The sequence below is a fragment of the Coffea arabica genome, chromosome 6c (assembly GCF_036785885.1).
Source record: "Coffea arabica cultivar ET-39 chromosome 6c, Coffea Arabica ET-39 HiFi, whole genome shotgun sequence".
In the NCBI taxonomy this organism is placed as follows: domain Eukaryota; kingdom Viridiplantae; phylum Streptophyta; class Magnoliopsida; order Gentianales; family Rubiaceae; genus Coffea; species Coffea arabica.
This window is the reverse complement of record NC_092320.1, coordinates 11711475-11773476: the sequence shown is the minus strand read 5'-3', so window position 1 is coordinate 11773476 and position 62002 is coordinate 11711475. Positions and strand designations below refer to the sequence as shown.

The 62002-nt window shown below is 38.2% G+C and overlaps 3 protein-coding genes and 2 long non-coding RNA genes across 6 annotated transcripts in view; 1 reads left to right on the top strand and 4 right to left on the bottom strand.

Annotated features, from left to right (window-relative positions):
- Positions 1 to 4882: 4882 nt before the first annotated feature.
- On the bottom strand, positions 4883 to 5239 carry LOC140008474 (uncharacterized). The gene is made up of 2 exons (XR_011815841.1): positions 5159 to 5239; positions 4883 to 5056 (listed from the first exon to the last, which is right to left on the bottom strand). It is a non-coding gene; the product is annotated as an uncharacterized lncRNA (long non-coding RNA).
- A 257-nt stretch (positions 5240 to 5496) lies between these two features.
- Positions 5497 to 9794, bottom strand: LOC113694165 (protein LOL2). Of its 2 annotated transcripts, XM_027213028.2 has the most exons (7): positions 9289 to 9794; positions 9009 to 9140; positions 8464 to 8574; positions 7888 to 7997; positions 6078 to 6158; positions 5908 to 5979; positions 5497 to 5820 (listed from the first exon to the last, which is right to left on the bottom strand). In XM_027213028.2, the coding sequence occupies exons 2-7, from the start codon at positions 9133 to 9135 to the stop codon at positions 5779 to 5781; spliced, it is 543 nt and encodes a 180-aa protein (XP_027068829.1). In that variant the 5' UTR covers positions 9136 to 9140; positions 9289 to 9794; the 3' UTR covers positions 5497 to 5778. The 2 variants fall into 2 exon arrangements, with proteins under 2 accessions (XP_027068829.1, XP_071909014.1); XM_072052913.1 differs by lacking the exon at positions 6078 to 6158 and having other exon boundaries at positions 9289 to 9632.
- An 11264-nt stretch (positions 9795 to 21058) lies between these two features.
- LOC140003972 (uncharacterized) lies at positions 21059 to 23344 on the bottom strand. The gene is made up of 2 exons (XM_072052912.1): positions 23206 to 23344; positions 21059 to 22462 (listed from the first exon to the last, which is right to left on the bottom strand). Exon 2 carries the CDS (start codon positions 22453 to 22455, stop codon positions 21316 to 21318), a length of 1140 nt encoding a protein of 379 aa, XP_071909013.1. The 5' UTR covers positions 22456 to 22462; positions 23206 to 23344; the 3' UTR covers positions 21059 to 21315.
- Positions 23345 to 54338: 30994 nt separating this feature from the next.
- On the bottom strand, positions 54339 to 56648 carry LOC113692628 (uncharacterized). The gene is made up of 2 exons (XM_027211080.2): positions 56499 to 56648; positions 54339 to 55742 (listed from the first exon to the last, which is right to left on the bottom strand). The coding sequence occupies exon 2, from the start codon at positions 55733 to 55735 to the stop codon at positions 54596 to 54598; it is 1140 nt and encodes a 379-aa protein (XP_027066881.1). The 5' UTR covers positions 55736 to 55742; positions 56499 to 56648; the 3' UTR covers positions 54339 to 54595.
- A 715-nt stretch (positions 56649 to 57363) lies between these two features.
- The window catches only part of LOC140007976 (uncharacterized), a 5410-nt gene continuing 771 nt past the window's right edge, over positions 57364 to 62002 (top strand). The window contains exons 1-2 of the long non-coding RNA XR_011815399.1: positions 57364 to 57537; positions 58415 to 58509. This is a non-coding gene — a long non-coding RNA (uncharacterized lncRNA). The remainder of the gene's footprint in view (positions 57538 to 58414; positions 58510 to 62002) is intronic.

Sequence of the window (62002 nt, the reverse complement as noted above, 5' to 3'; positions counted from 1 at the left end):
TTCGGTAAATTCCGATTTCACCGAATTCATGAATATAAAAATGATTATTATTATTATATAAATATTATATTACATATATATAAAAAAATATTATTTATATGTGTGAAAACGAAATAGGAATTCCGATTTCATCAAATTCATGAATATAAAAATTATTATTATAATATAAATGTTATATTATATATATTATATATATATATGAAAAACAGATTTGAAATCGAAATAGGAATTTCGAATTCCAATTTCGATTTTGAATTCGAATTGTGAATTCGAAATCGAAATTTTCGATTTGAAAAATCTCATTACCGAATTCGACCAATTTGAAATCGGATATTTCAATTTTCATTCCGAATTACCGAATTTGAAATTCCGAATTCAATTCGAATTCGATCGATAAATCGAAATTTTTTGATTTTGCACACCCCTAGAAGTAGTCTTTTCATGCAATCGATAAAACCATAGGCCAATGAGTCATACGTAGGATACCGAATATAGCAAGTACAAGCAAGATTGCAATGCAGGGGCTCAAAGAAACCAGTGTAGTTGGAAATTGATTTAATTGAGCTTGTACTCCCTCTAAAATCCTTTCAGGCAAGCTTCTCGAGTTGGAGACAACCCAAACGATGAAATATATAAACATTAGCTGACGGGCAAATAAGATATCATGGCATACTAGGTACTCTTATCATAGCACCTTCAATCGTTAAAAAGGTAATTATCATAAATGGGATTAATTATCTACCCACTTTAACTTACCTCCTAGTTTTACTTTGATAATTGTGGACATCTTGATCCTCCTAATAATGAGAATTCTAATAGACCTAAAAGCTAGGAAAGACATATCCTTGGAAAAATTCACACCACGTGTATAATAGTAGAGAAGATAGAAAAGTTATTGGTAGTCTCATCTTAAAATAGAGAGATTGTCTTATATGTTTTTTCTTTGTGTGGTTAAAGTATAAAGATAAAAGGTGAGTTCTTGTTATTTTTTACGTAAGCGAGTACAAATTTTTGTCTCTAAAGTGTATGCAATTCAGGGTTTCCGTCATACTTCAGAGATTTTTATATCGTCCTTGTGCGCATTTTGGTGGATAAAATCTAGGGATAATTGCAGAAACCTCTCCTGAGGTTTCTGACATTTGCACTGACCTCCCCTGTAGTTTGAAAAATTACACTGAGCTCCCCTGAGGTTACTAATCCTTTGCAAATTTAGTCCAAACGATTAAAATATTATTTTAGGGAGTGAAATTAGAATTTTGTATCAGATTTGCCCTTTGTGCTACATATCCAATGAATGACAAAGTACTATAAATCAATTAACAATTAATAAATTTTAAGGAGTATAATTTATGGGTAAACACGCATTACTCATTTAAAGTACCAACTCTTTACGAGTATTTTACTTTCAAATATTTAATTTATGACAGTAGAAAAGACTATAACATCCCTCCCCTAGTCACTAAGTTGACTCCGGTGATTCATTGCATAGAGATAGTTTAGATTCGTGCAATTGTTTGTTGTCTATTAGTCCACGGTTTATGGAAAATATCATAATAGATAAACTCCTAAAAATTAGTTGATGTGATAGAATTTTAAATCTAAATTCATGTCATCTGCCATAATTTAAATTTACTAGGGTAAAGAATATTTTATACTCTAACAGTGTATAAAAACGTTATCCTTTTTTATTTCCATTTTCTATTTAACCCTAATAAAATTTATTTCTTGAGGCCACAGACGGCTTGCTTTTAATTCTAGCTTGCTGGATGGACAGCGAAGTAAAAGATTTTGTGTAAGCTAATAATTGGCCTGAAAATTGCACTTCCTCGTCGATATGCCAAGCCCCATCCTAATTAAAGGTCCCCTTGATTGAATATTTCCGCTACTCTTTCATTTCCTGATATTTTTAAAAGGACACTTAGGTCTGTTACGTGCCATGCATGCACGATTGTGCCCTACAAATCACGGCGTTGATCATGCAAAATAATTATGATTGCAGATGCTGCTATTTTTAGTAAGATAAATGCTGTATAAATAACTGAAATACTATCGTCTAGGAAAATTATGGAGAGTATAAGTCCAATTTTATAAAGCTGTTAAGTTTTACCTTTCGCGGTTGAACTGCCCATGATTGTTCTCGTTTATTAAAAAAAAAAAAAAAAAAATTTCCACTAATCGTTGGTCGAGATGTTGGCTGAACCATCCAAAATCCTTGAAAATAGGTCCTTTGCAAGTTTTTAATTGTTGCTCTAAATGACCAATTAATTTTGATAAATTTTGGATCTTTTATTTTTTCATTTATTTTTTTGCAAAAACTATTTCATATGAATCAATTAATTTTGTTTTACAGAATCATGTGAATGATATTAAAACTGATGCAAGAAATTCTCTAGTACGGACTTAAATTGTTAAGGAAGAAATAGTTTGTAAAAGTAATACTCCAAGAAAAGTTTAAAAAAAAAAAAAAAAACACCTAATGTAAAAAATATTGATAAATGGGTTTTTTTTTGGTCAAAACAGTCATAACATCTGAATGATAAGAATTAGGACATCAATTTTACCGCATCAAAGAGACCAGGATGTTTTTCCTATCACTTTTTGTTTTTGCTTAAATAACGCTCTCTCTATATCATCTTAATAAAATAAATTAAAAAAAATGTTTGTATGGTAACCTTTTCCGTTTCTCTCAATATAATTCCGTGTTTGTATACTATAATTCCAAACCAATTATTTCGTGTGGCCGAAGTAGGAGTGCTTTTACTTCTCGTACCATGGAAGATTGAAAGCACACCAAGCTAATAATCTGCCTTAAAATTGCTATTACAAACCCCCCCCCCCCTCTCCCAAAATGGTATTTCTCAATATTTTCTGTTTCTCAGTTCCAGTATTTTAGCAAGGATAATTAAGTATTTAAGAGTTGAATTATGCATAATATTGTGCCCTGCAATCTGGGGATACCGTTATGATTTGTATAGCTTGGCCATATTATGCTTTATAGTACGCAATATCGAAATTGGCATCGTGGTTAAATTTCATTCTTAAGCACATGAGGACTCAAAATTCTTCTTTCTGCTCGTCTTATGATGGAGCCAAAAGATCAATACACAAATCTACTGTATTGATCTTAGATGAAGTTTTTCTTGGGGCCAAAATGCCTATACTGCATATTTGATCCCATTTACTCTGATGTTTTTGTACTATCCATTTATGTAATTTGAAGATATAAGTCTGGCTCTCTTCTATGTTTTGGGATTGCTTTTTCAAATTTTCATAATGATTGCTATTTGACTACATACTTGAAAAAGTAGTCAAATGATTGGACGCAAAAACACGGTCAGACAATATAATAACGTGAATTTGAAAATTCATCGACAACAATCCTTTAGAAACAGAGAAAGGGGGTGGATCATTGAACGAATGACCCGATGTTTCCTAAAATCGATCAGGGTTTTTATTTTCTCCTTTCTTTTTTAGAGCTAATCTTTCGCCACTTGGAAAGGCCACCTATATATATAGAGCGAGGCTTTTAATTAAAGTTCCATCGGCCGCTAATTAATTAAGAACGCATTTCAGTGTTAGATGGACCCAATTATGCCCACAATCTAGCTAACATCAACTAACACCGACTAGCTTTTTAATCATTACCTAATTTCGTAATCAAGAGGGTTAGGTTTGTCTTTAGATTTTCAAACCTTTGTTACAGAGAGAGGCACTGATCCTACTGCCAAAGACCACTTGCTTGCTTCAGCCGAATTGGGATATTAGTTTAGGGCTAATATTTGTTAAATCATGAAGTGTTGACTTTCTCAACTAAGATCAAAATAAACACTTTTATTATTTATAATTGAATTAATCTTTTCTATATTAACAATGTACACGTACACTCTGAAAGAAGTATGCTATATCATCTTAATTCAACTTTGAACTCCAAACAAACATGTAGTATGGAGTCAAGACATGTTAGTGTACATACAATAAAGTCTTAAATGCTCCATAAGCAGCACCGCTTGAATTTCTCCCTTCGAAGGAGTCTCAACTCGTGGGAAGGAATTTTTAAGCTGGAACTTTAAGTTCGGCTCACGTGGATGGGGTTTGGCCATTTCCTACCGCAGATCATAAGCGACCCTATTTGTTGTTAATGTCACGTGGTGGTGCATATGAATATGAAACATGATGGAATACCTTCGCGTGTACACATTATTATTGTAAGAAAAGATTACGCATTATCAAAAAACCAAAAAAAAAAAAAAAAAAAGATTTGAGATTTATTGACATTTCAAAGAACAAGTTTAAATTCAAAATTCCAAATCCATTGACATCGGTAAGATTTTCATTCCACTTCTCGATATTTTCACGATAAACTTCAAATTCCTTTGCTTGCTTCAAGCCAGTTGTCCAATGCACCTCATTAGCAAAAGTAAGAAACAATTCTTTTTTTTTTTTTTTATCTCCTAACTTTAAATGTAACCCTGGTATTAAATATAGATTTTTTTTTTGAAAAAAAAAATATTTGCTCTAAAGACATAGGATAAGCACATTAAAAAGAGAGGGTGGGCTTACTATAAAATTCTAACATTATGACTCACATTTGATTTACATAATACTTTCCAGTTGCCCTCCTGAATTACATATATAATAAAGTTTCCCACAGAATGTAGTCCCAAATTCGCCATATAAGATAAAACTTTTACGGGCACTTATTACGGGATCTCTATCCTTTTCCTATGCTTCATCTTCAAAGCCCATCGACTGAATTAATTCGCATCCTGGACAACTAACTTTAAACGAGGCTAAGTTTCCACGCCTCCAACACCACATCTTATTTGCAACTAGAGCAGCACAATTCGATCAGGTCAGATGATCAAGATTAAGAGACAAAATATGGAGACTTAAAAAGAATTTAATTGAAGGAATTGCACATAAATTTTCGTGTCCCACTCATTTAGAGCACCAAGATTGCCGTGTTTTACACGTACATACCATCGACCAGGACGACTCATAAGAGTTTTAGTATGTCCATCGTTAACCAGTAATACACGCAGGTAATGCATTTTGCCTGGTACAGACGGATAAATAGGATTAGAACTCGTGAGAAAGATATGTGAACATCATATGGTTCCGTCTATTATCAGTTGAAGCCTGATTCACCAATACTAACCTCTTACACACGTATGTGATACCTGCAAGTTAGATGTATAGTAGTTAGTAGAAGCGTTGTGCTCCAACTTTTCAACAAATTAGTATAATTTCCTTTCAATCGGATCAAAATCTGCAGCATTTTCCAATTCAGGGACACCGAGAGAAACACTTGATTATCTAGGTACAACTCATGACACACATTTTCCTGGAACATAAGTGCATAGGTTCTCCCAAGTTCCCCATCAGTTTTCTCCCCCTCTGATTGACCATAAATCTGTCTTAACAGACTTCAAAGATCACGAATAACTGTGAAATACTGTAAACAATTGAAAATAAAGGAACTCACACCATACAAAATTGTATATCAAGTCCCATATTTACCACATATGTATGTATATTCAAGTTGCAAAAAGTCATATCCATAATGTAACCACACCAGGCATCAAAGTAGCAACACTTGGATTGTTTAATGTACATCACGCTCACATAAAAAAAATTATAGTCATAGTGTCACAATTATGCCAAGCCAATTGGACCATTTCCTCCACCTATGCACAACTCTATATATACCATTTACTGTAGCACTCCCTTTGCTTAAGCCTTAAGATACCGTGAGGGATGGACCATCACCTTTGTTGGTCATTTTTTTTCAGTGGTGACACCAACAACAACATTGCTTACCTGAGAAATTCATATACAAGTTTAGAAATCTCGATATCCAACAAAAGCAATTAAACATGACAGGCTATTACAGTTTGTTGCACCTACCAGTTTCCCGCTTTTGTCAACAGACATAGGATTTTCAACAACTACAGTTTGACTTTGAGAATGCGCCAATCCCTGCCGAGAAATAACGTATTAGCCAATACACTTACTAAACTACCAACAGTCTCCAAGTTTCTCAGAGAACTCAGCATAGGACACACAAAAAAACTCACAGATGAAGTAGAAGGCATCAATGGTGGTGTTACTGTTCCACTAGGTTGGTGCATTGGAATTGGAACCCTAGTATTACTCATCTACAAGGAGAAAATTCTTATAAGCTCGAACGAAAAACAAAAGAAAGAATGCAGATAACATGTCAGCCATACATACACTGAAGCTGGGGGAAAGAAAGGGCAATTAGAATTTAGTACGTCAACAAAATGTGGCACAATGTACTTTAATGGACTTGATAAATAAAATGTAGTCACAGTCAGACGTGAACCTAGAACCAACCATGCAAACAACTGAGGAGAGAAAAAGGTATGTGTGATAGATGGGAATGTGTGACATGGTTACTTTAGAATATCAACCTAGAGGAGGTACAAGAAAGAGTGCAAGGTCATAATTCCGATGCCAAACATATGTACTTAAATTTGCAAATGGTTTTAATAAATAGATTCAAATCTGACCTGAAAGCCTCCAAAAGGAAAAATGAAGAATTCATGCGAGGAACTTGTGAACCCTTTAATTGTTCATTCTGGACTTTCTTTGATTTACTTAAAAGGAGGTACAGGCACTAATAAAAAGCATATAAAATCTTGTCTCACCAAAATTGACATATGTACCCTCACCATTGATCTATAATCACCAAGTCCTACACTTGTGCTCAAGGATCACATTTGTTTACATTAAATCACTTAAACCTTGATCTTAATCTCCAACAGAGGTAATCAAGTTTCACAGATTTTTCCTCAAGTTTCTTTAACTAACTCTATTCACAATTACGTTTCTAACATCATCTCAAATCTATAAACCCTGCTTCTCTCTTCTCAATATTGTTGTACCCGAAGAACAGACATAATCGAATTTACTATGCATCGCCATCTTTTGACAAGCTTTCCACTCTTTGGATCACCATAATTCAACGAATAATTTATTCATTTATTGAAGACAAACTAGAATCTTCCAAAAGACCAAGAACAAGCTCACTGAAATAATCCAAGATCAGGTAATACCATTGGTCAGGTAGTTCTAACCATGCAGGCATATATGACCTTTATTGAACTGACGCGCAGAAGTTAGTAAGCACTATAAGAAGTGAGCTAGATGACAAAATTTCACTGTTGAGCCTTAAATGTAGACATATGAGTTCATTAAATGATTATCCAACAACTCAAAAAATAAAAATAAAAATAAAAATAAAAATCTTTTCTGATTATTTCGATTTCAATTACATGAATTGTTTTTATCCATTGCAACTAACAGATCAACGAATAATTCCAGAATGTACTAAACTGCTGAATTAGCGGTCTCTGTCTAGATTCCAAACCATCTCATTAGAGCTAATTATCTCAAAATCTAATTCTACTTTTCTCTTTTCCCATTTAACCATAAAATGGAATCAATCAAACCATCCTTGTTGCGTCTACCCGACCAATATGGCATTCATTTAGCAGTGTTAAAAACCTGCTTTTAAAGCTTAGGAAGCCCCGAAAAGGTTATACAGGGCTTCTTTGAACTTACTAAGCATGGGCGAACAATATAATACTACAAGCAAATTACTCTGCCCAACAGGAGCACACACAAAATCTAGTCAATGTGTAAACCTTGAAAGGAACAAATGAAAAGTGAGGACAAAAACATGTCGTCTCCAAAACATTCTATAGGAACAACAAAAGATAAAGCCCAAAGACAAGGACTAACTCCCTTAACCACAGGTAACTGAATTCCAAGAACCCTAGCCTTTCTCAAAATCAGCAAATTTGGCATTAAAAAAAAAGAATGACAAATTTGAAAAATAAACAGAGACTCCGGTATACTTACATTCACGTTGGTAATATAGTGGCAAACAGCACATTTAACTGACGGCGCACCATATGGATACATAAGTGTAGTGCGGCAGTTTCCACAGTTGACATGAGCAACATTAGACACTTCATCCATGAAGAAAAACCAAATGAAAACAAAATGTTAGGTCCAGCCATGTAAAATAGGATATAATGGTAACAGAAATATAATGCAATTCAGATCCATGGAAAAACATACTTACAAGCAGCAAAATTGTCTAATCTTAATCAGAATATTTGACAACAGAAAAGTTCCAAAACTTCAACAAAGCTCCAGATAAAGATCATACTAGACGTATCTTAAATAAATATTTGTGAACTAGATCCAGACTTTCACATTATTGTTAAATGTCTCCAGTAGTTCTCTGAACAATAAAAATGTTACTTAAGAAAATAGAACCATGCAGCAAAAAGCATCCACTTTTATAAGTTTCTGAACAATAATAGTCTTTGCAGGCCAATAGAGTCAACAGCTCTGAGTTCTTTTAAATAAACCTTGTTACTCCTGTGTGTTGTTTAAAAATATAGAGGTACATGATAAACCATAGTATACCAGGTGCAAGATTCACAGTATGGCAACAGGAGCATCTCACACTCGTGGCACCACGTGTGTACATCAACAATGTACGGCAACCTCCACATATAAGTTGAGCCATATCCATTCCTGCGTGACATATGTGAAAAGATCAATTTTTACACGTCCCGAGACTTCCTTTTCACCTATATGTCCTTTTTCACGAGAACAGTGCAACTGCACTCTCTGAATGGGAGAATATATGCGAATAGCAAGTGATAAACTCCTCTATCAACTATGCAGTTCGAACAAGAAAACTGCATCCTACACATATAAAGTTCAGTTAACTCATTATTACCAATCATGCCATACCCTAATCTAATTAAACAAAACAAAAAAGGTGGTCTTAGGCTATATCATAATCAATAAACCAGTAAAAAAAAAAAAAAGACAATCTTTCTCTATTGCAAAAACTATGCGTATGTAACTTTTGAGGGACAATAAATAAGCAAACTAGAAATATGTAAATATATCTGGAACAAAAAGAACAGAAAACGAGAAGAACTAGGAGAAAGAAAAGGTACCGGGAGGCGGGAGTTGAGGTGGGGGAACGGGAGTCAGGGCATTGCAGAAAGCGCAGCAGACATTGGTGGCACCTCTCGGGTACAGCAACACGCTTCTACACCCACTGCACACTATCTGGCTCTGCATCCCCTCTATTACATTCACAATAACAGTTTCACCGTAAAAATCACAACTTTATCATCCAATCCAATCCAATAGATAAATAGACAACAGCCCAACGAAACATAATAAATTCCGATTCAATAGAAAAAAGCGAAAGAAGAAAATCAATATACTTACTGGTTAAGCAATTGTTAGCCAACAGTTAGATGTGATTAGGTAATTATAGAAGAGGAGAAGAATGAAAATTAGGGCCAAGATTGGGGAAAAAAAGAATAAATAAATCGGGTATGCCGGTGCGGTGGTTTTTGGGATCGAGATTCGATACAGAAATATGAAACTATAAATAGAAATCAGAAAATGGAAACCTAACGGAGAGATTTTAGAATCGAATCGAGATGTTCAGTGAGGAAGGAAGGCAAGGCCAACTTAGGAAGGTAAGGGGGCAAATTAGCTAAGCTGCTAAAGATAGAGAGAGAAAGAGAGGGACGCGGTGGTAAATGGATGACCGGGTCAATCAACGTCGTCGGACGGGGAAGGTAATTTCAGATTAATTAGGAGGGAAGGAAGCTGTACGGCGGTTTCTCTCTCGTGGGGAGAGCCCAGCTTACCAGAAATAACGGAATAAAGTCCTTCTCTGGATTACCCCTCTTCCTCTTCTCCTATTTTTTACTTCTCCATTTTTTCGATTTCCACTTTCCATCTTTTGTTGTTTATTATACCTTATGGAATCTTCAATCGTGGCCATATTATGCAACGTTTTACATAATTAGAATCAGGATTTTTAGTTCTATTTTCTTGTTCCAGGGTTAACTCTCAAATTAGCACTATAAGATATAAATTGCTCTCAAATTAGTACTATGAGATATAAATATTGTTAAGTGACTAAATATGGATGTTAATTTTGTATATAATGACTATCTAACACTAGCATCCTTTGATACAGGTCAGATATGCAAAAGACAAAAAAAAAAGGAAAAAAAGAGAAGAAGTTCAAATTCAATTAAAACAATACTAGCGTAAATACTGTCATTAAATACAATATTAATTTTATAAACGTGAGCCTTTGTCATTTAATTTTCTTCGCTAATTAATACAATATTAGTTTATTAATAAAAAGTTAGACTTTTTTTTTTGGTTGCGTATACTAAAGTGATATTTATGTGCAAATTATTAATTTTTTGGGTGTGGATTGTGGGAAACGGATCTTTACGAGTTGATTGAGTTTTACTTGTCAAATTGATGTACATGAATTGATTGATATCGAATGTTTGGTGGAATAATAGTGGAATCATGTTATCTTCTCCGTTATAATATTACTTTTTAATTATTAATTTGGTCTAAATGTTACAAGATAATTAATTTTAAGGAAAGTTAGTGTCATTTTTAAAACCTAAAAGACCAGTAACACAGTTAGAAATCTCACAAGAGATTATTAAGTTATCCCCAACAATTAAAAAGTTATCAATATCTTCCACCACCAAAAAGAAGAAGAAAAAAAGATAAAAATAAACTAATTTCAGATTTAGAAAGAAATGGCATTAGTCACATGGTATTATTGAACACTAATTACCCTTACTGTTAGTGATGGCAGGGGCCCGGGGTGGGGCGGGGGCGGGGGGATTTCTTCCCTCGTTTAGAAACGGGCCCAACCCTAACCCCCGCCCGCCACCCGTTTGAAAAACTGTATATATGTACATAATTATATATATAATGATATTTTTAATTATACTATTAATTATACATGTCTATTAATAAAATTATTAATTATTTATACTAAATTTATTAATACATTTATGTTAAATTCCTAACTACACTTAATATAATAACACTTTTTTCTTAAAAAAACACAATAATAATTTAATGATTGTATTTGTATCAAAAGTGAAAATTTGATTATTTTAGTTATATTTGTTTTATCATATTAGATTGCATTCAAATAACCTTTGTTTAATTATTTTTATGAGTTTCAATTGTAAAGTTATAATAAATAATAATTTGGTGATGTGTTAATATTTTAGTACTTGATTATTTGCTCAAATTTAATTATAATAAAATTATATAATAAAATTTAATTTTAGTACTTCCCTGCAGGTGCCCCCGCGGGGGAAGCAACCCCCGCCCTATTGCCACCCTACTTACTATCAGAGTTTCGCAAAAGATGAACCCTACTTTTCTTATTAGATTGGAAGGTAACATTTCCACATTTATGTTACAATCCCATGTGCTATTGAAAGATGAACTTGAATTTATGCCCAACTTTCTTTTTTTGTCGTACCTGTTTCCTGCTGCCTTTTTGCCTACACAATTGGACACGTGAAAATTACTGCTAAAATACAAAATAGAGTATCCGCAATTCCACATAATCAACTTGTACTAGCATATTAAATAGACCCCTTACCATGTGAAATATATTAGAGAAACGTCCCAAGCTTTTGGATCAAGCTTGGGTAGTTGAAACCTGAAACCAAGGTTTATATGGCAAGAATTTAAGGACCATGAACAAGCGACTGCAAAAGCAAGATGAGGCGCACTAGTCCGAGCTCTACCTTGCCATCCTAGAGGCTACCAGTTTGTATACCAAGCCTAATAACTTCCTTCAGGACTTGATTGACATGGCTTAGCCGGTCTACTTGTTCAGCTTTACCTCAGCCATAGATCAAGTTCGCAAGATGTACCCCGAGTTGAACCTAGAAGCTCTGAGCAAACCATATAATTTCGATGCTAAGTAAGAGCGGCCATCTCGGCTCGGCTCATCCAATTCTAGGGCCGAGCCTCCACCAGCTTCAGTCACCTTAGCTCGTCATCACGTATGTACGGCCGAGGTTGGCCCTCTATCTGTAGATATCTCTTTTTGGATACTGTTCACGTTATGATGACTGACATCGCACTGAGAAGCTTAACATCTCCATGGCAGGAAGACAAGATGTTGACAAGGCCCAACCACTGCTGTGTCCTGTCAACGCAAATTAGACATGCACAGTCAATGTCAAATTTTAGGGAATTGGAATCCACTATCCTTCTCTCCAATCTATCTCCTATAAATATCTCTCCCACTCATTTTGAAGGATGCAGAGCCCCCGTTCTGGGCCTAGACACGTGGCAGCCCTGGAAGGCCAGAGTTGGGCTTGGACCCCAGGCCCATGGGAACCATCCTGGGGCACACCGCCGCTAGGGCTCCCCAGGGCTCCAGAGAACAATCCCGCAAAGGGCGGGGGGAATCCCCATCTAGCGCGGGATTGAGACTATCTCGGGCAGATTCCGAAACGTACGGAGGTTGGACTCTCGAGCGGGTATAAATGGTAACGCCCACCAACTACACAAGGTACGCTCCTTATTGGTGAAATATTCCCAACAGTTTTACTCATCGTAAATTCCGCTCACCGGAACACTAATTTGACCATCGGAGTGCCCCCGGGGACAACCTCGGGGGTCCCCTGCTAGTCCTTCTAGAGACCGTTCTTTGTTTGTTTTGCAGAATTGGGACACGCTCTTCTCATCAGCACGCCGAGCTCATCAGGTCAGCTCGGTCCGGGGAAGCTCAGCGCTTCTTCAGTTGGCGCCGTCTGTGGGAAATGAAAGGTAAGTGCAGTTGCGTTGATGGCGAGAACGCGTTCCAAACAAACCATAGAGAACACCGATCCCAGAGCCGGTGAGGAGTCCCGGCGAAGGGAGATGGAGGTGGCTCGGGACGCTGGGGGCTCAGCCCTTTCGGGGGAACGGAGACAGCAGATCCTCCAATTCATGGCGGAGAACCTCCCCATATTGGAAGACATGATCCGACAGGCGAAGGAGGGGGATGAAACTGGGGGCGCACAAACTTCTAAGGCGAAGGAGAAGGAGAAGGAGTCACCCCTCATTTCCTCAGAGGATGAGTCGCGGGACCTGCCCTCCAGAAGGAAAAGGCCACGAACTCCCCCTCGGCCACGAGCCTCGGTGGTCGGAGATAACGAGAGGTACTCCCGCGATCGGTCCGCCAGGGCCGACCGAGGAACCCTTCCCCGAGGAAGCCTGTGCGGGACGAGGCCGAGCGCTCCCCCGACCGATCTGTCAAGAGCCGACCGCCCAATCTTCCCCCTTGGAAGCCGGTCCGAGATGAACTCGAGCAGATCTTGCGGCCGCAATTGTACGAGAACAACTACACAGCCTCGCCCTTTATTCGAGGGATAGAGGACTACCCTCTACCCCGGAGATTCAAGATCCCGAACATTGAGCTGTACGATGCCTCGACCGATCCGGAAGACCACCTCTCGATCTTCCTGACACATATGCGTCTGCAAACAGCGGCGGACGAGATCCGTTGCAAGACCTTCCCCATGTTCCTGAAGGGTAGGGCCCGGCTCTGGTTCCAGGGTCTGGTACCGGGGTCTATCCGAAGTTTTTCTGAACTGGCAAGGCAGTTCGTCGCCCAGTTCATCTTTTCAAAGACTTATTCGAAGAACGCGGCTCACCTGATGGCAATCAGGCAGAAGCCGGACGAATCCCTGAGAAACTTCATGACCCGCTTCAACACGGAGAGCTTGCAGATCATGGACAAGGATGAGAAGGTTGTGATGGCCGCCTTCATGAACGGGTTCAGGACGGAGGAGCTCTTTTACAAGCTGGCCGAGAAGCCTCCCGGAGACCTGGAGGAGCTCTTGATCAGGGCGCACGCAACTGCTAACGCAGAGGAGGCCGCACGCCTGAAGCGGGAGTCAGATCGGGAGTTTGGAGATCGGAGAGGACGGGAAAACCTCCCCGAAAGCAAGGACGGTCCGGCCAAGAAGAACGTTTTCGACCGGCTCTCAAAGGAGAAAGCTCCAGCTCAACTGTCGCTTCCGGAGAAGGGGTACACCCCCTGACATGGCCTAGAGTTCAGATCCTGGCCGTTATGGAGGCGGAGGGCTTAGGGGAACGGCCGCCTAAGATGGGGACACCCCGGAACAAGAGAAACCAGAACCGGTACTGTGCCTTCCACCGTGATGTTGGACATGATACGGAGGGGTGCTGGGCCCTGCGGAAGGAAATCGAGGATCTGATCCAACGCGACTTCTTGGGATGATTTGTGCGGCAAGGTCGGCCAGGCCAGGAGTCAGGGCGTACCTACCGCGGAAATAGGGGCGAGGGCCAGCACCGCGACCGCCCTGAGTGCCGTGATATTCTCCGGGAGCGCTCTCCACAGGGGAAGAGAGCCACGCAGCCCGAAAAAATAGGCGACCTCCCCCCGAGGGGGATGATTCCCTGAAGCGCCTGCGCGTGGACGAAGAAATCACCTTCGGACCCAGGGATGCGGTTCCCCTGGCGTCCGGGAACTACGAGGTCATCGTGATAGACGTCGTAACCAATAACTATCAGGTGAAAAAAGTGTACATAGACCAAGGAAGTGCGGTGGACATCTTATTTTACCGGGTGTCCAAAGAGCTCGACTTGGAAGATGGACAGTTGACCCCGGTTCGGACACCTCTGGTGGGTTTCACCGGACCGCCCATCAACCCGGAGAGGATGATCACCCTGATGGTCACGGTAGGGCAGGCGTCAAAATGCCGGACCATCCCTGTCAGTTTTGTGGTGGTCAAACAGCAATCCCCGTACAATGTGTTCCTGGGTCGGCCCGCCTTGAACGCCCTCCGAGCTATTCCCTCTTCGCTCCACCTCAGCGTCAAATTCCCCACCCCAGGAGGAATAGCCGAGGTCCATGGAGACCAAGAGGTGGCTAGACCTTGCTACTTGGCCATGTTCCGGGGACAGGAGAAGGTGGTCGCCCAGACGACCAGTTTGGAGCCCTACATCTCGGGGGAGGAGGCCCGACAGTTGGATACCCAGGACGAGATCGAGGAGTTCCCCTTGAGAGAGGACAGGCCAGACCGGGTCCTCCGCATCGGCCCGTCGTTACCTTCCGAGGAGAAAGAGGGTTTGAAGGCCCTGTTAAAGGAATACTCCCGGGTCTTCGCGTGGACGGTTGAGGACATGCCCTGGATTCCAACTGATCTGACCGTCCACCACCTCAACGTCGATCCCCGCTTCAAGCCGGTGAAGCAGAAGAAGAGGAGTTTCGCCCCAAAAAGGAATGAGGTGATCAAGAAGGAGGTCGGCAAGCTGCTGGAATCCAAGATCATCCTGGAAGTGTATTACCCGACCTGGTTAGCCAACCCCGTCTTGGTGAAGAAGGAGGATCAGTCTTGGAGAATGTGCGTAGACTTCACAGATCTCAATAAGGCCTGCCCAAAGGACTGCTTCCCCTTGCCAAGGATCGACAGGTTAGTAGATTCTACTGTGGATTTTGACGTTTTGTATTTCTTGGATGCCTTCAAGGGATACCACCAGATAGAGATGGCCGAGGAAGACCGAAAAAAGACTTCTTTCATCACTGAGGAAGGAACTTACTGCTACCGGACAATGCCGTTTGGGTTAAAAAACGCTGGAGCTACCTACCAGCGCCTGGTCAATAAATTATTCCAGAATCAGATCGGCAAGAGTATGGAGGTCTACGTGGACGATATGATCGTCAAGAGCCGAACTGGTCGGCGGCTCATTCCCGACCTGAGGGGGATCTTGAATATCCTGTGGGAGAGTCGGATGCGGCTGAATCCGAAGAAATGCACCTTTGGGGTTAAGTCGGGAAGATTCCTAGGTTTCTTGGTATCCCGAGAGGGGATCCGGGCCAACTCGGATAAGCTCCATGCTATCATGGACATGGGTCCTCCGAGGAACGTAAAAGAGGTCCAGCGGCTCACGGAAAGAATGGCCGCCCTGAGTAGGTTCCTCTCGCGCTCCGCGGTGAGGGGGCTACCCTTCTTCCGAATTCTAAAAGCGCCTAAGGATTTTCAATGGACTGAGAAATGCCAGAGAGCCTTCGCCGACCTAAAAGCATACCTGGTCGAGCTGCCCACTTTGACCGCTCCGGAGTCGGGAGAAACCCTGTTCCTATACCTGTCTGCTTGTAACGAGGCCGTTAGCGCGGTTTTGGTTCGGGAGGACAGATACTCAAGAAGCCTGAGGTCTCGGGCAGAATGACCAAATGGGTCGTCGAATTGGTCGAGCATGACATCGGCTATCAGCCCCGCACCGCCATCAAAGCTCAGGCCATGGCCGACTTCCTTGCCGAAGGGTCCAGTTTGTCTATGGCCTAGTCTAGCTCTTTGCCCGAAGAGGTACGGCTGGGGGAGCCCTGGGTGCTGTTTGTAGACGGGGTCTCGAGCAAGGAAGGGAGCGGAGCCGGCCTGCTGCTCACCTCGCCCAACGGGGAAGAGCTGACCTATGCACTCAGATTTGACTTCCCGGCGTCCAACAATGAGGCGGAGTACGAGACCCTATTAACGGGATTGCGGATAGCCCACTAGATGGGTATAACTGCGATCAAAATTCGGAGTGACTCACAGCTCGTAGTTTGCCAAGTTCGCGGGGAGTACGAGACCAAGGAGGACATCATGAAAAAATACTTGGCCAAGGTACGAGAGGCAATGACCCTGTTTGATGTTTTCGAAATCGAGCGGGTGCCGAGATCACAAAACAAGCGCGCGAACGCCCTGTCAAAACTGGCGTCCTCCTCGTTTGATCACCTGAACAAAGAGGTCCTGGTGGAGGTAGTCAAGCAAAAAAGCATCGATCCGGTCCAGGTCATGGCCATAGACAGCCCGGACTCTTGGATGACTCCACTCGTGGATTTCCTCAACTCGGGTATCCTCCCTGAGGACAAAATTGAGACTCACCGACTACAGCTCAGGGCTACCAGGTACGCCTACGCTGGAGGGCTCTCTACAGGAGGTTATATTTGTCTCCCTGGGGCGACTATGTTCTTCGAGAAGTTCATGAAGACCTATGCGCGGCGCATGTGGGATCTCGGGTGCTGGCCAAAAAGTGCCTACTCCTAGGCTACTATTCGCCCTCAGCGTTTCATGATGCCACGACGCTAGTTCAGCAATGCCGAGCTTGTCAGGTGCACGCCCCGCTGCGTCACCAGCCAATTCAGGAGATGGTCCCCATCCACAGTCCTTAGCCCTTTGTCCAGTGGGGAATAGACCTGCTGGGGCCTTTTTTCCGGGTTCCCGGGAGATACGAACACCTCGTGGTGGCCATCGACTACTTCACAAATGTCTTGATATCTGACAATGGGCGACAGTTGGCTGAGAACCCCTTCAGGAGCTGGTGCGCCGAGCTCGGGATTAGCCAACACTTCACTTCGGTCGGTCATCCCCAGGCTAACGGCCAAATGGAAAATGTTAACTGGACCATTCTGTAAGAACTAAAAACTAGGTTGGAATTGGCCCAGTCTAACTGGCGAGAGGAACTTCCTAGTGTCCTCTGGGCCTACCGAACTACGCCGAGAACAGTCACTCATGAGTTCTCTTTTTCCCTGACTTATGGGACGGAAGCCGTGGTACCAGCAGAGATCGACCTCCCATCACCTCGGACACAGAATTTCGTTGCGACAAATAATGGAGAAGAACTGAGGTGTAACTTGGACATGCTGGAGGCCAAACGCGAGGAAGCGGCGATACGGATGGCTAAGTACAAGAGTCAACTCGTCCGCTATCATAACGCGAGAGTGAGGAATACGCAGTACCAGCCGGAAGATCTCGTCCTAAGAAAAAACTCAGTTAATCGGGTCCATAGTTCCAACAAACTTGACCTAAATTGGGAGGGGTCGTACAAAGTCCTGGAGACGAGCCGAACTGGTTACTGCAGGCTTGCGAAATTAGATGGAGTAGAGGTACCCCGCACTTGGCACTTTTCGAACTTGCGATTGTTCATAGGTTAGACTGATCCAAGGTGTTTTACTGTCTATTCTGTGGAACCTCCCTTTTCTGTTTTTGCCAAACTAAATAAATGTCCGACTTCGAACCTTCATTACAAAATTTATCGAAACCATTCGCTTTGAACTGTCATGCTATTTGATTGTTAATTTTACATTAGCACACTTAACGGGGGGCAATGAATGAATGAGATGTTTTTAAAGTTTGGGAGTTTGACGCTCGACCCAGGAGATCGGCGTAGCTCAAAGCCTTGAGGTCGAGTGTTCGGCCCAGGAGGCCGGTACGTCGCTTCGGTTGTTAGAATTCGGTTGCTAATAGTTTGATGGTTTGTTATCCTTGATAATTTAGTTGCTAGCTTAAAGTGGGATGCATGCTCGACCCGAGGGGCCGGCACGCTGCCTTGATGGATCAATTTGGTGCTCGACCCAGGAGGTCGGCGTATTGCTTTGATTACTAGAGTTCGGCGCAAGCAAAAATTGTGAGTTGAGAATAGATATTTCCATTCGGATTTATATGTACATTCAAAACTTACCTATTACAAAACTTGCCGAGCTATATATAAAAAAAAAAAGAAAAAAAAAACCTAGCTAAAGCCCAGCCTAGCCTACTGGCTCCTTCCCGAGAGCCCTGCCGGGAGCGTCACCCTCCTCCAAGGGAATCTCCGCCAGTTAGGCTCCCACGCCGCTTCTGCCCACCAGGTCCTTTAAGGCATACCCCTTGCAGTACCCATCGAAGAGCCAGTCTGACTTCTCCTCGGCGGCAGGGTTGTAGTTCTTAAACGCCGCCAAGTCGAAGCCAGGCAGGCCGAGCTCCTTCTCCTGGTTCAGGGCCCGCGTGAAGCCGACCTGAAGAATGGGCTGGTTGAGGAGGGCAACATCTTCAGCAAACTGTTCGGAAGAGATGAACTCCCGAAGCTCCAGGCTGACGGTGCCGGAGAGCTCAATGGCGTGGTCCGCCCTTAACTTCTCCACGCCCGCCCTCTCCCGGTCCAGCTCTGACCTAGTGGAGGCGAGCTGGACCTGAGCCGTTTCCAGCTCCTTCTCGGTCTTGCCCAACTTGGCCTTAAGGGAGTCCGCCTCCTCAAGGGCATGGGCAAGGCTTTGCTCTGTCTCCCGATTCTTTTTCTGCAGTTTCTCCAAATCGGGAGATAGCTCGGAGAAGCGGGTCGCCAGAGTAGCCCCAGCGGCATTGGCCTGAGGAAAGGAAAAGGAAATGAACATTCTACGGAACCGAGCTGGACAGCCTAGGCACTAGTGCCCTGAGGGGTAGGGGGCTTACTTGGGCTTGGGTGGTGTAGTACATGTCCTGGAGTTCGGACGAACTCGCCAGCTCCATCCACCTCCTGTCGCGCGGGAGGACCGATCCCGCTACCAGCTCGCGAACCACCTCGGGGAACTGGGCTCGGTCGTTGATGGATAGCCCCCAAGATGGACAGAAGCGGCGAGGGTCGTGCATGGAGGGGGCCACGTGGCGGAAATGCCACAGACTGGGGGCGGCGTCTCCCGAGAGTGCTCCTCCGCGGAGCTGATCCCCAGGTGGACTGGACCCGCATAGGGGGCTCCCCCCGACGTTAGCAGGAGAGGAGATTGTGCCGGAGGGGGCGCGATTACAAACTATTACCAACAATTAATCATACATTGATTCTCCCTTCGTTGTAGAGAAGTTGCGACCGTAAATTTATGGTAAAAAAGTTACATGTGTGTGTATGTATATAATTTTGTTTTCAGGAATTTATTTGCCTTTTGTTCTTCTGTTTTTAAAAACTTCAAATTCATGTAGTAATTAATTTAATCTGTTTAAAAGTTGCAAAATTTGGTTTTTCTGTTAACAAATAATTAAATAAACGATTCCATAATATATGAGTTAGATATAATAGAGTTCATTCAACCCAAAACGTCGAAGACGATGAGGCCTAAACGACAGAAACACACAATAGTAAAAAACAATTTATGCAGGCAGCAACTAGGGCTCTAAGGAAATAAATTATATAGCGCTTGATTAATGTGAATATGTCGATCAGAAAATAACAAACTATAGATCATTAACAAACAAAATGAAAGGAATGTAATCGCGTAAAACATGCATACATGATACATAGGACGTAAGCCATCGGGACATGCGGCTCATCGACGCTGCTAACAGTTCCAGGGCAAAGCACATATGCTTTCTAGTATTTTACGTACAAAGAAATACACTAGATGTTTAATTTTTATTAATTACGTAAAATTGCCTAATTATCTTATTGCTTTCAACTAATTGATTTATTTGTTACTTAAAGGTAGTGCAACTGCATCTTTTTGGCTCCACATTATTTGGCCAAAAATTAAGGATATTTAAAGGTTGACTTCAATCTTTTCTTATACCAGAACAATCAACAATTAGAAGTTTTTATTACGAATTTGAAGGAATAAAAGTGTACTAGGTGCCTTTTGATTTTTATTTTGTCAACACAGTTTGTGAAAAATAAAATTCTAGTTGAATGAAAATTGTCGGATACAATTTACTTGGCTAGCTTGGAGCTTATATCAAGAACTAATTCCTTCCTTCTTTGCTATTGTTTTGGCTCCAAGAATTTGACTGAGATCTTAACAATCTTAATGGAAAAGGAAAAAAAGGTCATTCCATATCTACCAACGGATGGTCTTTGAGTTCAAAAATTTTTCCCTAGAAATTAAAGTTAGCTATAAGCCCACTTCCACAACATTTTAAATGCCTTTAAGAGATAATGAATGTAAGGTTTGCGTTAACTTTTTTTTTTTCATTATTCGTTGATCCAGTCCAACTCAAAATTCTCTCGTCCTTTTCTGTAATTATTAGCTCCTTTTTTCATGAACATTGATCTTCAAATGGAGTCTTGAAAACTTTTACTTGGAAAATCCAGAAGAGACGGAAAGGATGAAATGCTTGCTTTTAGTAATTATTCTCCTGTTGATTCATCAAACAGAATTTGAAGTTCAAATCAATGATTTTACAAAAGAAAACATGTATCACATGCACAGAGATGATGAAAGTGTTTGCACTGTTATATCTTAGCAAAGATGGATCAAGAAAGTTAGCAAATCCAATCCTTGATCACCTTTTGCAAACAACCACCCTGACCATTTTGCGAAACATGGATAAATCCACACGCAATATCATGGAAGGACTAAGATTCCTAATATTGTAACGGCCAGATTATTGACGTCAAGGTATTGGTTAATGCAGGAAGAACACTAAGCTGATATCAATAAAACCCAATAATTAGTAATAAACATCAAGAAGTTCACTACAGATAATCCCCCTTTACGGGCATAGAAGCGATAAAATTAGTGCACGGACGCCAGCATTTCGTTGCTAACAGACACAGAGACAAAAAGAACACATGAATGCTCCAAAGATTTTCAAATCCTCAGCTGCATATGCTCTGAATATCAACCTTAATTGCGATGACTGTAGCTAAATAGGTTCACCCAAGTCTTAAAAAACTTTTTCTGTCTCACATTGCGAACACATAGATGGTCTCGCACAGACCTGGGGCACTAAATTTAAGAGTGGATTCCATCACATCTGCACATCCCAAGCCTCCATCTTCACCTTTCCAAACCTTAAACTTGACAACTGTCAGCTCTTCAGGGCATTCGTCCCGTTCATCTGCTTGGGAAACAAGACAAAAGTCACCTCCTCCTAGATCAACAAAATGAGAATTAGCACGGGGCCGTATGCCGTTCAACAAGGTCAGCCTTCTGGCAACTTTCCCACGAACAATCTCAAGAGCGACTACAGGGGGGTTGAAATAAGGCACGTTGCACAACAAGAAATCCTCATACAAGATGGCATCTTCAACAAATGGAAATGGAGGACCAATAGCATCACTTAAATAGTACTTATAATCTTCTAGGCTTTCCATTAAAAAGTACTTTTCTTCAGAGCTCATAATATCACTATCATAGAAACCAGCAAATAAATCGCAAGCTTCCCATGTCCAATTTTTAGTGTCAAAAGCACACGAGCCAGCCATATTTGAAACACATAATTTATTATCAATAACCACGTATGAATAAGGGAAAGCACCAAAAGTAGATGGACTCAAGAAAGGGGGGCCATCTAGACCAGTCCATTCATTTTTTGAAGGATCATAAACCTCAAAGACTGTTTCACGTCGTCCATAATCTAAGATTGGGGGCCGAGAGAGGGCATAGAAAAGACCACCAATTTCTACTACAATGGGCAAAAACTTCCCCCATTTCATTGAGCTTCTTATTCCAGAATGCAGATAACTTTTTCCTCCAAGAGGGAGATGCGTGAACCTCAACTCTCGGACCAAAGAATTTTGGTCAATACTGTCCTCGCCAAAAATTTCACCACCAACACCATAGAGAATACCGTCTGCACAACAAAAGCCCATAGCATAAGGTAAGGTCGTGTCACTCCATTCAACCACGTCTTGGAGCCGATTGTCGTGCTCAGATGAACCGCCAGACAAATGCGATAATGAAACAGACTTCACAGCATACCACATTGGATTGAGAGGAAATACAACGGGCATGAGACACACGAAGAGATGCTTGTCAGGTTCAAATTTTTGCCTCTTTGGTATGGGTTGGGAAGATAGCATATCAGCTTCTTGTACACTCATGTTTAGCCTTACAAAATAATATACATATTCATTGATATATCATCTTCAACTCAACAAGCTATGCATGGAAAAAGAACATAAAACTGCAACGAAAACTATCAAATGGAGGGAAAAAAAAGTGTAACCATTAAACAATTGCTTATTCATCTACTCCATCAGACCAGATCAGATTTCAAAATGAAAAATGACATAAAAATAACCAAAAAAATAAAGAAATCTACTTTGCTTGAAAGAGCTCGACAAAGGGACAAAGGGACAAAGGCAAAATGCAAGAGTAACTGTCAACGGAAGAACAAACCAAAGGAATAAACAACTATATTATATTCGCTGTCTCATCTCCTAAAGAAATTAGCTCAGATTTCCACAAAAGATTGAAAAAAAAAGAGTAAAATACCAGATAATAGAAAAGAAAACAAAGGAGAATACCTTAGCAGTAAAACCCCAAATAAAATGAGAAAATAAAACTGCAACAAACCTATGCATCAACGAAATAGTAAACAGGAATATCAGAAGTAAAATATCAGATTCGCTCTCTGATCTCCGCAGAAACCAAGTCAAATTTCCAGAAAAATTAAAATATCAGATAATAATAGAGCAGAAGGGGAAAAAAGGGAAGAAGGAGAGGCCTTTAGCAGTGAGAGCTAAAACAAAAAGATAAAAAAAAACCTATGCACAACGAAATAACAAAAATATCAGAAGTTTGTTAGCAGATTTCTGAATAGCGAAGGCGATAAATAGATCTGAAGATACCTCTTGCAGAAGCGGTTGAGTTGGGCAAAATAAAAAGTAAAACACAAGAAGGGCAAAGGACGCCGATTCTATTGCAGCTTTCAATTCCTAAATTTCCCCGGCATCATCCCCTTCCTTGGATTAACATGCTGTTCATTTTATAAGCCGTCTACCACAAGGACCGTCGCCCGCCGCCTCAAGTTTATTGTAATTATTTGGGCCCCTTCTCCTTTTCCTGGATTGGGTTTTTTGTAGGGTCAACTGGCTTCAATCCTCGGGCTTATGAGTTATTAATTGAGTTGGATCAACCGAATCTTAGGATAGGTCATGCAGACGCACTTTTCAGATGGACTTTGCTGAATTTATACTTGGGAGTGAGGCGGCCCAATATTAAAGTGAATCGAGCTTTTGAATGACTGACAGAAAAACAATCACTTGCCTTAGCTGAGCAAATTAAGTGTGCTTGGATAGGAGATTATTTGTTAAAATCTATTTGCTTACATTACCATCACAATTTTCAACACACCTTTCTATCTTTTCAATTATCTTTTTATCTCACATACATTATATCACAAAAAGTGCTACAGTAATTATTTCAAATAATATTTCAAATAATTTCCTATCCAAACACACCCATACGAGAATATGATAAAGCTTTTTATTTAACACAAAAGATTCGAAATATGAGTTTAATCAATATTTAATTTAGCATCGACCAATATTTAACTCTGTCAACGAGAGAACAAACAAAAGGAATAAACAACTAGGCCTCGTTTGGTAAGTGAGTTTTTTGGGTGTATGTCTAAAATTTTACTGTAGTTTACTGTAGAAGTTTTTAAAAAAATTTTGAAGTGTGTTTTTTGAATATTTTAAAGTGTATAGTCTAAAAATTTCGAAATTTTTTTTGAGATTTACTGTAGCTAAAGTTTTTAAAAAAAAACTTGTAGCAGACAAATTTGGCAAAAAACTTGTTTTCCAAACAATGCCATATTACATTCGCTCTCTCATTAACATATCTAGTCTATGCGGGTATGCAAGAAGTTCCAATTGAGTTTCAATTGCTGATGTGGCGCATTCTCATTGGCCAATTAATGGTAGTCCTCCTCCAATTAATTGAGTTTGTGAATTAAATTAAGGACAGAATTGAGATTTCATCTCCTTGTCTACCTATCCAAATTACTAGACCTACGTAGTAGTGACCAGAAACCCTATCGCAACATCTTCTCCTCCAAATACTAGAGGGCTGCCGTCTGCTTCTCTCGTCGATCCCTTCTCCAAACCCCAGAGTTTTCAATTTTTGTTGTAAGAGAGGGTATTTGATGACAATCCCGATTTTCATGTCCTTTAGAATTGCCATCAGCACAATTCTTGATGCTGATCTTTTTGTATAAATTAGAGAAGTTCTATTGCTTTCTCTTGTACTTAATTGTGTTTTGGTACATTTCAACGTCAAGTTAATAAGTTCGTTTTGTGCTTTCTTTTTTTGAATATTTGGCTTATGTTTGAGGTACTATTGAGGTAGATTTTGCCTGAAATTGAGAGTTATGGTCATTTTTGTAATTTGTCCCTCATTCTTCAACTGGTGCATTATGTTTATTAGATTTAATGACCCATGGTTTCTTCTTCTTTTTTTTTCAATTAATAAGACCTTTGTTCATTAAATCTTTTTCGTCTCAGGAAAGTATTGTTGTGTCACTGATTTTTTGTTCATCTGATTTTGCATTTTTATGTTATTGTCCTTACACGAAGAAAGATAACAACACCTACTTTCATTCTTTTCTGTTCTCCAGGGATATATACTTTTGAAGTTTTTTTATTTTTGTTTTTTTGGCTGATAATAACGTTGTTCTTTTGATTTCTATCTCTCAGCTCTCAAATCCTTTGAATTTTTTCTTTTTGTCTTGCTATTACTTTTGTGTGACGCCCCCGCTTCTCCCAAGGGCGAACCCTAGGGTGTCGCCGGGACGCCTGCCTAACTCGCGCCAGGATTTGAAATTTCAAAACAATAAAACTAGATAAACCAAAAGCATACTATTCACAACATAGCCAACTCCAAAAGAGTTCTATTTACATCCTCAAAAGCAGCTAGTCAAATCACTATATTACATTATGATAACAACCAGCAGAAAGTAGACCTTAAGGAGGATCCTTACACAAACCACCAAAATAAAAACAACCATCTTAATTGTCCACCTATTACAAGCAAATCTAGCTATACTAGTGAATGTGCCAAGGAGTTCCCCGCGTCGTCCCCTGCTAAGAAAAACAAAGGAAACGGGGTAAGCTATATGCTTAGTAAGTAAACGGGGTAAAAGCGTAAATTTCGCATTTAAATAAACAACTATTTCACAAAAATGCCAAATCAAGTGCAAAAGTAACAATACAAAGGAATGATCCGTCGACCACAAATAAGGTCCGTAGAACTCCACTTGTACACCCATATAACACATTATCACTCTCACTGGCCAGTCACCTCACAAACTTGCTCGAGCGAATGAAATTGAGCTTGGTTCACAAGCTCGGTTCACAAACTTGGTCCACATTTGAACCTACAAATTTGGTGACCTCAGACCAGGTTGGACTGGTTTATACCAAGCCCCGGCTAGCTCGAATAGTCCATCTAGGTTGGAAGATCGATCCCAACTCACAAACGTCACCCCGAGCTACAAGTTCAAGGGGCTCAAACCCAAAATAATTCATTTAAACATGTCATGTATAAATATGCATGTAAATTATGGTTTAGGTCGAGTGCGATAAAGTACACCCTCACCTAGGTACCCTTTCATTCACCTTAAACACATAAACAAGTCATATACAAAACGGCTCGAATACTTACTCAAAATACAAAAGTAGCACAAGAGCAAAAATCACTTCGTGTGTGTTAGCTAGTAGTAGGCCCCACCGGCTCCGCCTAACTCACCACCGTCTGAAATAAAAGATTGCATCACATCATATCACAAACGGCTACAAACATGTATAAAACAAGTAAAACGGCAAAATTGGCACATGCAAGTGCGGAAACGGCAAACGAAAACGTAAACGGCCGGCAACGGAAATGGCAGATTTGGCACCTAAGACCGTTTTGATCAAATTTCAGGTTACGGTTATCGAATCAAAGTGCATGAGGTACTGTTACGAAGCTAAAAAGAAGGGTTACAATTTTCATGAAGACACTTTAATCTAGATCTGAATGGAAGCAGGTCGAAATTATGAAAAACAGTACCAAAATTTGCATTTTAGGGTGACGGACAAGGTTTGATTGCTGGACCATAACTCACAGTTCAAAAATCCAAATCAAGAAATTTCAAAGGCGTTGGAAAGCTAAGACATAAGGCTATAACTTTTGTATTTTGACCCAAAACTGAATCAGTACAGAGCATAAGGAAAAAGGGGTTCAAAATTCCTGTCAGAACTGTCCAAATTCGAAGGCAGTTCTGACAACTGATCTTGTTCTGGTCGTAACAGAAGCTACGGAACTCGAATTTCGATGCACTTTATACCGTTTCGAAGCTAAGACCAAGATCTACATTTCTTATGAAGAGGTCAACACCCAGTTTGTACATTATCAAAACAGACAGAACATGGTCAGAAGCAAAATTCAAAAACGTAACACAATCCAGTGTACAAAATAGGTGCAAGTTGTTTGGCTATAACTCGGGTTACACTGATCCGTTTGACCTAAAATTTTGCAGGCATATTCATGACTTAAGAGGCTACAACTTTCATGTTTTAAGAAACTTTTGAATCAGCACGTAGCATAAAGAAAAATGGAACTCAAGTATGGATTTGTGGACTGCCCTGTTTTTCCAGATTTGCCGATTTTGTGCGCCGCAAACGCATGGTCCGTTCTATGATTCTCATGCAAATTTTCTAACCAAATTCCTACCAAATAAACACACATATACTAACTTCTAAATGGCCTACAAATGGGCCGAAACTTTCCCTCTAAGTCACCATAAAATTACCAAATACTAACCAAAATCCCTAACCTCACTTCATTTGCACCATTGAACTTATTCTAACAATCTACTAACCAAATCCTAACCAACTAAACTCTAGCCAAGCTAAACTGACCTAATGGAGTCTAGGGTTTCATGTTCAAAATCTGATTTTACTAACAATTAACCACACAAGTGAAATTAACACATCATAGGCTCCATATACAAGCCAAACAATTATCCAAATCAACTTGAATAACTATGAAGCAAGAAACCCTAATTCTTTTATAAGCTTAACCGAAATTTGGGCAGCAATAAACCACTAAAATAAACCATCAATCAACACCATAAACACCACATGAATCATACAAGTTCATAATCACAACAAAGCTTCACTTTTATAGCTTCAAAATTAATTCCCCAACTTTAACTTCCAAGAGAAAGATAATTTTACCTTCAAATAGGCTTTGTAGTTGATCAAACCTCAACAATCAAGTATCCAAGTTGATCCCTTACTCTCCAAAAGCAAGATGGAAGGCTAGAAGATGAAGAACTTGAAGGAAATTTCCTCTCCTTTCTCAGGCTAACTCTCGGCCCTTCTCTCTCTCTCTTCTTGGCTTGTTTTGTTTTTTTTTGTCTTGTGATTATCTTACAAATCCTAAGGTGTAATATAAGTCAAGGCTTATTGAAGATATTTTTCTAACAACCAATCACATAAAAGCTCCAAGTTTGCTCTTTAGCCCTCACACCTTCAACTTTGCATTTGATCAACTCTTGCCCTTAAACATTTGAAAAGCTTTCAATTTACTCCATAGGTTACCAACTTAATCTAATCTAAAACGCTTAACCACACTTAATTACTTCACTAACCACCCTCCTATATGAATCATCTATATTTAAATATACTTTATCCCACATAAACGCAAGTAAACAATAACTTTTTTTGTCAAAGGCAAAATTAGGATTTTAAACCAACTTAAAACTTCTAATAGATCATAACACTAGAGGTTTTGCTCATTTAAGGTTTCTAACCTTCTTAAACTTATTTAACATATATAAAATGGATCAAATTCTATACTTATTTATACTAAAACACACACTAGCATCACTAACTTTAATTACAACTTGAACTTGTGATTAATACAAAACTAGGGTTTCAATCCTAACCCGAATTAGGGTTTTCTCCTCAGCTCTAAAACTCCAATTTTACCGTACAAATAATGAATATCACCTAATATCAAACTTAAGAACTGACTGGGGTCTCACAACCTCCCCCATTTAGAACAATTTCGTTCTCGAAATTAATTTCTTTGTTCGCGAACCATGAAATGTAGGGTTTACAAAAGAGGGCGTGGCACCAGGGTCTTTGAAAAGACTTGCGGTACGCCGAAAAGAGAGAGCGTACCTTCGATGCTCGCCGAAGGGTCAGTCACCTCTTGTTGACCCAATGCATAAACTCTTGCTGGTCCTTTGGGTCGATTTCCCTCTGCATTCGTCGGTTTGGTTGTGGTCCCTGCTGTTGGTGACTTAAGTCCTTCCTTCTGCATCTTAGGGCACTGGGCAATCAGATGTTCGGTGCTACCACATTTAAAGTATTTTCGTACCGAACTATTTTTTCAGCAATTTTTATCGGTATAATTGCCCCCACAGAAATCACAGGTTGGCTTAATGCCCGCACTTGACCCTCCACGCTGGGTACTCCTCTGGAGCTCTTGCCCTACCTGACCTCTCCCAAAATTATTCAGAATCCTTGCAGGTCGTGGCCCATCTGTTCCTTTACTCGTCTTAAAAGGTGACTCGTTTCTCGAGTTTTGTCCGGTCGCAACGTTGGAGCTAGGTTGTTTTCTTTTTCGGTCATGGAAAGATTTTACTTGTCCCCTAATTGCCTCAATTCTTTGTACCTTTTCTAGTGTCTGACTAAATGTGTCCAGCTGTGCGGCCGCTAGTGCTTCCTGGATTTCCACATTTAAATCTTGAACGAAGCGGCGGATTCATTTTTGCTCCATTAGCACCAACTCTGGAGCAAAACGGGAGAGCTTTGTAAACTAGGTCTCGTACTCCGCTACATTAGATGTCCCTTGACGCATGCGGATAAAATCATCTTCCCGTTTCTCTTGCACAATGGGCGGTAGATATTTTTCATTAAATTCCCGTGTAAAATTAACCCATGTCCAGAGGATCTGTTCGCGCTCCCACTTGGCTTTAATCACATTCCACCAAATTCGAGCAGGCCCCTCAAAATGAAAAACAGCAAAAGATACATGTCGTTCCTCCAAATACCTAAGTGCGGCAAATATATCCATCATGCGGTCCATCCAACCCTCCGCTAGGTCAGGGTTATGCCCACTTATAAATTTTGGAGGTGCAAATTTTTGAAACCGTTCTAAAGTACGGTCCTCTCCCCTATGATTACCCGGATTATGTCCAAGATTCTCGGTACTGCTCCCCTGGCCTTGTTGATTTACCATCCGTTCTAGCAGATCAGCCATCCGTAGCTACTTGATCCGGCTCATTTTCATTTCCTCCTTCAGAGCCTCGTCCTTGCCCTCTATCTCTACCTCAACCATCGGAATCCATCTGGGTTCAAAAGTCTATAAATCGAAATATAACATGTACTTATTATTCAAACTATGAACAAAATAAAAAACACATAGCATATGCACAAAAGACTTGCAAAAGATAAGTTCAGAAGATTATACTCAAATATATACATATATTTACAGAGTCACACCAAAAGATATACAAATTACCCGACCTCCAGTCGGTACAAAATTCAATATACACATGAGCACTCCGACTCCAAAAATCTAGTTAGTCAACCAAATAACAAAAGAAATTAGCCATGCCAGTTCTAACAAAAGTAACCCGCCAGCTAATAAAAAAAAGTACAAAAGCGACCCTAAACGCCTCCCCTAGGGCCCCGATTCCCAACGTAATCTAAAGTGTCCACTTCATCCATCATCTCTGGACTGGTAGCTCGTGGTAGTGCCTCTGCGGCCACATCTAATAGGACCTCACAGTCCAAAATGATACTCCGGGCTCTCTCTCTCGGCTACCCCTTCATGGCGAAGAGGTGCTGGTGTGTGTCATGGACCTGACGACGAAGAGTATCCGTCCTCTCCTCCTCAACTCGGAGCCCCTGCTCTAAATCCCTAATGCGCAGCTCCAAATCCCTAATGCGCCTAACCTGCCTGTGGTCAAACTTTCTAGCCTCCTCCAGCTGTCTAGCCAAGCGATCAGCCACCTTCTCCAGGCGACGTCGCTCATCGTCCACTGCCAGGACGATCTCATCAGGGTAGCCGAAGGTGTGTCGACACTCACAAGGCCGATCCAGCTAACCAAAAGGGGAAAACAGCGTATACGGCTCCCCATGCCTCCTCTAATATCGGATCTCTCGCCTACGTAACACCCGGTTCACCGAGCCCCCTGCACTCGGAGGTCTCGGTCCCGGTCCCACGTCGCTGGGTCCCGCACCACTAGAACTACCCGGATCCATACCTACAAAACATTAATCCGTCAGTTCACCGGCATTTCAAATTAAAATATATCATTCATCTTAAAAGAATCAAATATGCCTAGTGCCTATCGCGTATGTCTCACTTGCCCAAGTCCTCAAACCTAGGCGCTCTGATACCACCTGTGACGCTCCCACTTCTCCCAAGGGCGAACCCTAAGATGTCGGCGGGACGCTTGCCTAACTCGAGTCAGGATTCGAAATTTCAAAACAATAAAACTGGGTAAACAAAAGCGTACTATTCATAATATAGCCAACTCCAAAGAGTTCTATTTACATCCCCAAAAGCAGTTAGTCAAACCACCATATTACATTATGATAACAACCAGCAGAAAGTAGACTCTAAGGAGGGTCCTTACACAAACCACCAAAACAAAAACAATCATCTTAATTGTCCAACTATTACAAGCAAACTTAGCTATACTAGTGAATGTGCCAAGGAGTTCCCCGCGTCGTCCCCTGCTAAGAAAAACAAAGGAAACGGGGTAAGTTATATGCTTAGTAAGTAAACGGGATAAAAACGTAAATTTCACATTTAAATAAACAACTATTTTACAAAAATACCAAGTCAAGTGCAAAAGTAACAAAACAAAGGAAGGATACAGGTTGGCTCCAAAGCCAAGTCGTTTGCCATGGGTAACCTCCTGCCGACACTCCGTCGACCACAAATAAGGTCTGTACAACTCCACTTGTACACTCACCTAACACCTTATCACCCTCACTGGCCAGTCACCTCACAAACTTGCTCGAGCGAACGAAATTGAACTTAGTTCACAAGCTCGGTTCACAAACTTGGTTCACACTTCAACCTACAAATTTGGTGACCTCAGACCAGGTTGGATTGGTTTCGACCAAACCCCGGCTGGCTTGAATAGTCCATTTAGGTTGGAAGATCAATCCCAACTCACAAACGTCACCCCGAGCTACAAGCTCAAGGGGTTCAAATCCAAAATAATTCATTTAGACATGTCATGTATAAATATGCATGTAAATTAGGGTTTAGGTCAAGTGCGATAAAGTACACCCTCACCTAGGTACCCTTTCATTCACCTTAAACACATAAGCAAGTCATATACAAAACGGCCCGAATACTTACTCAAAATATAAAAGTAGCACAAGAGCAAAAATCACTTCGTGTGTGTTAGCTAGTAGTAGGCCCCACCGGTTCCGCCTAACTCACCACCGTCTGAAATAAAAGATTGCATCACATCATATCACAAACGGCTACTAACATGCCTAAAACAAGCAAAACGGCAAAATTGGCAAATGCAAGTGCGGAAACGGCAAACGAAAACGTAAACGGCCGACAACGGAAACGGCAGATTTGGCACCTAAGACCGTTTTGATCAAATTTCAGGTTACGATTATCGGATCGAAGCGCATGAGATACTGTTACGAAGCTAAAAGGAAGGGTTACAATTTTCATGAAGACACTTTAATCTAGATTTGAATGGAAGCAGGCCGAAATTATGGAAAACAGTACCAGAAATTTGCATTTTAGGGTGACGGACAGGGTTTGTTTACTGGACCATAACTCACAGCTCACAAATCCAAATCAAGAAATTCCTAAGGCGTTGAAAAGCTAAGACATAAGGCTATAACTTTTGTATTTTGATCCAAAACTGAATCAGTACGGAGCATAGGGAAAAAGGGGTTCAAAATTCCTGGCAGAACTGTCCAAATTCGAAGGCAGTTCTGACAACCGATTTTGTTTTGGTCGTAACTGAAGTTACGGAACTCGGATTTCGATGTACTTTATACCGTTTCAAAGCTAAGATCAAGATATACATTTCTTATGAAGAGGTCAATACCCAGTTGGCACGTTATCAAAACGGACAGGGCATGGTCAGAAGCAAAATTCAAAAACGTAACACAATCCAGTATACAAAATAGGTGCAAGTTTTTTGGTTATAACTCGGGTTACACTGATCCGTTTGATCTGAAATTTTGCAGGCATATTCATGACTTAAGAGGCTACAACTTTCATGTTTTGAGAAACTTTTGAATCAGCACGTAGCATAAAGAAAAATGGAACTCAAGTTCGGATTTGTGGACTGCCCTGTTTTTCCAGATTTGCCGGTTTTGCGCGCCGCAAACGCATGGTCCGTTCTATGATTCTCATACAAATTTTCTAACCAAATTCCTACCAAATAAACACACATATATTAACTTCTAAATGGCCTACAAATGGGCCGAAACTTTCCTTCTAAGTCACCATAAAATTACCAAACACTAACCAAAATCCCTAACCTCACTTCATTTGCACCATTGAACTTATTCTAACAATCTACTAACCAAATCCTAACCAACTAAACTCTAGCCAAGCTAAACTGACCTAATGGAGTCTAGGGTTTCATGTTCAAAATCTGATTTTGCTAACAATTAACCACACAAGTGAAATTAACACATCATAGGCTCCATATACAAGCCAAACAATCATCCAAATCAACTTGAATAACTATGAAGCAAGAAACCCTAATTCTTTCATAAGCTTAACCGAAATTTGGGCAGCAATAAATCACTAAAATAAACCATCAATCAACACCATAAACACAACATGAATCATACAAGTTCATAATCACAACAAAGCTTCACTTTCATAGCTTCAAAATTAATTCCCCAACTTTAACTTCCAAGAGAAAGATAATTTTACCTTCAAATAGGCTTTGTAGTTGATCAAACCTCAACAATCAAGTATCCAAGTTGATCCCTTACTCTCCAAAAGCAAGATGGAAGGCTAGAAAATGAAGAACTTGAAGGAAATTTCCTCTCCTTTCTCAAGCTAACTCTCGGCCCTTCTCTCTCTCTCTCCTTGGCTTGTTTTGTTTTTTTTTTGTCTTGTGAATATCTTACAAATCCTAAGGTGTAATATAAGTCAAGGCTTATAAAAGATATTTTTCTAACAACCAATCACATAAAAGCTCCAAGTTTGCTCTTTAGCCCTCACACCTTCAACTTTGCATTTGATCAACTCTTGCCCTTAAACATTTGAAAAGCTTTCAATTTACTCCATAGGTTACCAACTTAATCTAATCTAAAACACTTAACCACACTTAATTATTTCACTAATCACTCTCCTATATGAATCACCTATATTTAAACATACTTTATCCCACATAAAAGCAAGTAAACAACAATTTTTTTTGTCAAGGGCAAAATTAGGGTTTTAAACCAACTTAAAACTTCTAATAGATCATAACACTAGAGGTTTTGCTCATTTAGGGTTTCTAACCTTCTTAAACTTATTTACCCTATATAAAATAGATCAAATCCTATACTTACCTATACTAAAACACACACTAGCATAACTAACTTTAATTACAACTTGAACTTGTGATTAATACAAAACTAGGGTTTCAATCCTAACCCGGATTAGGGTTTTCTCCTCAACCCTAAAACCCCAATTTTACCGTACAAATAATGAATATCACCTAATATCAAACTTAAGAACTGACTGAGGTCTCACATTTTGTATGAAGAAGATGAATTTATTAGGGTTTATCTGAAATAAAAGATGAACATTTTTCAGTAAATAGATTCATCGAAAAAAAACATAGGATATTCAAAATGCTATCTGGGTAATAATTTGAGTTAGTAATCAAGGCACTCATACCTGATTACCATAATTTCTTTATTTGGACCCACTGGAAGCTCCACATGTTCCTTTTGACTTTGTCCATTACAGAATAAAGTACATTAGACTTTCATTCAAAGCACATGGTACTATCATGTTGGACATTCTTAGGAAGTTAAAACCTAAATGAGAAACACACTTGACTCGAATGACTTAGGAAATGTTAAAGGCTTTTACTTTAAGTGGCATGCAGGGGAGTAGTGAAAGAAGGAAAAGTGGAGGAAAATTCCATTTGCATCAATGGTTAGTACACAAGTAGAATATAGTCGGATTGAAGCACTAACCACCTATAGAGATACTTTCTCAGATTCAATTTCCTTCTATAGAGATGACTAATTACATTGAGTGTGATCTGGATGTAAAACTTTGAAAAAACATTCAGGTGGTTAGTGCTTCAATCCGACTATATTCTACTTGTGTACTAACCATTGATGCAAATGGAATTTTCCTCCACTTTTCCTTCTTTCACTACTCCCCTGCATGCCACTTCACATTGTACTCCATGTTTATCAACATATACAGAATAAGAGCCAAAGAACTCTTTGGTCTGATTTTGTTTTCGGCGTCCTTTCACGTGCCAAGCATGTGAAACGCCAAAAACCATTCGTGCAATACGTTGGGATTGATTCATCAGACACTTACTTAGACTTGCTCTCTAGGGTTTTCTCATATTTTTGCGGCACTCTCCTCTTTCGCCTCTCCCTCTTTTCTTCAATCGACCACCACCACAGCCTTTCTTTTTCCTTTATTTCTGGTACATCATCATTTTGACCGAAGAGAATTGTGAGAAAGAGGTCGATCAGGATTGCGGGGCTCTTGTAGAGTTCTATGTTCCTTGGTATGTCTGATTGGCAGATTCCTCTTGATTTCATTCATTTGTTATTTTTTGGGCAGTTTTTTTTGTCATGGTGAATTAGATGTAAGTTTTCTTTTATGGTTTTGATAAATTGGAGTCTAATGTATTTAATTGCTTTTAAATCCATGACTTTTCCTTTATTTTGGTTGGAATAGTCGAATTCGTATCTTTGTGAATAAGATTGCCTCTATTGTATATTTATGTGTGGAGTCATATGCACTGCCAGTTTTTCGTCTACTGTCGTGTATGATATTTAAGAGATAGATGGACTAGCCTGGAAGACTACTGTGTTGGAATGTGAGATTGATTTTTGACATCATTGTATTTGCTGATTTGAAGTGATTTTGAGCTGTTCTTGTAAGGAAAGATGTAAAGAAGTTTATTTTTTTTTTAATTTCCCTGTGATGAATTTGTATTGTCTCTATAGTTTCTAGAGTTTCTATTCTTCTCTTCCAAAATATACCGCCACAACCGCTCTTCGTCTGTTTTTTTGCTCTTTTGTTGGTCATCAAATTTGTTTCTCATCCTCTCTCTCTCTCTCTCTCTCTCTCTTACCTTGTTTCTTTTTTTGGCCTTGTATTTTGAATTCTTCTCTTTCTTCTCGTTCTCTCCTTCAATTGCTAGCGTATTTGAACCATTTTTTCCCTTCAGAATCTCTTAAAGCTTTAAAACCTACAGACGACCGAAGATCCACACAAGTGTGGATTAGCAGTTCATTTTGAAATCTCATCACTTGATTCAAGGCTACCCTAATTTTGTTTCTCTTATCTTTTGCCGATGATTTTCCTTTTTCCATTTGATTTCACTTTTCTTGCTGGATTTCACAAGATTTGTTAGAATGAGAGAAAATCTTTGGATTATACTTGGATATACTCTTGACTACTTGGCTTTGCACCCTTTCTTATTTACTTTGAGTTTTGAAAAATGAATTAAGCCCAGGAATGAAGTTTTAAAGATTCTAAATGAAAAGAATTTGAACATGAGGTAAAGGGACCTTGGGCCACTATGAAATGCTCAAGGTGGCACAATCTCTTTACATTGGTTTGACATGGTTCTTGTATTATTCTCCTGACAACTTCTTTTGTCTTTATTACTATCTTCATTTTCTCTGTTATCTCTCGTATGGGTACTTTTCATTGAAATATAACTGTTAATAACTCCAATATTGTGGTCAAATGTAATTGCTTAGTAGTCGTGAATACTATGGTTTTTATGTCGGACTTCTCGTGTGAATGTGTTATTGACAATCATATTATTATACTATAAAACCCAAATAATGCAGATTTGAAGAATTCAATGCAAATGTGTACTTAAAATATTGAGGATTCATCTAGGTATTCTAGCTGCATCAAATGCTAAATTGAGGATGCATTTGGAACTCTTCATGAAGGAAAGCAAATTGAGGATGCATTTGGAACTCTTCATGAAGGAAATCAAATATACCCCTGATTGCTTGGAATGCTATGCTATTTTGTTATGTTTCAGTTTTGAATAAGTGAAGCCTCATTTCAAGTTTTGAAATTTCTCAACTCAAAAAAGTCATGCTAGCTAAAATCTTTCTGTATAGAAGACTATCTTCTTTCCCTGATACATAACAATTGTACATCAAAGCCATTGCAGGCTATTATTTTGAGAAACTTTCGTTTTCTTGAGGGACTGCACTTTCTGTGCTCAGATAATGCAGTCAAAGATTCATCAGGATGAAATTCCTTACTATTTGTAGAGAACATAACTAAATCAGTAATATGTTTTTCATGCTTTGTCATTAGATTCTTGTTGTCATTGTCTTGAACGTAATTTTTCTAAAATTAAGGCATAAGAATTGTATTCTTGACTTATTTATTGACTTAATTGTAATACTCTATTATGGGTTTGGATCTTAATTCTCCCAACCATGACAACCCTAAAGAAGCTTACACCATGTTGCACTTGATTTTGCAATGACCTGAGTTTGTTACGTTATGGACCTGTTTCTTGAGTGTCGGGCACACACCAATGGACCTATAGTGCCAAAAATCACAATATTCAAGCAGAGGAACAACCAAATCAATCTTGTTTATTTTTCTTTCATGTGTTCTTTTTTGTTTAATAGTTTTTTTTCCTCCTTATGGTGGCATCTTTTCCTCAATAGACTAAAATATGGTACATTGGGCTTTGAACATCTGAGGAAGTTAGGGTGAATCGTTGGCAGCAAGCTTGCTCTCATATTAATGTTCGTCTTGGTTGCCACTTTAGTATTTGAAAAGGCTTAAATTCTAAGCCCTAGGAAAACTGCAGAATGAACTCAATCATTCTGCTCTAAAAGCCCCTGCTGCTTGGAGAGGGAAAATAGACTGCTGTTGCTTTCAAGTAGTTTTCAGTTTCATCATTTGATATTTTCAGAAGTCTAGATTCTGAAAAGAATTTCCACTGGATTTGCTCCAGGTCATGCCTATTTTCCTCCAAGCAAAAGAGGACGATTATTGTTGCACTCTGATGTGCCACTTCAAACCATGTTTCAACTTATTTCTAGCACAAGGATGGGTATACAAACCTTCACATTTTGTCCCATTTACTAGAAGTGAAGCACCAAGTTGAGACCATATAGATAGGCTTCCTAGTAGTCTGTCTAGAACCTTGTAGACACAGCAGAGGATCCCTTAAAGGTGAAGTTTCTTTCACTTCAATGTCTGTGTTTCAATTGATTGTTCATCATCCTTATGAGTTAGTATTGATTGACCAAAATATAACTGTTGTCAAATGACAGCATCTATTACTCTTATGAGCATTTCTCTGTTTATCACTAAGTCACCTCATCTCTCTCTCTCTCTCTCTCTCTCTCTCTCTCTCTCTCTCTCTCTTTGCAATCTGCTAATTGATTTTATTTTGGACATTTGTTAGCTAAACATTTGAATTCCTGATATGCAGCCAAACCAGGAAAGATGGTGGGGCCAGTCTTACCATACAAGAATGGAAATGTCAATAAAGAAGCATACGATCCTAGAACAGTTGTCAGAAACCCTGTACTTCAAACTCAACCCCAGGTCATCCCTTCTACATATTGTTATCATGGTAGTAGTACAGTAAAGTACGAAAAATCACTGATGGAAAATGAGAGGAACTTGACTTCACAAGGACGACAGATGCCTCAGTATGGCATGGCTGCAAAAACAGCCCCTGATATAGCAATAAACATTGACGACAACCCATTTTTTACTTGGTTATGTTCTTTTTTGCTGCTTTGCTTCGTAATTTGCTTCGAATGTTTTATGAGTCTCTCTCTGTGATCTACAGCTTTGCTACATTTAGAAGCTGAATTATAATGGAGACATACTATCGTAAAAATTTGCTCAGAGCATTAACTGTCTTTCTATGTATTAATACAGGCTAATGCATGAAAACCTTAAATCTGGTATCTAAAACCCTACATAGTTTGGATAGTCTTTTCCTTTTTATTTTTCTTTTCTTATTTCTACATATGCAAAGATGTTTTTGTTGTTTTTATTTGTGATGTTGGCTTTGGTGCTTTGGTGGGTCTAAGGCTTAATGGACTGGTGATTTGCAATTAATCGGTGGATTCCATAACAATTTCTGTTTGATAAGGATCCAATTTTCATTGCAATTTTTTATTTTGTTTCAGTTTGTACATCAGATATTTGGATCAAATTGCTTTTGGTATTTGACATTGTGATATGTGAAGGCAATTTTATGCTTGTTGTCTGTTGATTTTGTATAAAATTGAAATCCTTGTGTTTCTCTTTTCCTATTGAAGGAATAGAATTTGAATTAGGAAAAAATGATATGAATTAATGGTTGTTATGGTCTTGTGCACGCTTTGCATTATAGGACTGATCTTTGTTAGGCAAAGTAACGGGATTCTTTTTTTTTTTTTTTTTTTTTTGTGGATAGTGGGCTCTAAAGTCAATATTGGGAAGGTATGATGTATGCTTTATCTTTTTGGGGTTGCAAAGTTTTAATTGGGTTTAGTGATTGTGCAGATTGATTGGTTTACATGAGCTTGTTTGTTTTTTCTTCTCCTTTTCTTTGTTTTAGTTGGAATTCTGATCATTGATTATAGTTCAATTCTGTATTTGAAGCTTGGTTTAAAGAATTGTGGAGAGGTCAACAGTTAAGTAAGGCAGTATATAAGTAGTGTTTCTTTCCAAGAATGGCATAGTTCTTGGAAGGACTGATTAAATAGTGTGTACATACTAATAATAGACTGGTTATATTATTAGTGTTCTTTGATTAGTATTTTTTGTCTATTATGAGAAAATTCGGTCCTTGGGAAAAATGTCATATTCACATTATTACATGGAAAGTGCAAGTTTTTCGTTTTGTTAGTTGCGTACATTGATGTCCTATATTTGGCATCGTGAAATAAATCAATAATTGCTCGGATTAATGGTTTATACAAATTGATGGGGTCTGATGCCAAGATCAGGAGGTATAGGGAAGTGTAATGTAAATGTTTATTCCTTAAATGAGATGGCTTCAATTGATGAGCTATTTTTATTTACTTGATGATAATGTAAACAGTGAGTTACATAACACTATAGGGGTTGGGTAAAGGGCAGAGATTATTTTAGATTGAGGTGGATGCTTGGTAACAGTAGTTATTTGGAATGCTAATAATGCATAATTTTTTTGTCCAAAAAGGTGATAGTAGTAATTATTTTTCTGTTAAGTTTGGTTCATGATGAAATGTAGTACTTAGTTTGCTTTAATCACAGCTAATTCCATCCAGATTTGAGATTGTTTGTATGTAATTTGCAGGTTGATGGCACTAAATTTCTTGTGGATTTGAACGAGATATTAAATGAGCATCAAATCGGGAATGGTTTATGAAAATGTAGGATATTGGCCTTTTTTTGACGATTCTTCTTACATTTGCTTTATTCATTTGACTTGGACAAGGCTGTCATGTTCTTCATTTCAGCTATTGTATGGTTAGGCTAAATGCATTGTTTAGATATCAAGAGTGTTTTAAAAGTCCTTGCACTTTGTTTAAACCACTATGAATTTATTCTATACTCTGTAAAATAGTTGCCAAAACATGTAATCAACATTTTGTATCTAATCATAATCCTTGGAAATAGTGTTACAATGCTTAGCAAGGGGCTTAGGAGATTTGTTAGTATTCTACCGACCCCCGAACAGCCTTTGATTTGACTGACAGGGAGAAACCTGCCAGAATCACTCTCAGAGATTCTTGCAAACTTGAAGTGTTGTGCACTTACTATAGAAGTATAGACACTATATTCAAGAATGAAGTTGATGGTTTACATCACTTGAGTTTTAGTGTTTAGTCATAGGAAACAGTGAAGAGACAAAGTTATCCAAGTCGAGAATTCTTCTTTGTCACCGCAACTTCTATGATGGATTTGTCTATCTCTAAGACCGTTGGAACCTCCTACAAGCCTCCAAGGTTGTGATATATACTATGGAGGCGCTAAAGTGCCAAAAGAGAACCTTACTATTTTTGTAAAAGAATTGTTGAATCAAAGCCACAATTGTGGACTTTGACAATTTGTTCCACAACTCACAATTGTGGACTTTGGTGGCAGAAATCTTAATCCCACATCGGTAGGATTAATAGTAGGAGCATGGCTTGAGAGTTATAAATAACTCTCAAGTTCTACCAAATGAAATGTACCAAAAGAAAAAGAAAACAAAAGAATTACACCAAAAAGGATTTTGTAATTCTTTTGTAAGTCTTTCTTCTCCCAAAATTTATAAAAGCAGACTGTTTGAGTGGTGCTCGGAGAGTAGGCAAAATTGGCCGAACTCCGTTATCAATTTTTCGGGTGCGTTCTTTCCATATCTCTTTTATTTGTTCCGCATTTATTTAGTAGTTTCTTTTCTGTAGTAATATAGTATTCAATATATTTGTCTATATTTGTCGGGTTTATTTATACTGTATTATACGATTCTCTTGGGTGTATTTTCTTATTCGTGTGTACGTATTATTTATGTATACACGGGTATAGTTGTGATAATACACCGTGCACATAAGTTCTGTCTAGGAGACTGGGTTTTAAGTGGGACCACTTGTGACCCCTCCAGTCTTTCCTGGGAATTTACTTGGAATGTAATTCTGTCTAAGGAGATTGTTTTGACGATCTTTCCTGGGAATTACTGAATCGGTTTAATCACTAGTTGTAATTTTGAGTGGAAAAATACCCGGTTTCCCCAACAAGTGGTATCAGAGCCGAAAGTTCGTCCTTTGGCTTGTTTGTAATTTGTTATATTGAATACTATTATTTGAGTCTGTAATGGCATCTGACAATTCCACGTCAAGAATTATATCTGGGGCATCGGCTTCCTCGTCCACATGGTCGAGGATTCCAATGTCAAGTTTGAAGGTGGCGATGGACACATTTGACGGTACTGGCCATTTCGGCATGTGGCAAGGCGAAGTCATGGACTCCCTTTTCCAACAGGGTCTTGACATTGCCATTGAAGAAAAGAAACCAGATGACATAGAAGAGAAGGAGTGGAGTACCATAAATCGGTTGGCATGCGGAACTATTCGATCGCGTTTGTCCAAAGAGCAAAAATATACTTTCAAGAACGAGACTTCTGCATGGAAATTGTGGAGGGCATTGGAGAAGAAATTTCTGAAGAAGAGTGGTCAGAATAAACTCCTAATGAAGAAAAGATTGTTCCGTTTCGATTACCAACCAGGTACTACTATGAATGAACACATCACTATGTTTAATCAATTAGTAGCAGACCTGTTTAATTTAGATGTAAATTTTGAAGATGAAGATTTGACTTTGATGTTGTTATCATCCCTTCCTGATGAATTTGAACATTTGGAAACTACGTTACTTCATGGGAAGGAAAATGTGTCTTTAGATGCTGTATGTTCTGCTTTGTATAGTCGTAAATTGAGAAAGCAGAATAAAATGAAAAAGAAAGTAGCTGCAGCAGATGAAGCGTTAGTGACAAGAGGTCGTCAACAAAGCCAATCAAAGGGGAGAAGAGGAAGGTCCAAATCGAAAAGCAAAGTTGCCAAAGATGAGTGTGCTTTCTGTCGTGAGAAAGGGCATTGGAAGAAAGACTGTCCAAAGTTGAAGAAAAAAGGGAAAGCTCCGCAAGACGTAAATATTGCAGAATGTAAAAGTGATGCGGAATCAGATTTCTCTTTGGCTGTATCACCTTTAACATCCCATCCAAATGAGTGGATTTTGGATTCAGTTTGTACCTACCATATGTCTCCCATACGGGAATGGTTCTTTGAATTTGAAGAACTTGATGGTGGAGTGGTGTACATGAAAAATGACAATCCATGTAAAACAGTTGGGATAGATTCAATCAAACTGCGTAATCATGATGGATCCACCAGAATCCTGAAGGATGTTCGGTTCTTGCCGAATTTGAAGAGGAATCTCATCTCCTTGGGACTCTTGGAGTCAAAAGGCCTGGAAGTGAAGATGCGAGATGGAATTCTTAAATTAACTTCGGGAGCACTTGTGATGTTGAAAGGTATGAGGAAGAATAATCTGTATTACTATCAAGGTAGTACAGTTGTTGGGACAGTAGTAGCAACAACATCTTCCAGTAGCAAGAAAGATGCAGAGGCAACAAAGTTGTGGCACATGCGATTGGGACATGCTGGTGAAAAATTCTTGCAAAATCTTGCCAAACAAGGATTATTGAAAGGTACGAAAGTTTGCAAATTAGAATTTTGTGAGCATTGTGTTCTGGGAAAACAAAGAAAAGTGAAATTTGGCACTGGTATCCATAATACCAAGGGTATTTTGGATTATGTGCACTCAGATGTATGGGGACCTGCCAAGACTCCATCCCTTGGTGACAGGTATTATTTTGTCACTTTTATTGATGATTTTTTCAGAAGAGTTTTGGTGTTTACTATGAAGAGCAAGGATGAGGTGTTAGAGATTTTCCTTAAATGGAAAGCTCAGGTTGAAAATCAGACGGGAAGAAAGATCAAGATTCTCCGAACAGACAACGGTGGAGAATACAATAGTGATCCCTTCCAGAAGATATGCCAAGAATGTGGCATAGTTCGGCACTTCATAGTTAGAAAAACACCACAGCAGAATGGGGTGTCAGAGCGTATGAATAAGACACTAGTGGAGAAAGTACGTTGCATGCTGTCTAATGCTGGATTAGGCAGAAAGTTTTGGGTTGAGACTGTGACATACGCTCAACATATCGTCAATCGCTTGCCATCATCTGCAATCGGTGGCAAGACTCCATTAGAGGTATGGTCTGGAAAACTTGCAACAGATTATGATTCTTTGCGTATTTTTGGTTCTACTGCATATTATCATGTAAATGAATCAAAATTAGATCCACGTGCAAAGAAGGCTCTCTTTATGGGCTTTAGTGCTGGAGTTAAGGGATACCGGTTGTGGTGTCTAGAAGCAAAGAAAATCATTATCAGCAGGGATGTTACCTTTGATGAATCTGCCATGCTGAATAAGATAACACAAGATGGAACTAGTGGTACTCCGCAACAGGTGGAGTGTAGGCCGAAACAGGTGGAGTTTGAGCAAATAATGGTGAGTCCAGCAAATAGCACCATCAGTGACTCTCCCATGGCAGAAGAGGAGTCAGATGAGGAAGAGGTTTCAACCCAAGAACCTCAACAGCAGCAAGAGTCAATTGCCGTCAATAGGGCAAGACGAGAAATTCATAAACCTGCTCGTTTTGTTGACATGGTGGCTTATGCACTTCCAGTTATTGATGATGTTCCATCCACATTTTCTGAAGCAGTTCAAAGTACAGAAAATGATAGATGGAAAGATGCTATGGAGGAAGAGATGCAATCTCTTCAGAAGAACAAGACGTGGAAGGTGACACAACTACCGAAGGGCAAGAAGGCAATTGGATGCAAATGGATATTTGCAAAGAAAGAAGGATTTCCTGACAAGACTGATGTTCGCTACAAGGCAAGATTGGTGGTTAAAGGCTACGCTCAGAAGGAGGGAGTTGATTATAATGAGGTATTTTCTCCAGTTGTTAAACATTCCTCTATTAGAATTTTGTTGGCCTTGGTAGCGCAGTTGAATTTGGAGCTAGCTCAACTTGATGTGAAAACTGCGTTCCTTCACGGTGACTTGAAGGAGGAAATCTATATGTCTCAACCAGATGGATTTAAAGTTGCTGGTAAAGAAAATTGGGTTTGTAAGCTGAGCAAATCGTTGTACGGATTGAAACAATCACCGAGGCAATGGTACAAACGATTTGACCAGTTCATGATGAGTCAGAAGTACACAAGAAGCAAATACGATCACTGTGTATATTTGCGCAAGCTACGAGATGATTCCTACATCTACTTACTCTTGTACGTTGATGATATGCTGATAGCATCAAAAAGCCAAGTTGAAATTGACAAATTGAAGGTTCAGTTGGGCAAAGAGTTCGAGATGAAGGATTTGGGAGAAGCCAAGAAGATTCTCGGCATGGAGATAAACAGGGATAGAACGAGCGGCAAGCTTTGTCTGATACAAAAGCAGTATTTGAAGAAGGTACTACAACGTTTTGGCATGAATGAAAATTCAAAACCTGTAAGTACTCCGCTTGCTCCTCATTTGAAACTTAGTAGCCTACTATCTCCAAAGACGGATGAAGAGCGAGCATACATGGCGAAAGTCCCGTATGCTAATGCAGTTGGTAGCTTGATGTATGCAATGGTGTGTACGAGACCCGACATTTCACAGGCAGTTAGTGTGGTAAGCAGGTTTATGCATGATCCAGGCAAGGGTCATTGGCAAGCTGTGAAATGGATTCTACGGTATATCCAAAATACCGTAGATGTTGGATTAGTATTTGAGCAGGATAAATCACTTGGTCAATGTGTAGTTGGATATTGTGATTCTGATTATGCAAATGATTTGGATAAGCGACGTTCTACAACTGGTTACTTGTTCACATTTGCCAAGGCGCCAGTTAGTTGGAAGTCTATTTTGCAGTCAACGGTGGCTTTGTCAACAACGGATGCAGAATACATGGCGATTACAGAAGCTGTGAAGGAGGCAATTTGGCTTCAAGGATTGCTTGAAGACTTGGGAGTTGGTCAAAAACACATTGACGTGTTTTGTGACAGTCAGAGTGCTATTCACTTAGCAAAGAACCAGGTCTTGCACGCAAGAACGAAGCACATTGATGTTCGCTATCACTTTGTGCGGGAAATTCTCGAAGAAGAGGAGATTTTTCTCCAGAAGATTCGGACTACGGAGAATCCTGCAGATATGTTGACCAAGGTGGTTACAAGAGCCAAGTTTGAACATTGTTTAAACTTGGTTAACATCCTGCACATTTGAGTTGGCGCTTGACGGCGCAAATTTAGAGGCACCACAAGGATCGTTTGTTTTTTTGTTTGAGGGAGAAGGTTTGTATTTTTTGGGGTGGGATTAGATTTATGCCAAGGTGGAGATTTGTTGAATCAAAGTCACAATTGTGGACTTTGACAATTTGTTCCACAACTCACAATTGTGGACTTTGGTGGCAGAAATCTTAATCCCACATCGGTAGGATTAATGGTAGGAGCATTGCTTGAGAGTTATAAATAACTCTCAAGTTCTACCAAATGAAATGTACCAAAAGAAAAAGAAAACAAAAGAATTACACCAAAAAGGATTTTGTAATTCTTTTGTAAGTTTTTCTTCTCCCAAAATTTATAAAAGCAGGCTGCTTGAGTGGTGCTCGGAGAGTAGGCAAAATTGGCCGAACTCCGTTATCAATTTTTCGGGTGCGTTCTTTCCATATCTCTTTTATTTGTTCCGCATTTATTTAGTAGTTTCTTTTCTGTAGTAATATAGTATTCAATATATTTGTCTATATTTGCTGGGTTTATTTATAGTGTATTATACGATTCTCTTGGGTGTATTTTCTTATTCGTGTGTACGTATTATTTATGTATACACGGGTATAGTTGTGATAATACACCGTGCACGTAAGTTCTGTCTAGGAGACTGGATTTTAAGTGGGACCACTTGTGACCCCTCCAGCCTTTCCTGGGAATTTACTTGGAATGGTAATTCTGTCTAACGAGATTGTTTTGACGATCTTTCCTGGGAATTACTGAATCGGTTTAATCACTAGTTGTAATTTTGAGTGGGAAAATACCCGGTTTCCCCAACAAGAATGACTGTAATTTTGATTTTCTTCTTGTTTAGTTAATCGAAATGACTCAAAATATGTTTTTGTTTTTCTTCTTTTTTGGACTTAAAACATTATCATTTCATGTCTTGTGGAATATATGAACACAATGGAACTTCATACGTGAAAACTTTTCAATTGAAAATACAAGAAATGGTTGTAGACACCAAATTTTTGTGAAATTTTAATTTTTTTTCTTGGACTTGTTATATTTAATCAGATATTTATTTTCTTGCACTGTAATGTATAATTTTCTCATTTTTTGGGTGTTTTTTTTTTAAAAAAAAAAAAGAGAGAAAAATTAGTTTTGTAAAATAAAAAAAAATAATGGAGTGGTTTCTTTCTTGGCTTTTTGACCAAAGCAACAACGGATGAAATTGGGGGGAGAAGGAAAGAATTTTGCGGACAAGCCCCTGGCTCTTCTCCCGAACTCTCTCAGTTCTCTCCTTCGCTGGCTCTGAACAAAAAGAAGCAGAGAAGAAAAATTCTTCATTCCCCTAACGGCTAGAAATTTTGCAAGGGATTCTCTCCCTTTCTCGGCAAGGGCAAGAGGAAGAAAACTCTATGGACTCTCTCAGCTATCTCTCGGGTTTTGGAGAAGAAAGGGCAAGGCTAATAAAAACGGTTGAAAGCTCGCAATTTCATCAAATTTTAGTCAAGAGACTACAATCTTCATTGAGGTATTTATTATTATTATTATTATTATTATTATTATTATTATTTCAGTTTTTTCTTTCTTTAATTTATTAAATTAAATACATATTTTGATGCTTGTTTGTCCCTTGGTTCTGTTCGTTGTTGTTGCTACTGATGTTGTTGAATTTTTTTGGGGAAGTCATGAATAAACATTAAGGAAAATGATTTCTGTGAATGTATTTATTTGTTTAAAAAAATGCAAAAAAAAAAAGAATTTCAGGCTGTTTTGCTTTATTTTTGCCTTTTTTATATTATTTTTTTGTCAAAATAAAATCATATTTGTATTGTAGGAAATTGTAAGGAGTGTTGTAGTATAATTTTTATGATTTTTGGTAAAAGATAGGGTAATTAAAAATAAAAATAAAAAGCGCGGCTGTTTTGGTATTTTGGACACATTCGGATCATCTTTGACAAAAACTAATTCCGGAAATCAGCAACAAATTGAATGAGGGGGTGTATTTTGAGAATTTTAACGACCGAAAAATTCGGCGGGCGGCGGCGGCGGCTCCAAAGGCCGCCATGGCTGCCAGCTGAAGCTTTCAGTTGGCCGAAGAAGAAGAGAAAGGAACGGCTGGGAAGAGGAGGAAAAAAGAAGAAGAAGAAGAAGAGAAATAAAAGAAAGAAAAGTAAAAATAATGGGCTAATTTTTTTCTTTTATCATGGTGGGCTAGTGGTTATTTTGGATTGGGTTTTGAGTATGGATTTTGGTTGTTTGTTTTGAATTTTTTGGCTTGGGCTAGGGTCAAAGCCCATCACTTTTGTTGGCTAATTTTGGGTCGAAATAATAGATTGGCCTGCTCCTTTTGCCTTGGACTTTCGGTTGGGCTAGGAAGTTTTCGGCCCAAATCAATAAAATAAACGGCGCAAGTGGCCTGTTGGGTTAGGAAGACCAGGAGCGAATTTGTTGTTTGGTCCCTGTATTTTTACTTTATTATATTGTGGCCCTAAATACTTTTAATTTCTTTCAACTAAGTCCCTAATTTAATTGCAAATCGGTCCCTTAACTTTATTTTGCTTTAATTTTGACCTCAAAACTTTATTAATTTTTACAATTAAGTCCCTACTTGTTTTAATTTCATAGACATGGTTTATTTACCTTCATTTAAGTGTCTCGATTAATTCAATTTCATATTCATCCTCCCTTTTTATGTGATTATTTGTTACTTAAAGTGATGCTTTGACCTTTTCTTTGTTTTTGCAGTGTAAATAAGTAATTTCATTTCATTAGGGTATCAATTCAAGGGAGGTACACTCTTTCCCTTATTTTTGACTTTATTTGATCCTATGTGCCCTATGTGACTTTATGTGCTTAATCGCATGCCTTTTGAATGTTTTTTATTTTTTATTTACTTGTTTTAATTTTGTATATTTATTTTAATTTAATTCGTAATTATTTGGGATGGCAATTAAATGCCACAATTGTAATAGTTAGGTATTTATTTTAATTATTTATTTTATTTCCCCTTTTAAATTGTAGTAGGCCTTCCCCCTTAATGTAATAGTTAGGGCTGGTTTGCTTTATTTGCTTAAGTGTGATTTGCATGCTTACTTGCTAGGTGTTACCGCTTTTCTTAGGATATTTGCATCTAAATATTATGTTTACGTGTTGTGTGCTACGTGCTTTTATGTGTTAATTTATATTTTATTTGTTTACTATGTATTGTTAATGCATGACGTCACCACACTAGTCCAACGCTGGTTGTGGCTTCTCCCTCCATTTACTTGCTAGTTCAATGCTAGTGGAAATTTATAGAAATTGTTTAGTCCAATACTAGACCCTTAGATTGTTCATGCATTAGATTCATTTTTATGTGATATTCATTACATTTTCATGCATATTTTATTTTAGAATCTTTTCCCATTTTGCATGATATTCCCTATTATCTATTATCCCCCTATCATCCATATGTGTTAATCATAACATTTAGAAATTGCATCTCATTTAAGCTAGTTCATTTGCTTGTTCATATTAGGAGAATTATTCATTGAACATGGGAAATGGGTGATTGTAACTTTTAGTTTAAATACCTCATTGATCCCGGTATAAGAGAATTATGTCACGAGTTTTGTCTCCCGTACCCATCATGTTGCATTCCTTATTCTTTGATCACTTATACTTATGTATATAATATAATTTTCTTTTCTTTTCTTTTGATTTCATCATTTTCATACTCGTAACCCCTTCAAGAAATTATTTTGGCCTTCGCAATCAATGCGATTGGTATCCATTAAACCTTGAATGGACATTTTGTCCCTCTCGATATTTTTATTTGCATCCATATAGAAAAACATCCAAATGTGATAAATTAAGGGTTAGATTAAGAAAATTTTTGACTAAACCATGCAACTAGCTTAGACTAGGTTGAAAGGGTGCCTTAGATTTGAATCAATTTAACCTTTGCCTTCCCTTTCTTCAACCGTGACACCTGAACTCATTTTCTCTTGTTTTCAAAGACCTGGAGTTGTCTAAAAGGGTTTTATTTTATTTTATTTTATTTTTGTTACAAAAGTATTTTGGGGTGACTTGGTACACCAAAACTCAATACCAAGTGGCGACTCCTAATTTTTCTTAAAAACCCTTTTTTAGACTAAATTTTGGACCCAAACCGTTGCATTTTTTTAAAGTCCCATTTTAGATCCTTTTCACTTATTATTTTTATAAAGTCACATCTTCTGCAAATACTTATATTTTTCATCGCGGAAAAATGGGGCGCGACAATGGTGTATCTATGTAATTATATTTGGTTGGACATACACGTTATATTTCCACCGTGCAATGCACGGTTTATGCCTCCTAATTAACTAACAAGAGTACTAGTATAGTATACTACTCACCACCCTCCCCCGAAAATAGGAAGGAAAGGCAAAAGAAAGAAAACAAACTTCAAACTCTACAAGTCATCGATTTGCAATGATTTTCACTTGGGTTTCTAACGATTTTCTTTGATTAGCCTCCAAAGGTTTTCTGATGGTTAATTTGTTATTAATTCTTTAATTTCTGATTGTTTGATTTCCCTTTTGATAAATTACTGTTGATACTGATTTAGTTGGTTTTTAAGAAAACTGATTAGATAGTGAGCCCTAGATATGAAATTTCATTGTGCATTACTGTTAAAAAAACTGTAAAAACTGATATAAACTAAACAAATGATGAGACTTTGAGGCATGATAAAAAAACACTTTCCTTAAGGTGATATTTGCCTCTATACTAGACAAACTATCCATACGATACAACAAAGTTTAAGAACTATCTAATGAAAAGTGATTTAATTTTGTCAACTTTCTACTATTTAAAGAATTGAGGCACCTATTCAAGGCATCATCAAAGGATGCAATCCTTATTGAAGAGGTGTATAGGTAGTTAACCATTTAACATGTTAAATGTAACTGTAATTAACTACCTCTAATTAATTACCTAAAATAAATATTTTAAACAATTAATTAGCACCCTACCCTAATCAGAAAGCCCCAAGCGCCCTTGTCAAGATGTTTTATATATCTTCCAATTTATATTCAAGTAATGATATATAAATTGGCATAACTTTCCCACCAAACTTTCCCTCCAAACTAATATTTGAAACAAATTTGTTAAGGAAAGAAGACAAAAACATATATAGATAATGAGCACTCTATCCTCTTTCACTGTGGGACAATGAATTTTAACTTTCTCATTGCAAACTATTACCAACAATCCCCCACTTAATTTGTAATGAAATTAAATCAGCGTCTTGCATAGAAAAAGGTGTTGCGAACTTAAACCCTTCTCTTAGTGTAAATATTTCACTTGTTCGAACTAGTCAAGGTGGCTACGTATCTTAAACCCTGACTTTAAAGTTAAAATAGAAATAGCACACACAAGATTATATCCCTTTCATAGAATAGTTCACGAAATGATTTTAGCACTTTTATCAGCCGTGTGCTCGATCCGTCTTAGATTCGTGATCATTTACAAAAGAAAACCCCACTTTTGCTAAAAGCGGCACCACTCCCATGATCACATAGGTGAAGTGCTTTTCAAGCCTTTATTACCAAGGCACTATGAAACTATAATTAACTTAATTAAGAGTATGATACCCATCCTCTTTAAGTACCAAGCTGCACTGGTTCATTGGAATGGTATGATACAATTTCTAGTTACCACTTATTAGTAACTTGTTATTACCCTTTAAACCTTTCATCTAGTGGTAGTGCTAGAAGAAAGGTTGGGTTACCATTACTAGTGATTCTAGACAAAGGGGTTTAATCCTATTCCAAATAACGTTGTTTTCACTACATCTCTTGAGAGAGCTTTAGTGAACGGATCTGCCAAGTTGTTGAGTGATCTAACATACACCACTGTGACTATGCCATCATTCAATAGTTGTCTAACATATTCATTTCTTAGACTTATATGTCTAGATTTTCCATTGTATATTCTATTTAAGGCTCTAGACATAGTGGCTTCACTATCACAGTGCAAAGAAATGGTTGGCATCGGTTTTGGCCACAACTCGATGTCTAACAGTAAGTTTCTTAGCCATTCGGCCTCTTTGCATGCAGCTGCTAAGGCTACAAATTCAGCCTTCATGGTAGAATGAGTTATGATAGTTTGTTTCTTTGATGTCCAAGAAACAACTCTTCTTGGTAGAGGCTCCACTGTTCCCTCTCCCTGTGTCCCACATCGTTTGTTGAGTGTGTGCGTGAGTAGTACTTAAGTTCCATGGATGCAAGTTTATGAACTTCTTGTCAAAAAGAAACAGCTCATTCACCCAATGTAAAAATCCATCCAGAAGTAGATACTTTATCACATACATTGGTTACCCAACTTGCATCAGAATAACCTTCAAATACAGCGGGAAACTTGTTATAGAAAAGCTCTAAGTCTTTTGTCCTTTTAAGATATCCAATCACTCTTCCTATAGCTTTCCAATGTTCTATACTAGAACTCTTAGTATACCTTGCGAGTCTGCAAATTACATGTGGAATATCTGACTTAGTGCAATGCATAGCATACATAACACTACCAATTGCACTAGCGTATTCTAATTGAATAATCGGCTTTCCAGAATTTTCATACAACTTAAAGTTAGGATCATAAGGAGTGCTTACTTCTTTCACTTTCAAATGTTGATAGTTGTTCAAAACTTTCTCAACATAATGAGATTGACTTAAAGAATACCCCTTACTATGTTTCTTAACTTTAATCTATAAGATAATACCTACTTCTCCAAAATCTTTTATTTTTAACACAGAAGATAGATACTTCTTAGTTTCTGCTATACCTTTGTAATTAGTACCAACAATTAGCATGTCATCCACATATCGACAGATTATCACACCATACTCTCTGGTAAACTTAGAATAAATGCATTTATTAGCATTATTATATTTAAAACCATTAGAGAGTATAGCAGACTCAAACTTACAAGGCGCTTGCTTTAAACCATGCAAAGATCTTATCAGTTTGCAAACCTACTTTTTATTTTCTGCTAGAACAAAGCCTTCTGGTTGTTCCATATACACCTCTTTATTTAAGTCATCATTTAAAAAAGTCGTTTTTATATCCATGTACACACAAATCAAACATCGAAGCCAATGCTAATAGTACTCTTATAGATGCAATTTTGACTATTGGTGCATAAATTGGCATAACTTTCCAATGAGATATGAATTGGCATAACTTTTCTACCAAAATTTCCCTCCAAACTAATATTTGAAACAAATTTGTCAAGGAAAGAAGACAAGGACATATATAGACAATGAGCACTCTATCATCTTTCAATGTAGGACAATGAATTTGAACTTTCTCATTACAAACTATTACTAACAATTAATCTCACATTGATTCTCCCTTCGTTGTAGAGAAGTTGCGACCGTAAATTTATGGTAAAAAAGTTACATGTGTGTGTATGTATATAATTTTGTTTTCAGGAATTTATTTGCCTTTTGTTCTTCTGTTTTTAAAAACTTCAAATTCATGTAGTAATTAATTTAATCTGTTTAAAAGTTGCAAAATTTGGTTTTTCTGTTAACAAATAATTAAATAAACGATTCCATAATATATGAGTTAGATATAATAGAGTTCATTCAACCCAAAACGTCGAAGACGATGAGGCCTAAACGACAGAAACACACAATAGTAAAAAACAATTTATGCAGGCAGCAACTAGGGCTCTAAGGAAATAAATTATATAGCGCTTGATTAATGTGAATATGTCGATCAGAAAATAACAAACTATAGATCATTAACAAACAAAATGAAAGGAATGTAATCGCGTAAAACATGCATACATGATACATAGGACGTAAGCCATCGGGACATGCGGCTCATCGACGCTGCTAACAGTTCCAGGGCAAAGCACATATGCTTTCTAGTATTTTACGTACAAAGAAATACACTAGATGTTTAATTTTTATTAATTACGTAAAATTGCCTAATTATCTTATTGCTTTCAACTAATTGATTTATTTGTTACTTAAAGGTAGTGCAACTGCATCTTTTTGGCTCCACATTATTTGGCCAAAAATTAAGGATATTTAAAGGTTGACTTCAATCTTTTCTTATACCAGAACAATCAACAATTAGAAGTTTTTATTACGAATTTGAAGGAATAAAAGTGTACTAGGTGCCTTTTGATTTTTATTTTGTCAACACAGTTTGTGAAAAATAAAATTCTAGTTGAATGAAAATTGTCGGATACAATTTACTTGGCTAGCTTGGAGCTTATATCAAGAACTAATTCCTTCCTTCTTTGCTATTGTTTTGGCTCCAAGAATTTGACTGAGATCTTAACAATCTTAATGGAAAAGGAAAAAAAGGTCATTCCATATCTACCAACGGATGGTCTTTGAGTTCAAAAATTTTTCCCTAGAAATTAAAGTTAGCTATAAGCCCACTTCCACAACATTTTAAATGCCTTTAAGAGATAATGAATGTAAGGTTTGCGTTAACTTTTTTTTTTTCATTATTCGTTGATCCAGTCCAACTCAAAATTCTCTCGTCCTTTTCTGTAATTATTAGCTCCTTTTTTCATGAACATTGATCTTCAAATGGAGTCTTGAAAACTTTTACTTGGAAAATCCAGAAGAGACGGAAAGGATGAAATGCTTGCTTTTAGTAATTATTCTCCTGTTGATTCATCAAACAGAATTTGAAGTTCAAATCAATGATTTTACAAAAGAAAACATGTATCACATGCACAGAGATGATGAAAGTGTTTGCACTGTTATATCTTAGCAAAGATGGATCAAGAAAGTTAGCAAATCCAATCCTTGATCACCTTTTGCAAACAACCACCCTGACCATTTTGCGAAACATGGATAAATCCACACGCAATATCATGGAAGGACTAAGATTCCTAATATTGTAACGGCCAGATTATTGACGTCAAGGTATTGGTTAATGCAGGAAGAACACTAAGCTGATATCAATAAAACCCAATAATTAGTAATAAACATCAAGAAGTTCACTACAGATAATCCCCCTTTACGGGCATAGAAGCGATAAAATTAGTGCACGGACGCCAGCATTTCGTTGCTAACAGACACAGAGACAAAAAGAACACATGAATGCTCCAAAGATTTTCAAATCCTCAGCTGCATATGCTCTGAATATCAACCTTAATTGCGATGACTGTAGCTAAATAGGTTCACCCAAGTCTTAAAAAACTTTTTCTGTCTCACATTGCGAACACATAGATGGTCTCGCACAGACCTGGGGCACTAAATTTAAGAGTGGATTCCATCACATCTGCACATCCCAAGCCTCCATCTTCACCTTTCCAAACCTTAAACTTGACAACTGTCAGCTCTTCAGGGCATTCGTCCCGTTCATCTGCTTGGGAAACAAGACAAAAGTCACCTCCTCCTAGATCAACAAAATGAGAATTAGCACGGGGCCGTATGCCGTTCAACAAGGTCAGCCTTCTGGCAACTTTCCCACGAACAATCTCAAGAGCGACTACAGGGGGGTTGAAATAAGGCACGTTGCACAACAAGAAATCCTCATACAAGATGGCATCTTCAACAAATGGAAATGGAGGACCAATAGCATCACTTAAATAGTACTTATAATCTTCTAGGCTTTCCATTAAAAAGTACTTTTCTTCAGAGCTCATAATATCACTATCATAGAAACCAGCAAATAAATCGCAAGCTTCCCATGTCCAATTTTTAGTGTCAAAAGCACACGAGCCAGCCATATTTGAAACACATAATTTATTATCAATAACCACGTATGAATAAGGGAAAGCACCAAAAGTAGATGGACTCAAGAAAGGGGGGCCATCTAGACCAGTCCATTCATTTTTTGAAGGATCATAAACCTCAAAGACTGTTTCACGTCGTCCATAATCTAAGATTGGGGGCCGAGAGAGGGCATAGAAAAGACCACCAATTTCTACTACAATGGGCAAAAACTTCCCCCATTTCATTGAGCTTCTTATTCCAGAATGCAGATAACTTTTTCCTCCAAGAGGGAGATGCGTGAACCTCAACTCTCGGACCAAAGAATTTTGGTCAATACTGTCCTCGCCAAAAATTTCACCACCAACACCATAGAGAATACCGTCTGCACAACAAAAGCCCATAGCATAAGGTAAGGTCGTGTCACTCCATTCAACCACGTCTTGGAGCCGATTGTCGTGCTCAGATGAACCGCCAGACAAATGCGATAATGAAACAGACTTCACAGCATACCACATTGGATTGAGAGGAAATACAACGGGCATGAGACACACGAAGAGATGCTTGTCAGGTTCAAATTTTTGCCTCTTTGGTATGGGTTGGGAAGATAGCATATCAGCTTCTTGTACACTCATGTTTAGCCTTACAAAATAATATACATATTCATTGATATATCATCTTCAACTCAACAAGCTATGCATGGAAAAAGAACATAAAACTGCAACGAAAACTATCAAATGGAGGGACAAAAAGTAACCATTAAACAATTGCTTATTCATCTACTCCATCAGACCAGATCAGAGTTCAAAATGAAAAATTACATAAAAATAACCAAAAAAATAAAGAAATCTACTTTGTTTGAAAGAGCTCGACAAAGGGACAAAGGCAAAATGCAAGAGTAACTGTCAACGAAAGAACAAACCAAAGGAATAAACAACTATATTATATTCGCTGTCTCATCTCCTAAAGAAATTAGCTCAGATTTCCACAAAAGATTGAAAAAAAAAGAGTAAAATACCAGATAATAGAAAAGAAAACAAAGGAGAATACCTTAGCAGTAAAAGCCCAAATAAAATGAGAAAATAAAACTGCAACAAACCTATGCGTCAACGAAATAGTAAACAGGAATATCAGAAGTAAAATAACGAAAAAGGTGTAACCAACTATATCAGATTCGCTCTCTGATCTCCGCAGAAACCAAGTCAAATTTCCAGAAAAATTAAAATATCAGATAATAATAGAGCAGAAGGGGAAAAAAGGGAAGAAGGAGAGGCCTTTAGCAGTGAGAGCTAAAACAAAAAGATAAAAAAAAACCTATGCACAACGAAATAACAAAAATATCAGAAGTTTGTTAGCAGATTTCTGAATAGCGAAGGCGATAAATAGATCTGAAGATACCTCTTGCAGAAGCGGTTGAGTTGGGCAAAATAAAAAGTAAAACACAAGAAGGGCAAAGGACGCCGATTCTATTGCAGCTTCCTTGGATTAACATGCTGTTCATTTTATAAGCCGTCTACCACAAGGACCGTCGCCCGCCGCCTCAAGTTTATTGTAATTAGTTGGGCTCGTTCTCCTTTTGTAGGCTCAACTGGCTTCAATCGTCGGGCTTTTGACTTATTAATTGAGTTGGATCAACCGAATCTTAGGGTAGGTCATGTGCACGCACTTTTCAGATGGACTTTCCTGAGTTTATACTTGGGAGTGAGGCGGCCCAATATCAAGTGAATCGAGAGAATATGATAAAGTTTTTTATTTGACACAAAAGATTCGAAATATGAGTTTAATCAATATTTAATTTAGCATCGACCAATATTTAACTCTGTCAACGAGAGAACAAATAAAAGGAATAAACAACTAGGTCTCGTTTGGCAAGTGAGTTTTTTTGGTGTTTGTCTAAAACTTTACTGTAGAAGTTTTTTAAAAAAATTTTGAAGTGTGTTTTTTGAATATTTTAAAGTGTATAGTCTAAAAATTTGGAAAAGTTTTTTGAGATTTACTGTAGCTAAAGTTTTTTAAAAAAAACTTATAGCAGACAAATTTGGCAAAAAACTTGTCTTTCAAACAATGCCATATTACATTCGCTCTCTCATTAACATATCTAGTCTATGTGGGTATGCAAGAAGTTTCAATTGAGTTTCAATTGTTGATGTGGCGCATTCTCATTGGCCAATTGATGGTAGTCCTCCTCCAATTAATTGAGTTTGTGAATTAAATTAAGTACAAAATTGAGATTTCCTCTCCTTGTCTACCTATCTAAATTACTAGACCTACGTAGTAGTGACCAGAAACCCTATCGCAACATCTTCTCCTCCAAATACCAGAGGGCCGCCGTCTGCTTTTCTTGTCGATCGCTTCTCGCTTTCCCAAGCAAAGATTATGATTGAAATAATTAAATCCAAAATCAAGGAAGTTTGAAGAATCTAACTCCAAACTTCAGGTTCTTTATTGCCTCTTAGTTTTATTTCCTTTCAATATTTCTTGATTGTTTTCCTCAACGTTTTCTCTTAGTTACCATCTAAAATTTCACATATACTATGCCTGGTTTGCTGTCCATCTTTCTTCGGTAACAGAGGCTGTTTAGAGAAGATTATTACCAAGAAAAATTTTATGTCATTTTGTTTCTTTGAGTTTCATTCTTCCAGATCTCAGGTTTTCACTGTTATTTTTTATTTTTTGCACACATTTTTAATAGTTCTCATGTTACTTATTTATCCTTTTTTTCTGGCCTTCTACGACACCTATACAAACTTACGTGATTTTCTATTATGTATGGAAAAATTACTTGGTGTACTTTTTGGTTGTTTTGGATTCATAGTCTATTCAAATTTTAGCACAATATATTTGGCTAAGAACTTGGTGATTATTGTTGTGTAATATTTTTTAACCTTTTTTTTCTCATTTGTTTCCGTTTTGTATATGAACAATTATTTTTTCCTCCTATTTATTGTTGTTCACTTTCCGGGATGAATTTTATAGGAGTAATGGCTCGTTTAGTGCCAGTGAGTCTAAGCTTTGAACTTTTAGCATAGTTCAACTTTGGACAGGTAAGTTGTTACATTTTATTCAGAAAAATATCTTAGTCAAATAGATGTACTTGTGTACTAATAATTAGTAGATATCTCTGTCGATTAAGTTTCTGTTGATTATGAGAAAATGATTAAGTTTTTGCTGATTATTAAAGAACGGCGGTAGGTTTTTTGAGCTTGTAAAAATTTTATCCAGGTGAGTCTTATTTTGAGTATTTTTTATGCCCTCATCTTCAAATGTTTTGATTTTAAATGACAAACAATTTTTTTTTTCAATTTTTGTTGCAGGAAAGTGTATTTGATGACAATCCCGATTTTCAAGTCCTTTAGAATTGCCATCAGCACAATTCTCGATGCTAATCTTTTTATATAAACTAGAGAAGGTCTGTTGCTTTCTTTTGTACTTAATTGTGTTTTGGTACATTTCAGTGTCAAGTTAATAAGTTCGGTTTGTGCTTTCTTTTTTTTAAAAAATATTTGGTTTGTGTTTGAGGTACTATTGAGGTAGATTTAGCCCGAAATTAAGAGTTATGGTCATTTTTGTAATTTATCCTTCATTTTTTAGTTGGTGGATTATGTTTATTAGATTTAATGACCCATGGTTTCTTTTTTTTTTTTTACAATTAATAAGACATTTGTTCATTAAATCTTTTGCATCTCAGGAAAGTATTGTTGTGTCACCAATTTTTTGTTCATCTGATTTTGCATTTTTATGTTATTGTTCTTGCACGAAAAAAGATGATAACACCTACTTTCATTCTTTTATGTTCACTGGGGTAATGGTTCTTTTAGTGCCAGTGAGTCTAAGCTTTGGACTTTTAGCATAGTTCAGCTTGGGACAGGTAAGTTGTTATACTTTATTTAGAAAAATATCTTAGTCAAATAGATGTACTTGTATACTAATAATTAGTAGATAGCTCTGTTGATTAAATTCTGTTGATTATGAGAAAATGATTAAGTTTTTGTTGGTTATTAAAGAACGGCGGTAGTGTGAATCTGAGTCTCTAACTTTTGATGTTTACAAAACAAATAGATGTTACTAATTTTCTCCTCAAAGATCCTTTTAGCAATCGAGCATATCAGGTTCAAGATTAAGCACATTTAGAAAAAAAAAAGATTGCTGAAGTTGTCAGACGCTCGTAAAGACTGGATCGGACGTCCGACAATTATGGAGCAACTTCGGACGCATGAAGAACCTTATCACCGGACGTCCAAAAGAATTAAAACATTTTCTCTAAACTTACTGATCTCGATCGGACGCAAAATATTAGAGTATTGGACGTCCGATAAACTGCGCAACACTTCGAACGCAGAGCACTAAAGGTACCAGACGTCCGAAAGAACTAAAGAAGACTTCTCAAACTTTACCATCTACTTTTGGACGCAAACTTTGAAGGTACCGGACGTCCGAAAGAATTAAAAAAAATCTCTTTTGCTCACTACCTGCTGTCGGACGCAAGAAACAAGACTACCAGACGTCCGACATTACTAACGGTTAGTTGGCTCTTCACCTGCTTTATATCCGTTGAAAACATTAATGGAGGAACTTTCTAGTCTCATATAAATAGAGTAAAGTCAACCACTTCAAAACACTTTTATACATTGAGACTACAAAAGATCTAAAGCAATTTTAGTGAGAAAATTCTTTTCAAAGAAGATTTGTACTCTTAGTTGTGTAGATTTCGTATAAGCTTTTTTAGTATGAGAGAATTACTTCAATAGTGTAGGTTTGTGAGGGTTATCCGAATGATAGTAAAACTTCATAACTTGATCGAGTGTGACTTGGGGCAAGAAGGAAGTGATCAGTCATTTGTACACAAAGATTGGTTGTAATTGATCAACTTAAAAAACTTGCTCTATAAAGTGATATTCAAACTCAAGAGGAGTTTGGAACTTGGTTTGCTATTCTATCTCTTTCATTTATTACCTTGCAATATAAATTGTTCATCTCTTCTACTCACGAGCACTTGTGCTTTCTTATTATTTGTTCCATTTTGTGGTCATCTAGAAAAGAGGGTAAATTTCATATTTAACCAAAAAGTGTCTCATAACTTGGTTAGTTTTAATTTACCTAATTTACCCCCCTCTTAAGTTGTTTTCGATCCTTAAAATTGGTATCAGAGCGAGGTTACGGGTTCGAGTTTCCTTGGCTGTTGTTGGGGGAGGCATTGTTGGCCTAATCAGCAATATTCTTTAGATCCCGATTCGAAGAAACTAACCGCCCAACCCGTGGCACCCAGGGGTGCAGCCCTTCATGCTGGTCGAGTATGGTACGGTACTTTGCACTGTCATTGTGATTAAGGAAATAAAGTTGCGTTTTCGCTAAAAGTTATAACTTTTGGTGTAATGGTAAGCGCTTGATCCTGACACTATACATTAACAATTAAATAGCAAATACATAGAGAAATAAGAAAAATGGTAAAAACAAAGCATACTACCAAGCCAATGCATAGAGGAACTATGATCAGAACTTGCAAGTAAAGGATCCCTATAAGGACTATGGGTTCGGTGAAACGGGAGAAAAAAGATGAAAAGATGAAGCCAAGCTGGCAAGGAAGTTATGTAGAGAAGATGCTGAGAGGGAAAAGCTCAGAAAAGGGAAAAATTTGCCCTAAAATTCGGAACGCACCTCCAAGAATTTACATTGCATCAATTAGAAATGAACATTGCAAATTGCACCAATCATCATTTTAGGAAGATGCTCCTTGTAGATTTAGGCTCAGCAGCAGAAAGAGCTGAAAGAGAAAGAGGCTACATGAGCATATCTCATCCCGCTCAAGACAAACCAATCAAGTGGCCCATTCACCCGCATAAGAAAAATGATGGAGCACCCACGTGATCTGGCTGTATAAGGAGGCATGCACAAGTCATGTGACAACGATGAACCCTTTTGGCATTAGATGTTATGTTGATCAGGCACACAATTATTTGGGTTGGGTTGAATCTAATAAAATACTTGTCTCATTATAATATTAGGCCTTATAGCTAGACCCAAACATTGTCCAATATCGCAGAATGCTTGATCTCAAAATTTTTAGGTTGATTGAGCCTAGAGTTACCTATCCAAGTTGATAGACTTAGGCCTAACGGCCAATTTCTCATGATATGTAATCAAATTGGTGGCCTTACAATTAGGCATGACAGTAGAATTATGCAATGTTTAAGCTCAAGTTAAAAAAAATCACAATTAAGTTTGGGCCTGGCCTATGGGAATTTGAAATATTAAAGCCAAGCTAACAAATTTCATTTATTGAGTTTTAGGCTTATAGACGAGTTGGGCCACATTAAATGATCCATTCTTTAAATATTATGTATCATTAAAAACATAAGTTTTAATTAAATAATAAAATACTAACATGATTAATACAAGATTAACCTTTATTAGGATTGCAAAAAAATGTTAAAATAATAATTTCCCATGAGTGAGAATATATGGTATAACTATTAGTATATTTTATAAATAATATCTACAATTTTAAACTCAATATGTAAAGATAAGGGTCTAGCTGATATTAGACTGAGATTAGGGGTGAAATCGAGTCGAGTCGAGCTCGAGTAGTGACGTACTCAAGCTCAAACTTGATGCTGACCTCCAGAGCTCGAGCTTGAGCTCGAGAAATAAAGATCGAATTTGACTCGATAGTAACATAAATAGGCTCCAACTCGACTCGATTGAGTTCGGCGTGCCATTCGAGCTCGAGCTCGAGCTCGATTTCATCCTACACCCTTAACACGTCGAGTACTCGACTCGAGATCGAGTACTCGAGCTCGATTTGATCATGCACACCTACTCGAGCTACTCGACGAGCTAAAAATGGCTCATCCTAGCTACTCGAGATCGACTCGTTTCATATATTCAAGCTACTCGAGCTCGAC

Excerpts from the sequence above, each read along its gene's own strand:
- LOC113694165 (XM_027213028.2), bottom strand. The coding sequence starts at position 9,135 with ATGCAGAGCCAGATAGTGTGCAGTGGGTGTAGAAGCGTGTTGCTGTAC. Across the intron at positions 8,575-9,008 it reads ACCTCAACTCCCGCCTCCCG|GAATGGATATGGCTCAACTT; the intron begins GTACCTTTTCTT and ends TATGTCACGCAG. Across the intron at positions 5,980-6,077 it reads TGATGCCTTCTACTTCATCT|GGATTGGCGCATTCTCAAAG; the intron begins GTGAGTTTTTTT and ends ATTTCTCGGCAG.
- LOC140003972 (XM_072052912.1), bottom strand. The coding sequence starts at position 22,455 with ATGAGTGTACAAGAAGCTGATATGCTATCTTCCCAACCCATACCAAAG.
- LOC113692628 (XM_027211080.2), bottom strand. The coding sequence starts at position 55,735 with ATGAGTGTACAAGAAGCTGATATGCTATCTTCCCAACCCATACCAAAG.